The sequence below is a fragment of the Dasypus novemcinctus genome, chromosome 4 (genome assembly GCF_030445035.2).
Source record: "Dasypus novemcinctus isolate mDasNov1 chromosome 4, mDasNov1.1.hap2, whole genome shotgun sequence".
Classification (NCBI taxonomy): domain Eukaryota; kingdom Metazoa; phylum Chordata; class Mammalia; order Cingulata; family Dasypodidae; genus Dasypus; species Dasypus novemcinctus.
The window spans coordinates 108,552,455-108,624,543 of NC_080676.1; the positions used below are offsets into that span (position 1 = coordinate 108,552,455).

A 72,089-nucleotide genomic window follows, 5' to 3' on the forward strand; every position below is an offset into this window, starting at 1 on the left:
CATTTCTCTCCAGGCCCAGATGCTCTACTCTGTCCACAAGACCAGCTGTAAACTCTCAGGTAAATGACTTGTCTCTCTTCCCAGGTTTCCAGGATCAAAACTCCAACTCATTCCTCTGCCATGTCATTTTCTCTATGAGTCCCCACCCTCTTGGTGGTCTGGGACTCAATGTCGTACTGACATGGCCCAATCAAAGCTTTAGTCATTATTTAATCAAGGAAAAATGAAAACACTCTTCACCCAATATAATCTAGTAAGCCCAGAGAAACAGACGAGCTCACAAGCATAATCCAATATCTATTTTTGGAATTCATAAACAATATCAAACTGCCACAGGGCCCATATCAATAAATTCAGCCTGATATAACTTTATATTCCTTCCACCATTATTCCATGCCCTTAATATCCATTCCTACACATATACCCCTAATTTCTGTGCATATAAATTGGAAAACTCATGCCATAGTTTTAGACTATAGCACACTTATCCATGGGTCAAATTTTATACTTTGCCCTTAGGTGCTTGTAATTTTATTTTAGTAATAGATTTCTAAGAAAAGTGGTTTGGTGGGGGTAGATAAGGAGGATTAGAAATGTCTTGCAAGCTACTGACCTCAGGTCATTTCTTTGCATTTTTGTCTAGTGAGACAGGATTAATCTCTTCAGACAGAGGTTGGATGGAAGATTCCTCAGAGCAGAGTGGAATTTAGGCATTGCAGACAGGAGTTTGGCTAGTACCGGCCTCAAGGTTAAAAAGAGTTTCTGACTTCCTTGTGCAGGTTGGAGGTTGGGTAATACAAGCTTCATATTATGTGATCTCCACAGGGCAGTCCATTACAGATTTACCTGGTAAAGTCTCAGTAAAAGATTTTATAAAATTCTCTCATGGAAACATGAGGATGAGCAAGTCAAATTTTGCAGACAAGCTACAAACCAGGGGCTCCAATGAAGGTCCTGGTGAGTTTTCAGGAGTTATTTCCTGTCCAAAGTGGAGCTGGGAATTTTCTCTCTGACTGCTGAAATCATTTTCCATTTTAAGGCCTTCAAGTGACTAAGACATCACTCATTTCTGACAGCAAACTCCTTGGTTGATTGTAGATGTAATAAGCCATCTATAAAATCAACTCACTGGTGATTAAAGTCCATGAAATGTCCTTGCATTACAATTAGCGGAGTTCTTACTTGATCAATCAACTGGGCACCATTACCTGGCCAAGTTGACATATTAGCCTAACCATCACACCCCTTACATTGTTCATTCCTCAATCTTGAGGATTTTGGGATGGTGATTTTGGGATGGTGATGCCCACCTTGCCTCAGATTGAAAGGGGCCTTAGATCTTATGAGGCTAATTGAAGGAATCATTTTGCTTGCAGTTATAGATACTCTGTTTTTTGGGATGGGAGTTGCCTCACCATTATCCTTTTGTTAGTTGTCCTGGGTGAGTCTGATGATCTGCAGAGTAAGTATAGGCTGCAACTCTTCTGAAGTTCAGGGTTCACATGGCATATGAACAGATGTAGTTTTAAGTCTCTGAGACATTATTTAATGGGTATAGTGCTAATTATAGGCTCAAATAAAAGGGGTAAAAGAATCATGTGTAGTGAAACTATGTTTTGGTAATGAATAATGGTAATGATTGCACAACATTGTGAATGTAATCAACAATCTTGATTTATATTTATATATTTTAATGTGGTTAAAAGGGGAGATTTTAGATTGTTTATGTTATTGGAATAGAAGTTTTTTCTTTTAAGCTAAAGACTGTACAACAGAGTGAACCCTAATATAGATGATTGACTACAGTAAATAGTACAATCATTAAAATGTTGTTTCATGAATAGTGTCATAGTTTGCCAAAGGGCTACAAATGCAAAGTACCAGAAATCTGTTAGATTTATAATGGAAATTTATTTGGGGGTAAAAGCTTATAGTTCCTAGGCCAAATCATCAAAGCATCAGCAGAGTTGCTATCTTACCAAAGTTGTCTACTCTGAATCCCAGTATGTTACTGAATGGTGAAGCAAGATGTCTGTGGATCTCTGTGAAGTTTCAACCTTCTCTCCAGGCTTCCTCTTTCAGGTTCAGTTGCTCTACTTCCTTGGCAACTTCAGCTGCAAGCTGACATAGGGTTTGTCTCCTAAGTCTTCCTATATCAGTCTTCACTGGTTGCTCTCTTCCAAATTCAGCTATAAACTATCAAAGAAATGGTGCATCTCTTCCCCAGGGCCTCAACAGTTTGAGCTTCCTCCTTTCTATCACATGGAAGGATCAAATATGACAGTTTTCTCTTCTCTCTGAATGAGTCTGTGTATACCAGACCCACCAACGGGGCAGAGACTCAGCATGAGTCGCACCTACTAACATAGTCAAATCAAAAGCAAAAAGCAATCTTATCAAATAATCTAATCAAAGATCCTCAGCTAAATTAAAAGCAATCAAAGAGTTTCACACCCAGATGAATAGTTTAGTCTACAAGCATAATCTTTCTCTTTTTGGGATTCATAAAATAATCTCAAACTGCTGCAAATAGTAACAAACTTACCACACTGATACAAGGTGCTAATAATAGAGTGGTATATGGGAACTGTGTATTTTATGTGCGATATTTTTGTAAATCTACAACTTCACTAATAAAAAAGAGAGAATCTATCTCAAAAGACTCTACATTCTTCAATGCACTGGAATTCAATCCTAACAGAATATTTACTCAGAATTTACTCTACATCTTAAGTTCCCTCTTCCATATTTTACTCTGTCCAAATGGTATTCATCCATCTTTGAGAGATCTGATTCCTTGCATGAGAAAATTTCCCACTTTCTGTTCTGGCACATAATTACTGCATTTATGATGAATAGAACTTTTACTCATCCTTAACATGCTTATTTGCAGGTCTGTTCTTCATAAAAGTCTGTTTATTCTCAGTAGAATTAATTTTCCTCAGACTTTCCACACTGCCAACTTCTCGTGGCTGCAGATAATGTAGGCACTCAAAAGTAACTATGAAATTGATTGTGGAAATTTCAATTCAGTTCCATTCAACACCTTTTTAGTATTAACAATAGAGAAGTCACTTAGTAAGCCATGGGGTAAGAAAAGTACACAGGAAGAATGGAGTTGGGAAAGATGCTGCATAGAAAATAAGAAATAATTTCTGACATTATGGGGATTCCATTATAGAGGGGGGGTTATCATTTACACACCTATATATCCAGCAGTTCAGACTAAGTCAAGTATTGAAAAAGGACTGTGAGCAAGATGATTGGGGACACATGGAAGGATGTAACTTAAAAGATCAAGGAAGGCATTATTAAGAGAAGATATTATCTACAATATTCAAAGGTTAAATCAAATTTCGAAACACAGAACATTAATGAAAGAACCTTTTTGGCTGAAGGAACAATATTAAAGTTAAAATCATTGAAGCTTGAAAGCACAAGGTATATTCAAGAATTAGAGAGTAAACCAAGGTGTCTGGGATCTGTGGACAAATGCTAAATAGGAGGATAACTTGGGGAGTGCAGGTTGTAACCCATTCTAGAACTGTAATATAGCTTCATAAGGCTCTTTTCAGTTGTGTTTGTATATTGTTGGTATATTTACATTGAGAGTCAAATCACTCCTCTCATTCTGCATATATGCACATGGAGATAAGAATAATGTCTTACAATTTGGATATGCCATCACTCTCTTATCTCTTTTAACATTTTTTATTTTGAGTGTATTCCCATTTCTCCTTATTTCTCTATGTGGTATATGAAGTTAATAACTACATGAAGTGAAATTCAACATTTCCCAATGAATAAGAATGAAAGCCCTTTTGATAGCTACCAGAATTACTGGGGCATACTTGTGCTCACCCAAACATAAGATTGTCACCATTATGTAATTAAATGTGATATGGCCTTCCAAGACATACAGTGTTTTAGAAATCAAAGTCATCCTATTCAAGTCCGTTTCAGAGGAACTGCATTACTTCAGCACCTAAAGCCACCCTGAAGAATATATAAGCATTTAAAATGTTTACATTTGCTTTCTGCCTTAAAATATATGTATGACATTTTTAAAAATTCATTTAATATTTTTGAATAATAAAAATAAATATTTTGAGGAGCTTTCTACATACTAACATCTCAAGTTATTAGATTGCTAGAATTGTGTTGGGGATTTTTGCATCTATATTCATAAGGAAAATTGGACTACAGTTTACTTGTGATGTCTTTTCTGCCTTTGTTATCAGAGACTGAGAGGTCATAGGATGTGTAGGGAAATGTTCCGTGGTTAAAATGAGAATAACTAAAATAACAAGTTTTAAAAAATAAAATGACTATTATAATTACAGAAAATTTTATACACTAATGTTATCATTTACACCACTAAATGTTCAACTTTATAACCATTTTTAAACATATTAATATAAGAACTTCATGTTAACATTTTGATTTTAACATTTTAACCAGTGAATTGATAACTTGCTTATTTCTTAGGCTGTAGATAAATGGATTTAACAAAGGAATTATGACAGTGTAAAATAGAGAAACCATCATGTCTTGATCATCTTCTTGAGAAGATCGAGGGTGCACATACATGAAGAGAAGAGGGCCATAGTATAAAGAGACAGAAAAGAGATGGGCCCCACAAGTGGAGAATGCTTTGCTGATGCCTTTTACAGACTTATTCTTTAAGACTGTAAAGACAATATAGGTATAAGAAACAAGAACAGTCAAAATGGTGAATACCTGAATTGAACCAGAGAAAACAAAAACCATTAGAAAATTAATAGATGCATCACTACAGGAAATCATAAAGAGTGGTATGAGGTCACAGTAGAAGTGATGTATTATGTTTGTTTTACAGAAAGTTAATCTGAATAAAAAACATTCATGAATTAAGGCATGAAGAAAGCCACCTAAAAATGAACAAACTGACAGCTTGATGCAAAATCTATCAGTCATAATAACTGTATAAAGTAAAGGGTTGCATATGGCTACATAACGGTCATATGCCATTGTAGCCAAGAGAAAACATTCTGTGGTTCCACTGATTAAAAATGAAAAACATTGTATCAGGCATTCAGACCGAGATATCATTTTACTCTTGGCTAAGAAGCTGACCAGCATTTTGGGGGTCACTGTGGATGAAAGCCAAGCATCCACAAATGCTAAGCATCCAAGGAATAAGTACATGGGGTTGTGCAGGTAAGGGTCATTCCAGAAGAGAGCAATCAGTCCTATATTCCCCACCATGGTGATGAGGTATACCACCAAAAATACCAGGAATAGGGAGATTTTCCACTCTGGTTGATCTGTAAATCCAGTGAGAACAAATTCTATCAACAATGTTGCATTTTGCTTTTCCATGTCCTCATTGGGTGTTTCCTAAAATAAAATAGATTAAAGGAGTAAAGACTACTGTCTAATTATTTTATAAGATGAAAATTGAGGTAGGGAATTTGAAATAAAACCACCTTCTTATCATAATGAGCTTTTAAATTTATTTGTTATTAGTGTAACTGATAGAAACAATTTCAGGGAATTGAAGAAATGAAAATGAATGCAACTATTTTATTTCAAAAATATGTAGGAATTAATACATTTAGGAAAAAATAAAATAAATGCTAAGTATATTCTAAATATATAGAGACACTGATGAGTGTGGAAAGAAATTCTATGTAGATGTGACATATAGATGCAAGATCAAGGGAAAAGAAATTTGATGGGCTTGGATTATAAAATGAAATTAAAGCCATGTGAAGGATATTGATCATTAGCACTCATTCAATAGCCATATATCTAATACTTTCAAGACAGGAAATGACATGTAAGATATATTTAATTAATTATTTGGTAGTGTAGAAAATAAGCCACAATGAGTAAGGCATGCTTGTCAGGCAGCTGTTACTATTTCCTTTCAGTTCCCAAAATAGATTACAACATCAGAATTGTCTGGAGGAAGTGTTTGTGCTAAACAGAGATTGTGAAATATTCCTGTAAAAATTGATTAATTAGGTCAAAATTGATGTCCAAGAATATGCAATTAAAGAAAAGTTTCCCAGGTAATTTAAATACATGAGAAATACCTAGTCCAGTGTGGTATGACATTGGGAGTGACAAGAAGATGAAGAGATAGATTTTAAAAATTTAGAATTTAAAGTCAATAGGACAGAGGGATACTACAGATGAAAAGAGAATTAAGAATGAAAGAGAGAGTAGTCACTTGATCACTGGGTAGGTGGTCATTAAAATTTGAAATTGAGATGTTAGATGTATTGAAATATTAGAAGAGAAATGTTCTCTGAAAAACCAGGGGAGATGTACCAAGAACAGGATTCTGCAAAAGCAGAATAGAAAAAAAAAAATGACATGGAGAAGAATATTGGGGTAATTGAAGTAATGGTTTTGAACCCATGGAAAGTGAATAGAAGAAGAGAAAAGAGCAATAAAATTTTAATGAGGTGGCATTAAAGGGCTTAGTGGATATATGTTATTTTTTGGATGGTCAAGATCTTTTTTCCTTTCTTGTCACACGAGTCATCATGGGAATAAGAGGCTACAGTCCTCTCTAAAACTCTGAAGACATAGTAACTTTGCTTTCCCATCGCACTTTCTTCTTCATTGAAAGGACTTGACCTAGTTTGGGCCAATCAAACCCACCCTTCCCTGGATTTGGAATATGAAGACTATGTACAGGGGCAAAATAGAATTGTGGTAGCAAAAGCAGTCAAGGTAGCACTACAGGACTCCAGAAAATGCATCCCACCTTCATGACAGTGGCATTGGAAGTATAATTTGTGCCATATGAAATTCAGCATCTGTAACTGCAGATCTCACTGAGCTCGTCTTTGGCCATGATTTTGACTTCTGGTTGGATGACTTCTGTTTCTACAAAATTTCCCAGTTGATTCCTCTAACCTCCCCAAGTATTCTATGTTACAGCCATTTCCATTCAGTAAGTCTGTTTATGGCTTACATCACCAAAACTAGACTCTGTCGCTAGAAACCAAAAACACTGGCTGGCACAAGAGAGAAAAAAGAAAATGGGAAGGTATACTTAGAAAAGTGATCAGCACAACAGGGGGAGAATTATAAACCTATTGCTGTTATACGTACAAAGAAAGATACTTAATGATAAAGTGAAGTTTAGGCCCAAATGAATGTTTTGTTAGGATAAGGAATGAGCAGAAGTCACTAAGAGTGCAATTTAAGAAATTATTAATGGCTTTAATGAGAGAAGTATGAATTTCCATTTAGTGATAGAGTTTAGGTCATAGACAAATGAGAGGGAATGGGAAACAAGTAGTGCAAGCAATGAGGTGAATGACAGTCTTCCATCTACTCTAAGATATGTGAAAAAACAGTTGACATTTGTTTAATGCTGATAGAGAACAGTAAAATTGTTTTCCCTTTGTACATTTGTGAAGAGGAAAGAGGAAAGAATCCAGTGTGTTGTGTAAGTAGAAAGGGAAATTTAGGTATATGAGAAGAAAACAAGAAGATAGAGTAAGAGAAATAGATGGAGAATAACAGATATAGATGGATAAGTGTAGGAAAATAAATCAAGGAAGAGTGAGAAAGAAAGTCTCAGAAAAAGTGAAGATGAAATCAAGGGGAAGATTTAGTAGTTTGGAGGCAAATGTGTGCCTTAACCCTGATATGCATTAGATGTGCTTGTCAGTTCTTGTGATTTTTATTTTTCGGTCAAAAGTCAAAGCTTATTTCCCAATAGGGTTTGTGTATGAAGGAAGGACTTGGATCTTAAATATTATTTTAGAAACATTGCATTGTTCATAAATATACTTCCTTTGAGTTAAAATTTTTCATATTTAAAATCTGTAGTTTGCTTTATCCTTGCTGTAAGAATGATTAGAAATGACTTTCTTTAGAAATACTCTCAGTTTTTCTAGAGAAATCTCTATTCTCCATCTGTTTTTAGGCAAAATAGTATTGAGCTAAACAGCTGATTTCCAGAAAGGGTGTATAAAAAACCTAAACCAACATTCTAGTGCTTAGTTTTATTTTATTTGAAATGGGTTCCCAAGTAATCCCATTATTCTTAGGTTCAATTTCTGTTGTGAATATATAGTAAGTTATAGGTACTAGAAAAGGAAGTGAAATAGAACTTTTAAAAATATTTCCTGGTATAGATTGACAGATATATAGATATAGATACAGATACAGATGTAGGTGTAGTTGATATAGATATAGATATACATATATTAATAGATATACATATAGATAGATATATCTGAAAATATTTTCTGAAGAGTGGGAAAGAAGTAATATTAAATGACTTACCTTAAAAGAGTTTTAATAAATGAAGATGTTTTTACAAATTGTCTATTTATATATAGAAGATGATTATGTCCTGAATCTTTAAATTTGATTTTTAGTTGTCTAATATTCTAGTTCAACAAAACTTATCTTAAAAAGTCACTAAAGAAAAAAAAAAGCCACTATAGATACATTAACATATAATAGCACATCCACAAAGGAGCAATTCAATCTTACAGTTATTTTGCTTATTCAGATTTTAAAGTATTTAAAATATACAGATTATTCACTATTTTTTCAATTTTTCACCTAATTATTTTGTCATTTTTTAAACCCAATTTAAAATTTATTGTATATTAAATAGTATTTTAACTTTTTATATAAAAGAATAATGAAAACAAAAGAAATTATTTCTCTCTTACCTATATATAGGAAAAAATTTAGAGAGCTGTTAAAGTGTTAGGCTTTCTGAAGTAGGAAAAGCACAGCAGTACAGGAAAGACTATAATAGAGGGAGCAATTCTTCTCACAGCAATTCATTTTGGAGGTTTCTTTTCCCAAACTCAGGAAAACGTTTTTATATAAGTTAGCTTGAAAACAAGTGTCAATCAATTGTAAAACTGTATACATGAAATTCCCAAAAGAGCATCCAAGGATTCCCTGTAGTACAAATTTAAGCTGTTCAAGTGGGCATTGCTGACTTGGGCACCTATGAGAAGTCCAGGGTTTCTGCAGGGCAATACAGACTTTGAAATCATAAATGTCAAGTCATTGCAGACACACCTCATTGTAACAATTAAAACTGCTCTTTATGCCACAATTTTCCATGCAAACTGTATGTAAGCTTCAATATATATTAATACATAAAATTTGTTTCTCTAAGTATGTTGATTAATATGGTTAGGTATGGCTAATGAAAACATGATTTAAATGAGGCCAAAGTACTTAGATTCCTTTCATGATCAACACCAAATAAAATTGTGCCCCAAATGCCAACTCCAGCTCAAATTACTTAGCTTCCCACTTTGAACCGAAATCTTAAGGATGAGTAGGAATCAACTAACAAATTTCAGGGAAAGGAGCTATAGGAAAAAAGTCAAAGAACATCAGCAATAGGTGGGCTAAATAGTCCTTCCTAAATTTTATTGTCTGTGAATGTGCTAGAGGTCCTGTTAAAATGAAGATTCGGATTCAGTAGGTCTATGTAGGGCCAGAAACTCTTCCTTTCTAACCAGATGATGCCTGTGGACACAAGCCATCCACAAAGCTATTATCGTTGGAAAGCCTGACTTAAATGATTACCAAAAAAGATCAATGTGACTAGTATGGAAAAAGAAAGTATTGGTGTGGGAAAAGAGGGGAATGAGAGAGAAATAATAAATTGCTCATAGGTGAATTGATAGTCACACAAATGAAAATAATGAGATAACTTCAATAAATCAATTTAAAATTACTGTTTTTCATTTCAGAAACTTCACGAGAATTGTTAAAACATAAATTACAGATCTTACTCAATTAACTACATACTTTAAAATTGAATAATCATGTAATCTTTCACAAAAAGTTAGAAAAATCCGTTGAATTAACCTAATTTTTCCTGTTGTAATTCCTTAGAAATGTCCATAGCATACAAAAGAGCAGCTGATGGGTGAGTTCTAAAGATACAAAGTGTTAGCTCACGAGCTCCCTGCAGCCCTCTTCCAGGCATAATATGTGGAGAATTGTCTCCCTTCCAGATCTCTTCTCATTAGAGAATAATGATTCATATCTTAAAAAGAAAACAATAAAAGGAGGCAGCACATCTGTTTATAGGAATTCATTTCCTACTAGACATCAAGTGTTACAACACCTTTTGTAATGAGATACATTTTTCTATAGGATCATATTATAGATATAGGCCATATCCTTCAAATTCAATATGTAAAATCCCTGAATTGAAAAGCAAATGAATTAGAATGATTATGTACTCTGTAGAAGTTACCATAAGTTATTTACATCCTCTTCAATGTTAAAATTTCTATTATTAGCAAAGTTAATACAATTTTTCACAAATAAAAATTTTATATATTTTGATAAAACATACATAAAGCAAGGTCCAATTTAGATTATATTCTACTTTTAAAGAAATTAAGAAAGAAATGAAAGAAAATTATCTGTTTTTGGCTTCACATTTAAAATATCAGAGCTACTGAGTAAGGCATCACCTTTGATTTGCTAATATGGTGGTTAATGTGCCAAGACATGAATTTTTCCTTCCCTGTCCTACAGCCTTCCGTTCCTGTTTTCTCTACACAGCTTGGATTGTCATTGATGTGTTCACATGCACCTGTATTATTCCATAAAACTGTTATGGCCCTTTCTTTCACAAACTTATGACCTATTCCTAGACTAAGCTACTTAGTCTTCTTATGTTCAATCATGGATAAAAAAAAGGTGGCTATTTAAAATATAAAGCTACACTATTGACTTCAACTGTTAACAGTTCTAACCTTTTCTGGTTACTACTTCCCTACACACATTTTTCAAATCTCTTCAAGCGTTAGTTTATTGAAACCTTTATTCTTCATCCTCACTTCCACAGAAGGGACTTATGTTCCTTTCTTTAAACAAGAAATGTTAGAATGAAATCTTCCAATTTCTCCAAACCTTATCTGATCCCCCCTGCAAAAGAAGGAATGTATTTTTTAACTGGAGAGATTGCTGGGTTCCTGGCATCCTCAATAAATAGAATATTGTACAGTGGTTAAGTCCCCATCTCTGCAGACAGATTACTAAATTTGAAATATTACGTCTTTCATTTATTCATTCTGAGCTCCACTTTTATCATGGGTGAAATGCTGTGATTATCTTACCTGCCTCATGGAGCTGTGATGAGGACTATGTCAGTTGCTCAGGTCACAGAAGTCACTCAAAATGCTAGTTATTACTGACTGCATAAAAAGGGGGTGGGGTTTCTGAGCCTGTAAATGGTGACCCTCAGCATAACTTGCACAATGAACTGTGCAGATAATTTTAAAAAATGTTTTTTCCTGTATTTCACTTAAGTGATTCTGAATTGGTTGGTCTAGGGTAGGGTCAACAAATTGGGAATATTCATCCTTTCCAAGTGGTTCCAGTGGGCATATCTGTTTGTAAAACACTTCTCTACAGAAAGTGATGTTATTCTTACATAAAGACAGTGGACTTTCCTTTCAACGTTGGAATAAACAGATCTGGTACAGTGTCTGCCTTCTAGAAGTCACTTCTCTTCCATGTTGAAGACTGGTTCTTTGAAATTGGCCCCAAACTATCTCACCTCTGCTGGTCTGCGATGTGTATGTAATCTGTCTGCAGACAAATACACTGCAGTGGCAGAACATAAAGCCCCAATCCATTTCACTTCTGCTGGCTAGCGATATATATATATATTCTGTCTGCAAATCCAGTATAACCTAGTGGCTGGATCTAAGGTTCAGAAATCTCAGGGAGTAATAAGAAACCTGGTTTGTTTGGCTTCAATTACAAAGTACATTTTCTTTTCTTTTTTTTTTTTTTGAGTAGCTTAATTTATTTTTATTATTAATTAACACATTGGAAATATGAAAGTTGCGTATGTACAAACAAGTTACAGAATAATGCATATAAAAACACTATTGACTACATGCGACAATTCTGTTAGCATCTATTTTGATGATTTTGACATGAGTACCCAAAATTGTAAACTCCAGCCTTTTTTCTTAATCTAGTCCAGCATGACTGCAATTCCTGAGGTAAACTTAAATGTCCACTGCCAAAATCTTTGGATGTCAACCAAGTCCTCCGGGAAGAATTCAGGTATTTATGTTCCCACATACAATAAAATTCGTAATTTCAGTCAGATCTACAGATTTCATTTAAAAATGGAAATGGAACCTTATAGTGCTCTGAATATATATGTATACATATATATATATATATATATATATATATATACACACATACATATATTATTTTAGCTCACCAACAAGGCCTCTCAAAATCCTTTGAGTTGTATGGTTTAAGGGGATATTTCAATAATTTTCTGCATTTAGATAAAAATTCTTGCTCAATCTCTAAGGTCCATACACTGACTAACATCCCTAAATATAAAATCAAAAGTTTCAATAATTATCAAAGACTGAAAAGAATCAACATCCTAAAGAGACTGTTAATGTCACCAGTTACAATCCTTACCACTCTTCCTTGTGGAAAACAGTTAAGCTGAACATTGTCAATGTACGGGTACCCATGCAAAGTTTTATTCTGAATATGCCATATGACTTTAGCCAATCAGGAGCAGTATGCTATAATAGTCAGATGTTTTCAGTGAAATGAGTCTACAGATTCTACATTATAAAATCTTCTTCAATAAATATCAAAGTAGAGTTTTAGAGACAGCACTGTAAAAGCTCTTCCAATTTTTCTAATCCAAAAATAAAAACTGATGTTTAATAAGACTTTCAGAGTCCAACTAACTAGGGGTTGGCCCTCTCATAAATCATCTTTAATTGCACAACTGAAGGCCACGTGGAGGTTGAACAATGCTATCTTTTAAAAGGTACTTTCTGGTATTGTTCCCAAAGCCTGTCTCTTCATGCTTATTTTACATTCTTTATATAATAAAATAAATTCTTTGTTTTACTCACAGCAAAAGCAAAAGAATTATTTTTCCCCTCTACCTTTTAATTACATCTTCCAGTAGAAGCCAAATGGTCTAAGGAAAGTAATACATTGGTACTGATTTAAAAATTCAACTTTAGATAGCAATTCATATATTTAAACCTAATTATACATGATTATCTGAGAAAACAGCTAGTTAAGAAAACCAAACTTTTCAAAATTAGTTTTTCTTCTGGTTTTAATGTTCTCTTAAATGTTTTTTTTAACATTTTTAACATTCTTACAAATCCATGATTCCAACTCAAAGAAATTTAATTAATGGGTCATGTCAAAGTGCATATGGTTTTACAGACATGTATTTTTCAAGAGGAATTAACAGAATACGAAAAATCCCTTTTATTCCTCACAAATTTAAGGATCTTTAAAATATATCCTAAAAAATACATTTTCTTCCAAGTCAAACCCAATAAAGTAGATGACAGAGACAGATTTTATTCACAAATGCAGAAAAACATGAGCTTTGTGTTTTTGCATTTTTGTAACATTAGCACAATAAATAAATTACTTAATACATACAATTTTAAGATAAAAGATGCCCAAAATGTGTCATCTCTGCACTGCTTGAGAAACCTGAAGATCTTCAATATTAGTACTTCTTTCTTTCCCCATTCCTAGGTGATCATCCATTTGCTTTCTTCCACTAGGTTGTCTGCGAGAATTTGGATTTGGACATTGAAGTGAAGGCCCTTTGCAGAAAAGCATTTTGGATGCCGTCCTTATTTCCATGCAAGAAATTAGCTAAAATTCCATATAAAAGAGGTATTATATTATCCTTTGATTCTTCAAATGCATTTAGTTCATGGATGAGAAATTCTCTGTCCAATGGGATAACAAGATGACCAGATTCAGCTATGAGGACAGATGCTGTATACTTATATTTGTTGAATTCCAAATACTCACGAATCAATTCATTAATTAGAAGGTTTTCATGAGACAATGGTGGTCGGAGTTCACGTTCATCATCTAGGGCACTGAAAATTTCAGCTTAGATCCTTGCTTTTAAATGCCCTAGGACATCCTTTTTCCCAAGGTGTCCTTTAAAACAGCTTTCAGCACAGTGATAGTCGCCATTTTCCACAAAGTACATTTTCTAATCCAATACTTTCAGAGATTTGATGCCTTAGTATGATTCTATCTGTATAAAGGAAGTGGATGCTTTGATTCCCATCTGCTTATCAGAAATTCCATTCCTACTCTATTTTAGAAGATGAAAGGAAAGAGGCAGGAGTGTATGTCTACCATTAACCTTCACATAATCTAGAAATGCTGGAAGAGTAAGCTTGTTAGATCAAGAAGCATTATAAAAACTCAATAAATATTAGGTCTAATTTGGAGGCTAACACTGCAAAGTTTTATAAGAAATCCTTAGCTGTGCTTATGTTTCAGGCTCTAGTATGCACACGACTTGGGCACATTTATGACTTGTTTTCTGACTATCCTTCAGAGGGGATCAGAGCTGGGGCTAGTGTGACATTGAAAGGAAAGCTTTTTATCTTCCATTTAAGGTTCATTTTAAAACAGACATATGTTTACTATGCAGGCATTTAAACCAAAATTGTTCCCTATAGTGGAAGAATATATATTTTTTAAAGCTTGTATTTTTAATTATTTACTCAAAACTACTGCTCTGATACAGGACTTTTGGCTTTCAATGATTGTGCTATTAATAAACAATGGTTGGTGAATCAAAATTAGCTGCAAAAAAAGTCTTTATTGGATTTTAAATTTTATCCAGTTTGATGGAGGAAAGGAGAAAAAGTTGGGTTCTTACTGAGTATTTACAGGCTCCTGAAATCAACTATTATATCATACAATTTAATAAACTTTGGATAGTTCATTTTAAGTTCCAGGGCTAACACTGGATTTAAGGACCTACAATATAAGTTAAACCTCTGATGGATGGGAGGTATTATTCACCAGCGCTTACTAAAATGCTAAGTGGCGTTTTCTTGTTGCTCTGGACTTTCAAATATATGAAAAGATAGGAGATTATCAAAAGAAATTCTAGGGATGGATCAAACACTTGGGCTACACCCTCTGTGAGGACTTATGTAGAGGCAGCAGAACCCAATTTTATTATCCCATTTGAGATAGGTTGAATTATGTATCCCAGAAATAAAAACATATTCTTAATCCATTCTTGTGGGTGTGAATTGATTGTAAAGAGGAATATTTGAGGATGTTATTTTTAGTTAAGGTATGGCCCAATTAAATGAGATTTGGACCTTAATTCTGTTACTGGAGGCCTTATGAAAAGAAATCTACTTGGAGAAGTAGAAGTAGGAAGTTAATGGAACACAGAGAAAAAAGAGAGGACATCACCATGTGATGGGAAAGCCAAGGAAGAAAAGAATTATCAGTCACCTAGAATACCACTGACCCAGGGATGTATCAAGCCATCAATCCTCTGAAATTTTTAGACAATAGATTTGTATTATTAAGCCAATTTCTTTTGGTATTTGTCATAGTAAACTGGCAAACTAAGATACTAACTTTCCAAACATCACTCCAGGCAGTGCCACCTTCCGGTCCATGAAATAAGGAGATAATGGAGCAAGGAAAGATTAGCAAAGGGAGATATTGGCTCCCTTTTATGTGGTATATCCCTTTTTAGGTGAACAATTAAAGCTACCCTCTAATTAATGAATGACATCTGTAGATTTGCTTGGTTTCAGATATATCTCCTTGCATGCCCATCAATTTCATTTACTGATTCAGAAACTTTACTTTTTTTTTGAAACAAATGAAATAGCTATTAATCTGCAAAAGGGGTGCCAATGCAAAGTACCAGAAATCTGGTGGCTTTTATAAAGGTTATTTATTTGTGGTAAAGTCTTACAGTTAAAAGGTCCTAAAGAGTTCAACTCAAGATTGCTTTCTTACCAAAGTGAGTTGTCACATGTTGAAACAAGATGTTAGCTGATCTCTGACTGGTCTTTCCTCTGTAGGCTATAGGTCAAATGGTTCATCCCTCCTTGGATCTTTAGCTTGTGGAGAATTCTCCTTTCTGTCACATGACAAAATTCTTTCCTCTGGCATCTATGGAATTCTCTTATGATTTCAAATCCACAGCACTTCTTCCTCTCTAAGTAATTTCACTCTAAATTCTGGAACAAGACAAGGATGTCAACTGTCACCACTGTTATTCAACATCGTATTGGAATTTCTAACCAGAGCAGTTAAGCAAGAAAATGATATAAAAAGCATTCAAATTGTAAAGGAAGAAGTAAAATTTTCTTTATTTGCAGATTACCTCATACTGTAGATAAAACAATCCCCAAAATCAGCAAAACTATTATAGTTAATAACCATTTCAGTAAAGTGGCAGGAAACAAGATCAACATACAAAAGTAGTGTTTTTAATAATAAACAATGTGAGAAGGAAATCAGAAACCAGAAAAACTTAATAGCAGTTGAAAGAATCAAATATCTAGGTATAAATTTTAACTAAGGTTGTAAAAGACTTATATGTGGAAAACAAAACTTTCCTGAAAGGAATCAAAGAAGATCTGAAGAAGTCAGACAGTGTCCTATGCTCATGGATTAGAAGACCAAATGTTATTGGGATGCAAATTCTACTCAAAATTATTTAAAGATTTAATACAATCCAAATCAAAATTTCAGAGCTTACTTTTCAGAAATGGAAACATCAACCATCAAATTTATTTATAAAGACAAGAAGCTCAAGTAGTCAAAAATATCTTGAAAAAGAAAAACAAAGTTGGAGGACTTACAGATCCTCACTTTAAGCTTATTACAAAGTGATAGTGGTCAAAAGACCATGATACTAGTACAAGGGTAGATATATAGACCAATAGAATCAAACTGAAATTTCAGAAATAAACCCTCAATTCTATGACCAATGGACCTTAGATAATGCTGCCATGTTCGCTCAATTAGGCAAGAACAGTCTCTTCACAAATGGTTGTGGGAGAATTGGGTTTATATCTACAAAAGAATGAATGAAGAACCCTGTGGTGGTTAGGCTATTATATCAACTCAGCCAGGTAATTGTGCCCAGTTGTTTGGTCAAGTAAGCACTGGGCTAACTGTAAAAAAAGGGAGGTAATGGACTTTAGTCATCATTGACTTTACTGCAGTGGTAAATCATAGATAGCTGGTTATAATTACATAATCAGAGAGATTGCCATCAGCAAAGAGTAATGCTTAACCCAATCAATTGAACGCCTTAAAAGGGGAAGTGATTTCAGCATTGAGAAAGAATCTCCCAGCTCATCTTTGGATAGCCAACATCTCCCAGAACTCACCAAGAAATTTCATTGGACTTTCACTGCAGCCCCTGGTAGCAGCCTGCTTGTTGAACCTGGATTTGTGCATTCCCATGGCAAGCACAAGTGAGAGACTCTTATAGAATCACATACTATTGACAGCTATCTCTTGTTGATTCTGTTTCCCTAGAGAACCCTGACTAATACAATCCCTATCTCACACATATAAAAAAAAAATGACTCAACATGGATCAAAGACATAAATAAAAGTATTAGAACCCCAAAACTCCACAAGAAAAAGTAGGGAAACAGCTACAGAATCTTGTTAAGCCAAGGTTTCTTAGACTTCATATGCAAAGCAAAAGCTAGGAGAAAAAATAGATAACTGTCACACCATCAAAATTGAAAGCTTCTGTGCATCAAAGTACTTTAACATGGAAGTGAAAAGGTAACCTACTCAATGGGATAAAACATTTGAAAACCTTTACCTCATAAGGGTTTAATATCCATAATATATATAGAAATCCTACCACTCAAAAACTAAAAGGCAAACCACCAAATTAAAAATATGGGCAAAGGGACTTCCAGGAAGATGGCATCAAAGTATATAGACAGAGCTCAACTCTCTCACAAAGACAACTGAGTGAGGGTTAAAAACTAAAGGAAGCTACTTTGGGGATCTGCTAACCACGAGACTGCTGTGCATCATTCAGGAGGGAAAAAGGATAGAGGGACAAAGAGACTAAATGAAAACCATGAGTTATCCATCCCTGTGGCCAGGTATGACACATATACCCCACCCCAAAGTAAATAGTCTTGGTAAAACCCCTAACTCACTGTAGCCAACTGAGTGGAGAAAGAACATTCTTCTTTCTGGGAAAAGAAACGGTCTGGGTGGAGGGTGGAGAGTGGTTTATCTTCAGTGAGTTTGGTCAACTTAGCTCCTTTTGAATCTCAAAGCAGACCCCAGTCAGCACTGAAGAAGCCCCAGAGGGAAGGGAGGGGGGATTTGAACAGCTAGGCTGTTACACCCAAACGCCCTGGGAGAAAGAGGAGCTAGGTCAGTGAGCAGGTGTGCAGAGATAGGCTACTAACCAGCCTAAGAGATAAGGAAGCTAGGAGAGATAGGGAGCAAATGCTAGAGGCTTAACTCCCCTGAGAGAAAGTGGGCATGAATAACCTGATAAAATTTCAGAAGCCAAAAAATATGTGGATTGGTTGTAGCTCAGTTAGGAATGCTTCTCTCACATATACTAGGTCATTGGTTTGATTCCCAGTAGCTCCTAAGAGAAGGATCCAGAGAGAAATCCAATGGGTTGTCAGGCACCCAGCCAGTCCCTTATATTAGGGAACTTATAACTGAGATGTCTTTTTGTTTTATGATTTTCTATTTGTTAATTTTATTTTATAATTTTAATTTTAATTTTTGTTTTATTCACTAAAACCAGGTACCGTACCTGTGGAAGGCAGGCTATAGGGTGCTTGATTGATGATCACTGGCAGTCTGAGACAGTTCCTAGGGTTCTAAGAGGGAAGCCTGTTTTTCCTGCATTGTTTTTTGCTTCATTTTGTTTGTTGTTTGTTGTTTTTCCTCTTCATTTCTTTTTTCTATTCCTTATGTTTTTCTCCTTATTTTCTTTATTTCTTTTCATTGTTTCATTTCACCCTCTTCCATTGCTTTTCTTACATTCCATCTTCATGTGTTTGGCCTTGATTTTTTTTCTTCTCTTCCTTACTTTTGGTCTTTTATTTTATTCTTTTTTTCTTCTCTCAATTTCTATGAAAAAAAAGATAACACAGATAAATATAAGGATATAGAATAACTGTAACCAAGTATCAAAGGGGAGATAAATAAATAAATAAAACAAATCTTTAAAAAAGGAAGCTTAGAACAAAACAAACAAAATATAACCCTAAAGTAGAAAGAGAAGCTAACCATCTGAACAAGCCCATCAAAAAACAGATGACTAAACACCAACAAGAAAGTTATAAGCCATACTAAGAAACAGAAAGATATGACCCAATGTAATGAACAAACTAAAAATCAGGAGAAAATATAGAATGTGATACTAATCCAGGACTTCCAAACAAATATCATGAAATAACAATGAAGTGAAGAAACAGATAAAGAATATTAAAGAGACACTGGGTGAACATATTGAAGAAATCATAAGCATACATAAAAGGTAATGGATCTAAAGATGATGAATGGCACAATGCAAGAAATAAAAAATACTTTGGGAACACATAAAAACATATTTGAACAGGCAGAGGAAAGAATCAGAGACATCAACGATAGCACACCAGAAGTTAGAGTAGAACAGATAGATTAAAAAGATAGAAAAAAATCAGCAGGGACTCAGGGAATTGAATTAAATATTAAACACATAAATATATGCATTATAGGCATCCCAGAAGGAAAAGATAATGGAAAGGGAGAAGAAGGAAATAATGGCCAAAAATGTCCCAACTCTTTTGAGGGACAATGATGTACATGTCAAGGAAGTGCAGCACACTCCAAACAGTATAAACCCTAACAGGTCTACCCTGAGACATATACTTATCAAAATGTCAAACACTCAAGACAAAGAAAGAACACTGAGGGAGAAAGAGAAAAGAAATCTATCACATAAAATGGAAATTTGATAAGAGAAAGTGCTATTTACTCTTCTGAAACCATGGAGGTGAGAAAGCAGTAGTATTACATAGATTAGGTGCTAAAAGAAGAAAATTGCCAGCCAAGAATTCTGTACCCAGAAAGTTGGGATTAAAAAAATGAGATGGAGTTCAAAATATTCACAGATAAACTGAAATTAAGAGAGTTTATCAACAAGAAAACTGTCATTCCAGAAATACTAAAGGGAGTTCTTCATGTTGAAAGGAAGATTATTAGTAAGTATAACTAAAACACTTAACAAATAAAAAGGAAATGAGACACATATAAGCTTAAGCAAAATATGGAAAATATAGGTACCTCCTTGCCAGTAATAAAAATTGAATGTTAATTGATTAAACTTTCCAATCAAAAGATGCAGATTGGCAGAATGGATAAGGAAATACAACCCATCAATATGCTGTCTACAAGAAACTCACCTTAGACTCAAGATGCATGGATGTTGCATCAGTTGGTCAGAAAATGATTTTACATGCAAACAATACCAAAAAAAAAAGGGCAGGACTAGCTCCACTAATATCAGAGAAAATAGATATTAAATGTAAAATTATTATAAGAGAGAAGAATACTATATATTAAGACAAGGATTAATCTATCAAAAAGGAAGAACAATCATAAATATTTATGTATTAATAACTAACAAGTATGCCCCAAAATACAAGAGGCAAACATTAAAAATCTAATTGGAGAAATAGATGCCTCTACAATTTTAATGGGGGATTTTAATACACCATTATCACCATTGGACAGAACCTCTTGACAGTGGATCAATAAAGAAACAGAGACCTTGAAAAATATATTATATGATCTAAATTTAATAGATATATACAGAATATGACACCCAAATACAGCAGGATATACAATCTTCTCGAGCACACATGGATCATTCTCCAGGAAAAACCATGAGCTAGGCCACAGATTAATTTTTCAAAAAATTAAGAAAGATTAAAATTATACAAGAATTTCTGTGACCACAATGGAAGGAAGATGGACATCAATAAGGGGCAGAGACCAAGAATAGGCACAAAGATAAGGAAGTCAAAGAACAAACACTTAGAAAATCAGTATGTCAAGGGTGAAATTGCAAAAGAAATTCATAGCTACCTTGAAACAAAAGAAAATGAGAAGAAAACATATCAAAAGCTATGGGATGCAGAAAAAGCAGTGCTGAGAGGGAAATTTATAGCCATAAATACCGATATTAAAAAATGAAGAAAGTGAAAATCATAGACTCACCTGGATACCTGGAGGAATTAGAAAAAGAACAACAAACAAATTCCAAAGCAAACAAAAAGAAGGAAATAACAAAGATTAGAATGAAATGAAATTGAGAATTAAAAAAAATAACTTGAAAAATTCACAAAAGCAAAAGCTATTTCTTTGAGAAGATTAATAACATTGACAAACCCTTAACTAGCCTAACAAAGGAAAAAAGAAAGAAGCTGCAAATGTATAAAAATGAGGGATGGGATATCTATACTAATCCCACTAATATAATGAGAATCATAAAAGGATACTTTAAAATGTGTGCTAATAAGAAGGATAACTTAGATGAAATGGCAAATTTCTAGAAACACACAAGCAGCCTACATAGGTAAAAGAAAAACTGATGAAAACATTCAAAGTAATAACATTGAATTACTCATCAAAAAACACAGCTAAGAAGAGTCCAGAACAAGACAATTTCCCAGGTGAATTCTACCAAACACTCCAAAAGGAAGTAACACCAATTCTTTTGAAACTTTTCCAAAAAATTTAAGTAGAAGGAACATTGCCTAACTCATTCTATGATGCCATCATCACATTAATATGGAAGCCACATAAAGACACCATAAGCAAAGAAAAGTACTGATCAATGTTTCTAGTGAAACTGGATGCTAAAATGTTCAACAAAACACTTGTTAAACATATTCAACAACAAATCAAATGAACTATACACCATAAACATGCAGGATTGATCCTTGCTATCAAGGTTTCTTGAATACCAAGATATCAAATCTTGGTATTTAAGAACTGTTCATCATAAGAAAAGACATCAATGTAATACACCACATTAAAGGATGAAAAGAAAAAAAAAGACATAGGATCATTTTTAATGATGCAGAAAAGTCATTTGAAAAAAACACAGCATCTTTTCTGGATCTAAAATCTTCAAATGATAGGAATAGAAGGAAAAATCCTCAACATGATAAAGGGTATATATGAAACCCCTGCTAATATCATATTCAATGATGAAATCCCAAAAGCTTTCCCCTGAAGATTTGGACCAGGACAAGAGTGTCCACTGTCAATGATCTTACTTAACATTGTATTAGAAGTACTTGTTTGAACACTTAGACAAGAAAAATATATAAAAGTCATCCAAACTTGAAAGGAAGAAGTAAACAGTCACTATCTGCAAATGGCATGATCCTATACATAGAAAACCTTGAGAAATCTACAACAAAGTTTCTATAGCTTATAAATGAGGTAAGTAAAGTGGTAACCTAGAAGATCAACATGTAAAAATCAGTAACATTTCTGTTTACCAATAATAAGCAAACTGAGGAGGAAATCAAGAAAATATTCAGTTTACAATAGCAACTGAAAGAATCTACTACCTAGGAATAAACAACTTAAATAAATTTTACACCAAGATGTAAAGGACTTGTACACAGAAAACTCTACAGTATTGTTAAGGGAATTAAAATAAGACCTAAATAAATGGAAGTATATTCCATGTTCATGGATAGGAAGACTAAACAGATTAAGATGTGTGTCCTACCCAAATTGATTTACAGAGTTAACAAAATACCAATAAAAATAGCAACAGCATTTTTTACTGAATTTGAAAGCACATTAGAATTTATCTGGAAGGGCAAGTGGGTCCAAATAGCCAAAATATATATTGAAAAAGAAAAATAAAATTAGAGAAATCATGCTACATGACTTTAAAGCATACTAGAAAATACAGTGGTCAAAACTGCATGGTACTGCTACAAGGATAGATGTACTGACAAATGGAATCTAATTGAATGTTCTGATACAGATCATCACATATATGGTCAACTGACAGTCAACAAGGCTACCATTCTCACTCAACAGAAGTGAAAAGTCCTTCAACAAATGGGCTTGAAGAACTGTATATCCACACACAAAAGAATGAGTGAGGATCACCATTCCAAGCCCTATATGAATTTAAGTCAAAATGGGTGAAAGACCTAAATATAAGAGCCAAGACCATCAAGTTCTTAAAAGATAATGGAGGGAAGCATCTATGAGATCTTAGAGTAGGAAACGGTTTCATATATTTTACACCCAAAGCATGAAGAACAAAAGATAAATAAATGAGACCTCCTCAAAATTAGAAACTTTTGCATTTCAAAGGAGCTTATGAAGAAAGTAAAGAGACAACCTACTCAATGGGAGAAAATGTTTGGAAACCATGTATATAATAAGGGCCTTATATCTAGAATATAGAAAAAAATCATGCATCCCAAAAATAAAAGACAAACAACCCACTTAAAAAATGGGCAAGAGACTTGAATAGATATTTCATCAAAGAAGAAATACAAGTGACTAAAAAGTACATGAAATGATGCTAAACATCACTAGCTATTAGCAAAATGCAAACCAAAATTACAATGAGATATCATCTTATACCCATTAGACTGGTGGCTATTAAAAAAACAGAGAACAGCAAGTGTTGGAGAGGATGTGGTGGGAATGTTGAATGGTGCAGTCATTGTGGAGGACAGTTTGGTCATTCCTCAGGAAGTTAATTATAGAACTGCCATATGATCCAGGAATCCTACTGCTGGGTAGAAGTGAAAGGAGGGATATGAAAAGATACACACAAATGTTCATACTGGCATCATTCACTATTGCTAAAAGTTGAAAGCAACCCAAGTGTCCATCAACAAATGAATGGACAAGCAAATTGTGGTATATAAGTACAATGGAACACTACTCAGCTGTAAGAAGGAATGCAGTATTAACACATGGGACAATGTGGATGAATATTGAAGACCTTATTTTGATTGAAATAAGCCAATCACAAGAGCACAGACATTATATCACCTGATGCGACTTAAACAAATTGAGGAGACTCACAGAGCTAAAGTCTGGAAGATGGGTTATAAGGAAACAGAAAGACAGTAGAAGGTAGTGAGCCAATGCTCAATATAGGCAATATCTATGATAAGATGGAAGAGAATTATTGGGCAATGGATGGGGGTGAGAGTGGTGCAGTGATGCTATTGGGTTCAACAGGGTTGAAATGTGAGGGGTTGTAGGGTGGAGGGTTAGGTCTGAATATCCATGGAGCTGGGAGGATGACTGGAGGTGAACTCTAGGATTTGTAGGTCTGGTTAAATTTACAACGGTGGTATATTCTTTTTGCAAAAATTGGCAGAGAAGGATACCTTGTACAGAGCATTGGGGATGAGGGGATACATGGAATAGGGTGCACCTGTGGCATGCTTCTGTGGAATATGGAAGTGTTCATCTTGTCATAGTGTATTGTCTTGGTAAGTGGAGACACACATAATAAACAAGAAAACATTAAAAACTCCATCCTGCAGCGTCCTGCTACGTTTTCAATTAGAGGGGAAGAAAACTCTGGAGAATATAGGTAATGCCTTATAAAAGAAAACTGAACAATATACCAAGCCATCAATATTATTGAATGTAATTATGAACTTTATTCTTCAAAAATTGAAACTGATTGGTTAAAATATGTTCTGAGGGGAGGGAGAAGAATAGAATAAATGGAACATAGGACATTTTCAGGGCATTGGGATTGTTCTGCATGATCTTGCACAGACCATTACACATTTTGTCAGAACCTATAAAAGTGCTCTGTGCAAAATGTAAACCATAATGTAAACCATTGACCATGGTTAGTAGCAAGGTTTTGATATTTGTACATCAAAGTGAGTCAAGAGGTCATTCCAGAGTTTACACTTATGCATGTCTCAGCAGGATCTCAGTGACTTAACAGTAAACAGTGCCTTAAACAGCATGGCTCCTGAGGGCTCTAGCTACATCTATACACTATAGGTAGGGCAGACAGTCTCTGAATTCTGTATCCTGTCATTCACCTTACTTTGGAATATATGTTCCCCAGTGTAACAGAGTTAGACTCATTTGTAATCTACACATGGTTCTTCTGTCTCTCTTATTTGAACATATAATTCAATGTTCATTGAATATTTGTCCCAGACTTAAATCTTCTGTCTGTTCATATTCTGGCTGAGCCCCGAATCTCAGCAGAGTTGCAACACCTACTCTCCAGTTTATTGGACTCCTCCAGGGTAACTAACAAAAGGATGATGATGGACAATGGCTATCCCTAAAAACTTAAAGTATCTACAACTGCAGATAGAGTACGCCTCTATCTGCCCCATGGGGATCTAACCCACCTCTCAGTCCAAAACAAAGTAGGCATCACCATCCCAAAATCATCAATTTTGAGTAATAAACAAAAATAAAAAGGGAATGCAACTATAGACTAAAATAATTTTATTATTTTTCTAACAATGGAAGGATTATATTGCTGATATAATGACAGTGGCCACCAGAAGTTCTGAGGGGAAGGAAACAGAAGAATATGTGTAACATGGGGTATTTTGGGGATATTGGAATTGTTTGCATGACATCACAATTATGGATACGGACCTTTATACATTTTGTCAAAATCTATTTTAATGTGTTGTGCAAAATCGTAAACTACAATGTCAACTATAGACCATGGTTCATAGACATGCTTCAATATGTGTTCATCAAGTATAACAAATATACCACACAAATGAAAGATGTTGTTAATGGGGGAAAGCACAGGAGAGGGAGAAAGTGGAGTTTATGGGAATCCCTTATATTTTTGATGTAACATTTATGTAATCAAAAGCATCGTTAAAAATAAAAAATAAATAGGGCAAAAAACCTTGAATACATGTTTTTCAGAGGGTATAAAATGGCTAAAAATTTCATGAAAAGATGCATTCCTATTAGAGGAATGCAAATCAAAACTACAATGAGATACCATTCCACACCCACTAGAATGGCTACTATTAAAAAAAAAAAAAACACCTGAAAATTACAAATGTTGAAGAGGATGTGGAGAATTAGAAACACTCATTCATTGCTGGTGTGAATGTAAAATGGTACAGTCATTGTGGAAGACGGTTTGCATTTCATCAGAAAGGTATGTATAGAATTACCATATAAAGCAGAACACACAACTATGTATATACCCAAAGAATTGAAAGCAGGGACATGAACAGATATTTGCACATAAATGTAGACAGTGCTATTATTCACAATTGCCAAAGTATGTAAGTACTTCAGGGTCTGACAACCAATAAATGGATAAAAATGTGATATATATATATATATGTGTGTGTGTGTGTGTTTTATATATATATATATATATATATATATATATATATATATATATGCACCCAATTTAATCATTAGCAAGCAATTAAAAAAAATGAAATTCTGATCCTCACAATAATATGCATAAACTTTGAAGACTTTATGATGAGTGAAATAAGCCAGGCACAAGAGGGCAAATATTGTACACTCCTACTGATACAAAATAATCAGAATAAGCAAACTCTTAGAGTCAGAATCTACACTGTAGGTTACCAGGGACTGGTTTGGGAGTAGGAGTTAACACCAACTATACAGAATTTCTATTTGGGTTGAAGGTAAAGCTTTGGTAATGGATGGTGGTGATGCTAGCACAACACTGTGAATGCAATCAACAGCAATAAATTATATATATGCATATGTTTAAAAGTGGAAATTTTAGGTCATGTATATTTTACTACAGGAAAAATTAAAAGGAAAATCATAGGAATATACTACAAAGTTAACCTTATTGTAAACAATTGATTATAGTTAATAACACAATTATAAAAAATGCTCTCCATGAATTATAACCAATTTTCCCAATAATCAAGGTTTTAATATTATGGTGGTATATGGGAACTCTGTATTTTATACATTTTATGCATATTTCAGTAAATCTAAAAATTCTCTAACAAAAAATATTAATTAAAAATCTGTCAAAAACACTAGGGAAAAAAATGAAATTGATCAAAGACTAGGTTCTTTTTCATTACTTGCAACAAGTGAACTTGTTTTCAATAGCCTACCAATGATATTGAGTGACTCTTCTGTCTCTTTGTTATGCTCATCAAATATTTTTTGAATGATGAAAAATCATTACTTGATAGTTCTCTTCTCAAGAAGTCTTAATACTCCCTCACTACATTTCAACCAAATCCCTTTTCTTTAATCTGCTATTCTAGATACTCCACTGTATCTTACTTATCACTGTTCTTTCTCCCTTATATCTCAGTACACTTGACCATATGCAGAACTTCATTGTTTGACTGACTTCAGTCTTCACTCAATCAATTTGTTTAGAATGACTTACTATATCTTTCTCTCACTAGTTCTATCCCAATTCTACTCATTTATGAGCACAAATAAGATCTCCTCTCTGAGGTTTTCTTAAATCTTTGGATCAAACTGATTTTCCCTCTTCCTTATCTACATTGATAAATGTGCTTTAATCACACTTTTACCATTGAGTTGTATGTCCCTTCAATTGTATACATGCCTTCAATAACTATTCTTAACTATGGATAATGTCATGTACCTGTTGTGCTCAACCCTGCAAGCTGAGATTCATCCTCAATACTTGCTTCATTGTTTCCCAAAATTTCAGTTCAGTTCACACTTTATCAAATACTTACAAATATAAAGAGCATTGGACAAGATGCTGGATATTTAGGGCAAAAGATGTAAGCACATGTGTGCATAATTTTCTTAGATTTTGGAAATTACTCATGGAAAGGAGCTTATAATCAATTTTGGAGAAAGACGCTTTACTAAATAGAGTGCAATTCAATTTTGATAAGTATTAAAAGACAAGTATAAAACTTTTGGGAACATTGATAAGAAGAAAAAATGAAATATTTCACATTGCAAGTGTCATTCCAGATAAATGTTGATGGATATGTACGATTTTTTACATGGTGAGCAAGTGTAAGAGCAATATTCTTGGACATCCAATAGTCATAGTATATGTATTCTTTCAAGTACACACAGTACATTCGCCAATATTTATTATATGATGTGGCATTAAAAAATCCTAGTAAATTTAAAAGTATTGAAATCCTACAATATTAAAAACATCACAACACTAAGAAATTATTTCCCACTCATAGTCACTAAAAATCATTTTCTCTGTAAAGAGTGATAGAAATAATGAGTAAAAAATTGTAAATCCTAAAGGAAAAATGAAGAGATAAAATACAAATGTCCATTAAGCATGCTAAAATTGGTAAACCTCAATATTACTCAAAGCTATAAAAAATAAAAGTTTTCATTGATATGTGTAAAAATTATTAATTGTATACTATAGATAATATCCTATTCTATAGCCATTATTTTTTATTTTAAAATTTTTTAGTGAAATCTTCCACACCATGCAAAAATAGAGAATAAAACAAATACCCCTGTACCACTAATTACACTAATTTTCAATTGCCACTTATATTTTGCCTTTCTGGCTTTATCACTCCCTTCCCAGTTTATTCCTGGAATATTTGAATATTAACTTGGATCCTTACAAGGATCACTCTGGCTTCTGTGTTGAAAGAAGGGGAGGCAGGACAAAGGCCAAAGTAAATACATCCTCCATATATTTTTTATGCATGTACACATATATTTTTACAAAAATTTTAAGTATTCAGTAATTTAAACATGGTTGGTAACCATAACTTAGGTTAAAATAGACTTTAATCTAGTTTTTTGCAACTTGTTATAATTTTTCTTAATTCTTCTACAAAATGTTTCCTTATGGGTGTGTATGTGCACCTCTTCTCATGCCATTTCTTTCCATTATTTGTGTCTCATCCAGTTCAAGTTTCATTACTTCAAATACAGATTAACATACTTCGTTTGCTTCTAGTCTCTCTCCCTCCATAATTTACATATATCTTACTGCTTGGTTTTCTCAGTCAAAATTGTTTCACTATTTTACCATGAAATTTTAAATGTCCCAAACACTCTACATAAAGTGAGATGTAATGTCTTCTACTACCTAGATGACATTAATCATAATATACTTTTACACACTTAAATATTTAAATTTTGGCTATAGGTTGATTTATTCATGCTTATAACAAAGTACTCTCTAAGACATGGATATTTAGCATTTCATTTTCTCCTAATTTAATCTTAAAATTATGGATTTTGATTAAGGCTTGAAAGGAAATTTTGAAAGTCCACCTATATATCTTATAACAATCAGAGGCTCATGTTTTAGAGTTTACTACCTTATATAAAAAGATATTTTTATTTTTATGTCCCTTATATATAAAAGCATTTTAATAAATTAAATCAATTCACCATAGAGGATGAACTTCGTTTAAAAATATTATAATATTTCATAAATTTTTTCAGAACTTTTATCACTTCCTTATTTCCCAGGCCATAAATAAAAGGCTTAAATAAAGGAATCACTATTGTATAAAAACTTGCTACTGGTATATCTTTATCTCCTTCTTCAAATGGTCAAATATATATGAGAAGACAAATGTGGAATAATGAGACAGAGAAAATGGGACGCACAAGTAGAAAAGGCTTTGTCTCTCCCCTCTTTGGATTTCATTCTATAAATCATAAAAAGGATGCAAAAATAACAGCTCAAGCAGTGGCAATGGTGAATATTTGAATTGGAATTGATAAAATATATATCATTAGTTCATTGTTAAAAGAGTTAGCACAGAAGAGTCTGTAAAATAGAAGAATATCACAAAAAAAATGGTCAATTTGATTAGACACACAGAAAGTTAACCTTAATAGAAGCACCACGTGAATCATGGAATGATGGTTACCAGCTATGAAGGTCCTTCTGGTCATCTGAATGCAGAGTTTCTTTGACATCCTTGTGTGGTTTTGCTGTGGACTATGTATTGCTACATACTGACCATAGGCCATGATTGCCAGAATAAAGCTTTCTGCAGTTTCAACAAGGCTGAGAAAGAAAACCGTGCTGTTCATTCTTGGAGGGAAATCATTCTGTTCTCAGAAAAGAAGTTTTCTATCATCTTGGGGATAATGGCACAAGAACAGCAGGAATCAATCAAAGCCTGGTAGCACAGGAAAATGTACATTGACTTTTAAAGATGACGGTCCATTATGATCAATGCCACCAAAACAAGATTCCCCACCATGACGATCAGATAGATGGCAAAGAAAAGGACAAACAATAGTGGCTTCAGCTCTGAGTGATTCATAAATCCTGTGAGGATAAACTCATCTCTCAAGGAATGATTTTCATTAGCCATTCCTGCTTTCTTTGAGTAATTGTAAGGAAATGAGATTTAAATTAGCGTATGTTTTATTCTCTGCTCTAATTTCCCTAGGAACAAAAAAAGCAAAGCTTCTTCTTAAGTCATTTTATGTTGATATCTGAAAAGTAGCATATACAGAGTATTGCAGGTAATAGGAGAAGAATGTATCACAGATTGTGAACATAGGAGTTGTGTGGAAATGTCTGTGAATATCCAGGACAGAAAAATATTCTCTGCATGAATTAACCAATGCTAGTGTCAAAATTCATGGTCATTGTATATAATCTGGTGTTTCATAAAGGAAAAGATACAGTTTTAGCAGTGATTTTTCTCAAGAAAATAAAAATAAGTTTTAAATGCTATTTTACTGGTATTAATGTTGGAGGCCAAATTGTTATTTAGACATTTAAAAATTTTTTTCATTTGAGATCTCCACAGAATCACAATGGATTTTAATCATTGTTTCTTTAGCTTAATATACCTTTAAAGATAAGATCCATGTAGGAAAAGTTAAAGACGACCAAGTCATCCCTGAAGACAGGGAAATAATATAAAAAATTAAAAATAAGTTTAGAATATTGTAATAAATTATCCTACATAACAATTTTATATTCATTTCATAGATTCTAGCTGAGTGCTATCTTGCTATTAAAAATTCCCCAAAAACTTATAATGCTTAAATGTCCATTTCACCTAATATTTCCAGTCTCTAGTCTTAAGTGTCTCTAAGGATGCCAATACATTGAAACGTCATGATCAAGACTCCTTTCACGATGTTTAAAACTCTTCAATATAGATATATATCTAGGACTCTCTCAAACTTTTTCTATATGAACTAAAGTCCTAATTTTTGGTGAATTCCCATGAAATGCAATTTATTTGATTAATTCGTATACTAATTATTGGCTTCTTATATGTTATATATTTAGCAGAGTTTAGTTATCATCCCAATTTATTGCGTGTTTATTGTACCTTCAGTAATTATTTATATGTGTCATTGCATCAGAATAATAACTAGGAGAAAATTCATTTTGTCTTTCCAATATGCAATATTAATTATGAAGCTAAATTAGAAATAACTTTTAAAGTTAATCCCAGAATTATTTTCTTGAGTCATTTATGGCCTTATCTATACATTCACTGATAAAATATGATACTGATCTACTCAGAATACAAAAGAATTATCCACAATAATGTGGATTTTCATGACTTCCCATAAAGTCTTCAATAGAGAAAAGTAAACTGCATAAAATATTAAAATATTGAAAAAAATGAAGTATTTTAGAAAAGTGTATATTCCTGTATATTAATGCTTTAACATAAATAAATTATAAATCAATCCTCAGATTTTGAGTTCACTGACAAAGATATTATAGTTGTTGTTTGGAAACCTGATGTTATCTGATTTTAGGAAATTTCAGACTAACATTGGTCTGCAAATACTTGGGAATAAATTATGAATATCTAGGATGCTCTATCACTAGGTCATTGTTAAAGTTTTCCATTACTTCTAATGGGACTTCTTTGGCATGTGCAACATGGTATTTCTGAAGAGACTCCTAATTTGAGAGACATGTTTTCCAAAACACAATTAAAATAAAAACCATCAATTGAAATGGATGTTTTCATAATTCTGAGGTTAAATCAAATGGCCATTATTAAATTGTTTTCTGGATCATCTTGATTTTTTACACATGATCCTTTTTTCTTTCTCTCTCTGTTTCTGTTTCTCTCTCTCACTTATTCTTACTGTCTCACTTTCACTCTTTCTCTCATAACATTCACCTGAAAAATATTTTGAGAAAAAAATGTTTCATACTGATATTAAAATGGAGACAGTGAGAATTTCATTGAGATTGAAAGAAAGTTTTGAATTTATGAAGAGGCAAACATATAGTGGAATCAGTGAAGAACTCATTCCTCTCCTTTACTCTCTATGATGCATCTGACCAAACCTAATAGATACATGGTTTGAAACAGCTCTGACATTGTATTCATTAGTTTCACATATGAATAATAACATAAGTTTTAAATTTTTCTCCTATCACCATTCTTTCTCTAGTGTGGATATGCTCTTATACACTTCAGTACTTAAAAATTGTTTGGAGTCTTCATTACACTCCAACAAAATCTGTCCGTTATCTTGGTATTCCGAATGCTCCATAGTTTGGAATTATGAATTTATTCACTTTGAATTCATTTTCTACAATTGACCTTTAAGAATCCATCTCAAAGAATTTGGATGTTAAATTTTAAACAAATGGTAACCACAAAAAATACATATAAAAAATTTCAGATACAATGAGAATTGTCTCAAAATGGTACACTACAATAAGCCAAAGAAAAAGGGAAGTATGCATTAATGGAAAAATTGAAGATCAAAAACAGTATTAGACTTACATACAAAATAGAAAAATGTCAAAAGAAATTCCTGCATCATCAGTAGTTACTTTAAATGTAAATGTATTAACCTCTCCACTCAAAAGGCAGAGATTAGCAAAATGGATTTTTTTAAAAATGACCCAACAATATGCTATTTAAAGAGACTCACCTTAAACTTAAATAGATAAAAAGATTGAGAGTGAAACGGTGGAAAAAACACCATGCAAATAGTTACCAAATGAAAATGAAAGCAGGTGTATCTATACTAATATTAAAAAAAATAGACTTTTAGTGAAAAAAAAATTGTTAGAAGGACAAGAAAAGTCATGAAATATTCAAAAAGGGGCCAACTTAAGAAGATTTAACAGTTATAAAAATGTGAACACCTAACAGCAGCACCTGAAAATACATGAAGTAAATATTGATAGATTTGAAAGGTGAAGTATGTGGTTCTAAATTAATAGCAGAAGAGTTCAATACACCATTTCCAAAAGTGTTTAGATCATTTATACTGAAGATCAATAATGAATTAGAAATCTTTAATTATAATTCAAACTTGGCCCAACAGTAATATATAGAACACTCCTCCCAAGAGCAGCAAAATATATACTCTTATCTAGTGCACATGGATCTTTTCCAGGGTAGAGAATGTGGACGGTCAAAAAACAAGTGTCAATAAATTAAAAATATATATTGAATTCATACAATTTATCATATCCAACTATAATGGAATATAGCTAGAATTTAACAGCAGAGGGACAAATGGAATAGTTACAAATATATGGGAATTGATTAATATACTTTTGTTTTTGTTGCTAAGGAATTTCTTGAGATTGAAGCTGGGGAAGCAGGCACTCAGTCCCTGAGCTACACTAATTCCCCTAATTGATGTTTTCTTAAATAACCTATGAATAAAAAAAGAAATCACAGGGCGAATTAGGAAATATCTTGAGGTGAATGAAAATCAAAATGCCATATACCAAAACTTACATGATGAAGAGAAGGCAGTGCTGAAGGGGAAATTTATAGATCTAAAAGCTTACTATAAAAAAAGAAGAAAGATCTCAAATCAAAGTCCGTAGCTCAAACCCTGAGCATATAGAAAAAGACAAAGAAATTAAACACAAAGTATGCAGGATGAAGGAAATAACAAAGATTAGAGTAGACATAAATAAAATAGAGGGGGAAAAATAGAGTGAATTAACAGAACCAAAGTTTGTTTCTCTGAAATGATGAAATAAATCAACAAACTGTTAGCTAGGCTGACAGAAAAGAGAGGGCAAAAAATAAATACCATCTGAAATGTAAAGGGGGACGTTGCTATTGATACCACAGAAGTAAAAATGGACTGTAAGAAAATATTATGAAAACTGCATGCCAAAAAATTGGGTAATTTAGATGAAATGGACAATTCCTATAAACACACAAACTATTTACACTGACTCAGGAAGAAATGAAAGATCTCAACAAACCAATAACTAGTAAAGAGACTGAATCAGTGATCAAAAAATCTGAACAAATAAATTACACTATCAGTTATCTTTGTATGTGAATGTTATGAAATATTCCAAGCAGTATTAATATGTCTGCTGCTCAAAATTTGAAGAGAAGCAAATAATCCCTAAGCCATTCAAGGAGACCAACAACACCATCACCACCAAACTAAAGTCGGATAAAGACACCACAACAAAAGGCTGTTTCAGAGCGATATCAGTTTTGAATAGGGAGGTAAAAATACTCAACAAACCAAATCCAAGAGTACATCAGAATAATTACAAATCAAGGATCAAGTGGGATTCACCCCAGATATCCAAACATGGTTCAACATAAGAAAATCAGTAAATGTAATACACACAATTAATAGAACAAAGGGAAAAACAGACATGCAATTATAACAGTTGATGCAGAAAAAGACATCTGATAAAATCCAGCACCCTTCTTGATAATAACACATCAGACTTAGGAACAGAAGGAAACTTCATCAACATGATAAAGGGCACCTATGCAAAACCTACAGCTATTAACCTATTTAATAGTGAAAAACTGATATATTTCCCTCTAAATCAGAATCAAGGCAAGGACAAACACTGTAAGTACTGATATTCAGCATTGTACTGGAAATTCTAGCTAGAACAACTAAGCAAGAGAAAATAATAACAGGCATTAAAATAGGAAAGGAAAAAGTAAAACTTTACTTATTTGCAGATGATGTGATCAAACATCCTGAAAAACGCACAACAAATCTCCTAGAGCTAGTAAATGAATCCAGCAAAGTAGCCAGTACAAGAGCAACATGAAAAAAATCAGTAGAATTTCTATGTAGTAGTAATGAAGAACCTGAAGAATAAATTTTTAAAAATTACATTTACAATAGCAACATAGTGAAACAGCAATAACAGCAATGAACTATCTGAAGACTAAATCAAGAAAAATTTATTTATAATAGCAACAAAAGGAATGAAATATTGATAATATTTAACCAACATTACTATTAATAAAGTTTAATAATATTTAATAAAATACTAATAAATAATAATTTACCAATAATGTAAAGGACTTATATGAAAGAAATTATAAGACATTGACAAAAGTAATCAAAAGTAATCAAAGAAGACCTAAATAAAAGGGGGGGGGGCATTCTGCAGTCATGGATTAAGTTTTTGGAAATCAGCTCTCAGGAGTAGGTGTTGTTAAGTGATTGAGCACCAGCTTTGCATGTAAGAAGTTCCAGATTCAATGTCCTGTACCTCTTTAAAAAAAAAAATCAACTTTCATATATACGGACAACTGAAATTTGATATGTGTTCTATTCCATTTGATTGAGAAAGAATAGTCTCTTCAACAAGATGGTGCTGGGAAAACTGGATGACCAAGTGCAAAAGAATGAATGTTGACCATTCATCACACCATATACTAAAATCAACTGAAAATAAATCATAGATCTAAATTTAAGAGCCAGAACTATAAAAATCCTAGAAAAGAACATAAGGAAATATCTTTAGGACCTTTTGTTAGGCATATATTTCTTAGGGTTTACACTCAAAACATGAGCAAAAAATAGATAAAATAAATTATTAGGAACTCATTTTAAAAAAACTGTTGTGCATCAAAGGGCTTTTGATGAAAGTAAAAGTCAACCTAATCAGTAATAGAAAATACTTGTCAGCCTCATACCTGATAAAGATTTGCTATCCAGAATATATAAAGAAATCCTTCAACTCAACAACAACAACAAAAACCATTTAATAATTGGGCAAGAGTTGATTAGACATTTGTCCAAAGAAGATATACAAAATGGCGAAGATGCACATGATAAAACAGTCAACATCACTATTAGGAAAATGCAAATCCTAAACTCAGTGAGATTTTATTTCATAGCAACTAGAATGGCTACTACTAAAAAAATAAAAATATGAAGTGTTGCAGAGGATGGAGAGAAATAGGAATGCTCAATCATTGTTAGTATGAATATAAAATGTTATAATCACCATGGAACATGATTTGGTAGGCCTTCAGAAGTTATCCATAAAATTATAATATGAGAGCAAATAGGCTGTTAGTAAAATATGAGCCCCAGGGGATTTGTTTTATATACTTGAAACGGTCAGAGGAGGTCAAAACACACATTTTGCTGTGGTAAGTGTTTTGGAGGGTCATCTGATATAGAAAGGTAGTCCCAGGAGAGTACTTCCAGAAGACACATAGTAAAACCTTGGTACAAATTACTGGCAGAATTCAGGCATTAATAAACAAATTCAATAACTTGAAAGATTGACAGGCATGGCAAATTTTTGAGAGTGAAGGTCATTAGTTGAAAGGTATTAGAGAGGACAACTCACTGAAGGGCTAAAAGCACTGGAGATTACTTATACATCTTTATTGAGGTATAATTTGCAGAAAAATTCGTTCATTTTAAGAGAACAATTTGAGAATTTTTGAAAAAGAATATAATCATGCCATTCCCACAGTGGAATATTAGGATGTTTCCTTCTTTCCATCACCCAATAAATTCTCTCTGCAATCCATCTCTTCCCCTAATCACAGCCTAGACAACCACTAATTGGGGTTGGTCACTATACTTGTGCCTTCTGTAGTTTTATAAAAATGGCATATAGAGTTTTTCTTCTCTTTACTTAATCTAAAGATTTTTAGAATCTATTCATGTTTTTTAATGTATCAGTAACTTGTGGCTTTTTATTTGTGAGTATTACTATCATTTATTGAACTGCTTTGTGATACTGAAGCTGGACCTCTTAAACACTGCTTTGCCAGATGACACTTATGAAGAGCACTTGTTCTCTCATACCACTAAGACGCCCCACTTTTCCTCCCAGGGATCCTGAGGAACAAAACCTTCTGGGCAAGAGTCTGGCAACACACAGCACTTTTTGATATTAAGTATTCACTTTCTCTATAGAATCTCCACAGATTCTGCAGCCTCCCCTGAATTATCTTACTACCTTGCTCAAGGTTATTGGGAAATCACACCATCATCTTGAGGCTATAGATGGGTTGGCATTTTTGGCATGCCCTGAGTGGAGATCACACCTAATATCCCAAATAATGGTTTACCAGGCCAGGCCTCCCTACCTTAGGCAACCAATTCCCACATGTTTTTTCCTACCTTCCAAACCAATGATGCACCCCCAGTCATGTCAGTGTTTTAGTAAACTGGGTGAACTTAATATGTTAACAAATTTACATCTAAGTATACATAAATGTTTTCGTATTTTCAAAGATTCTTTTTAAAGGAATCAGCAGAAATTCTTGTCTAAAATATGGGATTTGTACAGGTATTTAATTTACCACTCTTCTAATATCACAATGAAATTACGCCAATGATGTACGTAAAGGAAGATCTGTCATAGAGAAGAGAATATCATCAAATTGACTGACTAGAGATTTTGGTGAATTTCTAAAATATATAAAAGATGGAATTGTAATGATGGAATGAAAAAATAAATATAGGCAAGTGTATATACACAGGTCTATCACCTTGTTTTCTATGTGTTCATAAAAACTGTTAGCAATCTTAATATATTAAAAGCTACTAAAGAGAGAAATGATCCAATCAGAGTTGTCTTTAGGAGGAAAAATTTGGCAGTATTGTTTGGGAAGTATGACAGTATAAACTGGATGTGACAAGTAACTAGAGCTTTGTGAAAAACAGAGATTGGTAGCTTTAAGGGTTGGAACCTCAGGGGTAACAGCAGGAATGTGTGGGGTTTTAGTGTTCAGAGTGGAAAAGAAGAGGTTGGACCTGAAGATGCATCACTCATTGTACTCAGAGAAAGGTAACTTTCAAGGGATTTTCAGTCACAAAACATACAAGGTCTTCTTCAATGTTTTTATTCATCCACTAAGCACTGGGGCATTATATTGTCTTAATATTATTTGTAATATGCAACCAAATGCCTTGGTTTTCAAAAAATGAATTCCAAAAATATTTAAATATTATTGATGTATTGTTGATATATATATTACTATATTTTTGTCCTTGAAAATTTTTATTTTGCCCCTAATCCCTTTAACAAATCAATTTTATTGATACATATTTAACAAAAGCATAAATCCATCCAAAGTATACAATCAATGATATTTGGTATAATCACATATTTGTGCATTCATCACTTCAATCATTCTTAGAGCATTTTCAATATTCCAATAAAAATAAGAAACAAAAAATAACAGAACTCACCAATCTCAATCTCTCTATGCATTTCCCATACATTGCTGCTATTCATTTTCCTTCTCTCTAGTATATTTGTATTTATATTTTTAGAAGTCTTATATATGCAATATCACCCACACTCGTGTTTTACATGAGGTTTTAATATCTTATACAGACCCATGTAACAGTTTTTAACTTTCTATCTAGTAATTTACATGACTTACAAGTGACTTATATTCTAAATATTAATCCATGAGTTTACACAATATATTTAGTTCATAATGGCACAATCATACAGTCCTTTTGTGTCTGGCTTGCTTCACTCAACATAATGTCCTCCAAGTTCATCCATGTTATCACATGCTTCATGACTTCATTTCTTCCTATCGGTGGATATTATTCTATCATATGTATACACCACAACTTGTTTATCCAATTATAAGTTGAGACACACCTAGGTTGTTCTTAAATTTTAGCAATTGGGAATAATGCTACTATGAATATTGGTGTGCTGATGTCTGTGTCTCTGTTGTCAATTCTCCTGGATATATATCTCATAATGATATGCAGGTCTATATTCAAATTCCTTAGGATCTGCCAAACATTCCTCCACAGTGGCTGTATTGTTCTACACACTCAACAACAGTGAATAAGTGTTCCTATTGCTCCACATCCTCTTTAACACTTAACATTTTCTGACTTTTTAATACAGACCAGTCTAATAGGTGTGAAATGAAATCTCATTGTAGATTTAATTTGCATTTTCTTAGTTGCTAGTGATGTTGAACTTTTTTTCTTGTGTTTCTTTGTCATTTGTAGTTCTTCTTTGGAAATTGTCTTATCAAGTCTTTTGCCCCTTTTTAACAGGTAATTTGTCTTTTTATTGTTGAGTTGTACAATCCTTTTATATATCATGGATTTAAACACTTATTGGATATGTGATTGCCAAATATTTTCCCCATTGAGTTGGCTGCCCTCCACCCTTTTGACAAAGTCCTTTGAGGTGCAAAGGTGTTTAATATTGTAGGAGTTCCATTTATCTTTTTTTCTTTTGTTGCTTGTGCTCTATATGTAAGGTTTGAAAATAAGCACCAAGCACAAGGTATTGAAGATGTTTTCCTACATTGTATTCTAGGAGTTTATGACTGTAGTTTTTATATTGAAGTCCTTGATATATTTTGAGTTAATTTTTGTATAAGGTGTGAGACAGGAGTCCCCTTTCCTTCTTTTGAATATGGATATCCAGTTCTCCCTGCACCATTTTTTGAATAGAGGATTCCAGGCCAGCTGAGAAGGCTTAAATGCCTTGCCAATAATCAGTTGTCTATGTGAGAGTCTATTTCTGAGTTCTCAATTCAGTTCCATTGGTCACTCTATCTTTAAGCCAGTGGGATACTGTTTGTTGGCTTTTTTTTTTTTTTTTACCACTGAAGCTAAGTAATATGCTAAAGTCCAGAAGTGAGTGTCTTCTTTGTAAAGATGTTTTTGGCTATTTGGGGTCCCTTATCCTTCCAAATAAATTCAATAATTAGTTTTTCCATTTCTTCAAGAAAGGGTCTTGGCATTTTTCTTGGGATTGCATTGAATCTGTAAATCAATTTGGATAGCGGGATGGTTGGGCTAATGTGTCAACTCATCCATGTAATTATGCCCAGTTTTTCGGTCAAGCAAGCACTGGGCCAATTATAATACAAGGACATTTATAGACTTTAGCACCAGTGACTTTTCTAAATACATTGCTGATTACATTGACATCAATCAGGGAGATTGCTGTCATCAATGAGTGGAACTTTATCCAATCAGCTGAATGCCTTAAAAGCGGAAGTGATTTCAGCATTCAGAGAGAATTTCCCAGCTCATCTTTGGGCAACCAACATCTCCCAGAAAGTCATCAAGGATCCTCACTGGACTTTCATAGGTGCCCTGGTTTGCAGCCTGCCTGCAGAACCTGGACCTGTGCATGCCTCTGGTCATGTGAGAGACTCTTATAAAATCTCCACTATTTACAGATATCTCCTGTTGATTCTTTTTCCCTAAGAGAACCCTGACTAATATAGGTAGAATTGACTTCTTAATCATGTTTATTCTTCTAATCCTTGAACTCATAACATCTTTCCATTTATTTAAGTCTTCTTCAGTTTCTTCGAGCAAGGATTAGCAGTTTTCTGAATACAGATCCTTTATATCCTTGGTTAAATTTATTCCTAAATATTTCATTGTTTTAATTGCTATTATAAACAGGATTTCTCTTCTGATTTTCTCCTCAGATAGCACATCATTAGTGTATAGAAAGGCTATTGATTTTTGTGTATTAATCTTGTGTCCCAACACTGCTGATCTTATCAATTAGTCCTAATAGCTTTGTTGTGGATTTTTCAGGAAATTCTGGATATAGGATCATACAAGCATTGAATACTGAAAGTTTTACTTCTTCCTTTCCTATTTGGGTGCGTTTTATTTCTGTATCTAGCCTAATTGCTCTAGCTCGACCCTCTAGTACAATATTGAATAACAATACTGACAGTGGTCATCCTTGTCTTGTTCCTCATCTCAGCAGGAAAACTTTCAGTCTTTCCTCTTTGACTACAATGTTAACTGAAGGTTTTTTTGTGTGTATGTGTGTGCTAATTTTCTAATTTTAAAGAAACTTTAGATCACAGATTACATATGTTTCATCAAAATTATAGAGGAGTCCTATATACCCCACTGCCTCTCCCTCTCATGGTTTCCCCAATTAACATCTTTTATTAGTATGGTACATTTGTTAACAATTGATGAAACATATATTGAATCATTGTTATTAGCCATCGTTTACATTATAGTTTATATATTGCACCTCACAATTTTATAGGTTTAGACAAAATGTATAATGACCTGTATTCATCATTTTAATGTCTTTGGGGTGGGGAAAGGGAGACCTTCCCAGCTGCCATGGGGTATTGGTAACTCAAATTTGTTGTTTCGGGTACTTTGTCTCTCTGTCCTTCACCTTCTTGGAAGTTTTGTAGTGTAGCACTGTCTTGGTCTGCTGACCCTCAAAACAGATCCCGCAGACAGCTTTTGGCTCTTTCTCAATTGTTTTTTTTTTTTGAGAGAGAGAGAATTGAGCCTTCCTGCCTAATCTGATAACATCTACCAACAATTCCCACAATTCTTTTTTTGATCTACTCTTTTCCTTAACTTAATTCTAATTATTCTATCTAATCTGTTAGCCTTTTAATTTATACAAGCTTTTTAATGTGGCCCAATATATATGAACAGATCTGGAAAGAGTCTTAAAGGTATATGTAAAGTGAAAGGCAATTCACATCCTTACTTTTCTCATATATGCACACTGAGCCCATAGCAGCCTGTTGCAAATTGGCCCTGCCTTCATTTTCTTAACTCATTTAACATTTTTATTTTCAATTGATTACCATTTCTGTATAGTTCTCTGTCTGGTATATGAAATGAATTCCTACAAGAAGGGAAATTCACAATTTTCAAATGAATAAAAATGAATGACCTTTTGATGGCTAGCAGAATTGCTGTGACATACTTTGATTACCCCAAAACAAGCCTGTCACTACTATAGAGTTAAATGTGATGTGGGTCTCCTGTATATACACCATTTTAGTAAACAAAGTCATCTTACTCAAGTACATTTCAGAGGAACTACAGTATCCAAACAGCTAATACATCTACAAAGCACATTGAAGACATACAAGCATTTAAAATGTTTACATTTGCTGTCTCCATTAACTGATCTATATGATTAAAATTTACTGTATGCTTTAGAATAATATGCATAAATATTTAAGAAGTTTATTAAGTATTAAAAGCTAAAGTCATTAAAATAATGGAGCATTGTGTACAATAAATTTAATATGCTGTTGGATTCAATTTTATAGTATTTTATTGAGAACTTTTACATCTATATTCATAAGAAAATTGTAGTTTTTTATTTGTGATATCCTTATCTGGCTTTGTTATCAAAGTAATGCTAACTCATAGAGTGTGTAAGGAAGTTTTATCTGGTCAAAATGTTAATAGCTGAGTAGCAAGTTTTTAAAAAATATAATGAAAATTATAATTGAAGAAAAATTTATATTAAGTAAATCATGGCCATATAAAACTGCACAATTTAGGACTGTTTTTGATAAAAGAAAACATATTAATATGAGAACTTAAACATTTCCCTTTTAATGTTTTAGCCAGAGGATCTATAACTTTTTTATTCCTAATTCTATAGTTAACTGGATTTTAAAGAGGAATTATGACTGTATAAAACAGAGAATCCATCATATCTTGATCATCTGCTTAAGGTGATTGAGAGTGCACATACCTGAAAAGAAGAGAACTGTAGTCTAAAGAGACAGAAAAGAGATAGGATCCACAGGTGGAAAATGCTTTCCTTATGCCTGTTATGGACTTCTTTTTTAAGACTGTAAAGAGAATGAAGGTATAAGAGACACGAACAGTGAAAATGGTGAATACCTGAATGGAACCAGAGAAAATAAAAACCATTAAATTATTTATAGGTGCATCAATACAGGAAATCTTAAGCAAAGGTATGATGTCACAGTAGAAGTGATGTATTACATTAGACTTACAGAAGGTTAATCTGAACAAAAAACCTACATGAACTAATGCATGCAGAAGGTCACCTACAAATGAACAGACTGACAGCTGGAAGCATAGTCTATTGGTCATAATAATTGTATAAAATAAAGGGCTGCATATGGCTAGATAGCGATCATATGCCATTGTTGCCAGGAGAAAAAATTCTGTAGTTGTACTGATTACAAAGGAAACAAATTGTATCATGCATTCAGATCGAGATGTCATTTTATTATTGGCTAAGAAGCTAACAGCATCTTGGGGGTCACTGTGGATGATAATCAAGAATCCACAACTGCTAAACACCTAAGGGATAACTACATGGGAGTGTGAAGGTGAGGGTCATTCCAGATGAGAGAAATCAGTCCTTTGTTCCCCAGCATGGTGATGAGATAAACCACAAAGACCACCAGGAATAGGGAGATTTTCCATTCTGGTCGATCTGTAAATCCTGTGAGAACAAACTTTCTCAGCGATTATGCGTTTTCTTTTTCCATGACCTCAATAGATGTCCCCTGAAATAAGATGGAATAATTGCAAAAAGAGCATTTACTATTTGTAAAATGACAACTAGAGGAGTGGAGTTGAAATAAAACCATCTTGTTATCAGAATAACATTTCAATTTTATTTATTAGTTTAATAATTGATGGTACCTAATTGGGGAATTTAAAGAAATGGAAATGAATTATTGGAATTCAAAAATGTATAGCAATTAAGAGATTTAGAAAACACAAAAGTCATTCTAAGTATATACTAAGAATATAGAGACACTGATGAGTGTGATGAAGAAATACCATGTGAGTGTGACATGGATACAAAGTCAAGGAAAAAGTTTTTTGAAGAACTTGATTGCGGTGAATGCCAGGTGAAAGACCTTGAAATTTCACCCTGAAATAATACACATACTGAATAATTTTAGACAGGAAGTGGCATTGTAATTTTAATTTAATGTTTTATTAGTGTAGAAAATAAGTTACAAGGAGAGGAAATTCTAGCCAGGCGTGGTTGTCTGGACACTTAATATTTTCCATAGATTCCCAAAAGAGATTATACTTCAGAATTGCTTGTTATAGGTTATTGTGCTAAATAGAGATTGTGAGATATTACTTTAGAAATAGATATATTATATTAAAATGTTATTAATATTAAGATGTCAAGGTATATGCATTTAAAGTGCAATGCCCCCCAGGTAATTGAAATACATGTGAATTGTATAATATGTGTGGTATGACATTGGGAGTGATGGGGGAGATGAAGAGAGAAATTTTAAAATTTCAGAATGTAGCATCCCTAGGACTCAGCGACATATTAGATGAGAAGCAGATTTTCAGGGAAGGAGAGAGGAGTCTATTGTTGACTGGGAGCTTAGATGTATTGATAAATTTATGCAGAGGAATGTCCTCTGGATAACCAGGTAAGATATATTATTAATATGGATCTACTACACAGAATAGTAATAATGTCTTGGAGGCATTGAGGTAGTTGAATTAATGGTTTTGAATCCATGAGAAGTGAAAAAATAAAAAATAAAAGGGCAAGGAAAGAATTTTGATGAAATCACATTAAAAAACGTGGTGGATATATGTTATTTATTAGCTGGCCAAGATCTTACCCCCTTCCCATCACATGTGTCTTGGTAGGTATCAGAGGCCACCATCTTCTCTAAAAGCCCAAAGTCAGAAACTAACTTTCCTAATCCCATTTGCCTCTGGATTGAAGGAAATTGACCTTGTTTTGGCCAATCAAACCTACTCACCCAGGTTTGGAATATGGAGGGATGGAGACAAAAGTTCAAGGCAAGGAGAATTGTAGTAGCAAAAACAGCCAAGGCACACTATAAGACACCAGAAAATGCATTCTGCATCCATGCCAGTGGCACTGGCAATATGAGCTATGCCAGCTGAAGGTCAGCATCTGTGACTGCAGACCTCCCTGAGCACGTGTAGGGCATGATTTTGACTGTTGAGTAGATGACTTACTTTCTTCTGTTTCTACAATTTTTCACAGCTGATTCCTCCAAACTTCGTTGTAATTTTATCTTATAACCATTTTTCATTCAATCACCCATGTACTGCTTAAATCACCAAAGCTAGTTTCTGTCTTGAGAAACCAGGAACACTGGCTGGTACAGAAGAGAGAAAACAGAAAACCAGAAAAGTGTAGTGAACAGAGTGGTGAGCAAAAGGGGACATCTGTAAAGACTAAGGGTTGTAGAATAAAAGAAGAAAGACGCTTAAGAAGGATAAAGTGAATGTCATTGTGAAATGCCAAAATGAATGTCCCATTAGGATAAGGAGTGAGCAGCAATCACTAAGTATGGATATTAAGATATTAATAATGGCATTAGTGAGAGCATGTCCATTCCCATTTTGTGATAAAGTTGAGGCCATATAAAAATCAGAAGTGAATGGGAACCATGGAGAGCAGACAGTGAAGAGAAAGAGTTTTCAATAGTGCTTATTCTATACTATGTGAAAAGCAGTTGGCATTTGTTCACTGCCCACAGATAAAAGGAAAATTGATTTCCTGTGGAGTATTTGAAAAGATTGGAGAGTAAGGAATCTAGAGGGTAGCAAAAGTAGATAGAGAAATGTGGGTGGATGAGAAGAAAACAAGAGAGAGTAAGAAATAAGTGAAGAATATCAGAAACAAAGATGGCTAAGTGAAGGAAAAATAAGAGGGAGAAAGAAAGTATCAGTGAAAGGCTGAAGATGAAATAAAGGGAAGGATTTGGTAGTGTGGAGGTGAATGTCTTTAACTCTGATATTCCTTAAATCTTCTGTCAGTACTGGTGATACTTTTCTGGTCAAAATTCAGTTTAATTTTCTATAGAGTTTGTGATTTAAAGAGGAACTTCGATTTTAAATATTACTTTACAAACACTGAGTTGTTCATAAATACACTGTCTTTGAATGAAATTTTTTTTCACATTTTAAAATATGTTGATTACAGAGAACCAGCAAGATGACAGCAGAGAAAGTTGATCCTAGAGTCAGCTCCTACTACAGGGCAGTTATCAAACACCCAGAGCTCTCTGGAGCTAGCTGAAGCACCTGTTTGGGGGCTCCAAGAGACCAGAAGAGCATCCTGCAACATCCTTGAAGGAGTAGAAGATGGAGACTGCCCATCTGCAGAGAAATCTTGTAAGTAGAGTGCTCCACACCCTGGAGGCTGGTGACTATCCTCCACTGGGGACACAAGCTGCCTCAGGAGCTGTCCTGCAGCTGAAATTGAAGGTTCCACGTCCCCAAAATGGAGGAGGAAGAGATGGTTGGGCACCTATTTCAGCCATTGATGAGGAAATTCAGTGGGCTACAGTATAATCAGGAGAACAGCCAAAAGTTGAGCTTGTCTAAGTCAGAAAGAGGCCAGGAGCTGCTGTCTTAACTCTGCACCTGGCATGAGGGGAAGCAGGGTGGACTGAAAATCCAAGTGCTGGTGGACACCAGCTTCCTCCCATCCAGGTCTAGCCTAGGCCCCAGGGCCTCCTCCAGCAGGGAGAAAGCTGCTGGGACCTGCTCCAGCCTCTCCGGGAAATTACCGGCCAAGCCTTGGAGGCCGGTGATTATTCTACTCTGGCGACATGAGCTGCCCCAGGAGCTACACTGGGATGGGAATTGGAAGTCCCATTTCCCAGAAATAGGGGAGGAGGAGATGGCTGGCTGCCAATTTGGGCTACTGATTGGTAGACTTGCTGGCTAAGGTATAACCATGGGAACCAGCCCAAGGGTGTGAACCAGTCCAAGTCAGAAAGAGGCTAGTAGCCGCTATTTTCCCCAGTGGAAGGGGAAGCCAGAGTGACTGAAATTCTGAGGGTTGGCAGGAGCCAATTTCTTTCATGTAGATCAGCCTGCAGTCCTGGCCCAGGTTCAGCCCCACCTCTGGCAGGGAGGAGGCTGAGGAGACCTGCACCAGCCTCTTCCCTGCAGGTAACTGCAGGTAACTTTGACTGGCATAGACTAAAAATAAGAAGTCTACCAGGGCAACTGCGGTCATCTTGGACCCGCACTACATAGATTGCTGCCCACAACTGCAGCTCCATCCCCACCCCAGGCAGGGGAGAAAGAAATGTGAACTGCACTTAGATTATTCCACACAGCTGTAACTCTGTCCCTACCCTTAGAAAAGGAGAAAATTCAAAGAAGCTTCATGGATGCATGGTGCAATGAGAGCAGCTTGAGCCTCCACAGCTTACAGCACCAACTACATGTTTGGCTCCTACTGCACAACCAGCAAGGGAGAAAGAATAGGAAGCCCTAAACTGAAGATAAAAGCTGCACCAGAATAAATACTCTAGTAAGCCAGATGCAAAGACACCAACAAAATATTGCAATCCACACCTAGAAATAGGAAGCTATAGTCCAGTTAAAGGAACAAGATAATCCTCCAGATGATATAAAGGAGTTGAAACAACTAATCATAGATGTTCAAATAAATCTCCTTTATAAATTCAATGAGATGGCTAAAGAGATTAAGAATATTAAGAAGACATTGGATGAAAACAATGAATAATTTGAAAGCATACATAGAAAATAGCAGATCTTATGGGAATGAAAGGTGAAATAAAAGATTTTTTTTAAAAAATGAATCATATAATAGCAGATTTTAGGAGGCAGAAGAAAGAATTGGTGAGCTTGAAGAAATGGCCCCTAAAAGTGAATATACAAAAGAGCAGACGAAGAAAAAAAATGGAAAAAATTGAACGAGGTCTCAGGGAACTAAATGACAGCAAAATGCATGCAAACATACATGTCATGGGTGTCCCAGAGGGAGAAGAGAAGGAAAAAGGGGTAGAAGGAATATTTGAAGAAATAATGGTAGAAAATTTACCAAACCTATTGAAGGACGTAGATATCCCTGCCCAAGAAGCAAAACATACTCCCGTCCAAAAAAATCCTAAACTCCAAGAAACATACTTATCATAATGTCAAATGCCAAAGACAAAGAGAAAATTCTGAGAGCAGCAGGAAAAAAGCAATGCATAACGTATAAGGGATAGCCAATAAGATTAAGTGCTGATTTTTCACCAGAAGCCATGGAGACAAGAAGACAGTGGTCTGATATATCTAAGATACTACAAGAGAAAAATTTCCAGCCAAGAAACTTATATCCAGTAAGATTATCTTTCAAAAATGAGGGCAAGATTAGAATATTCAAAGATAAACAGAAACTAAGAGAACTTCTAAGCAAGAGACAAGATTTTCAGGAAATATGAAAGGGTGTGTTCCAGCCTGAAAAGAAACAACAGAGAGAGGGGCCTGGAAGAGAGTCTAGAAATGAAGATTGCATCAATAAAGTAACTTAAAGTGTCAAAAGAGTGGTGAAAATAAAATATGACAGATAAAACACAAGTAGTCAGGAATAAACTTAACCAATGATGTAAAGTACGTGTATTCAGAAAACTGCAACTCAATGTTAAATCAAAAAAGTCATGAAAAACTGGAAGAACATTCCATGCTCATGGATTGGAAGACTAAATATCATTAAGATGTCAATTCTACTCAAGTTGATATACATATTTAATGCAATCCTGATAAAAATTCCACCAGCATTAAAGAAAACATTGAAAACACAACCATTAAATTTATTTGGAAGGGTAAGGAGTACTGAATAGCCACAAACATCATAAAAGGAAGAGTGAACCCTCATCTCCAGACTTTAAATCATAAAAGCTACTTACAGTGGTAAAAACAGCATGGTACTGCCATAAAGACAGACACAATAGACCAATGGAGCCAAATTTATGGTTCAGAAACACCCTCACATGTATGGTCAAGTGAATTTTGACTAGCCTGTCAAACTCACACAGCGTGGGCAGAACAATCCATTCAACAAATGGTCCTGAAAGAATGGGATATCCATAGCTGAAAGAAGGAAAGAGGACTCCTATCTCACACCTTATCCAAAAATTAACCAAAATGGATAAAAAAACTAAAAATAAAAGCAAGAACCATAAAACTGCTAGAAGAAATTATTGGAAAATATCTTCAAGACCTAGTGGTAGGTGGTGGATTCTTAAAGGAGATAAGAAGGAGGACTGAGTGGACTCCTGATATTTAATATACGTAGAAATTTTAATTAGCTTTAATGTAAAAGTGTGGAAATGTATAGAGTGGATGGTAACACACAGTGAGCAACAGCTAGTTTATAAATGGGGTAGTGACTGAAAATGTTAGACCAGTTATGTAAATGCCAATTGACAGAATGCTAGAGAATAACCTAGGAACTGGATAGCACAGTAAACCAAGAGGTGGATGAGAATTGTGGTTAATGGTTCAGATGCAAGAGTGTCCTTTGTTAACTAGAATAAATGTATATCACTACTGCAGGTTATTGGGAATGTGGAGAAGCATGGCAATAATACAGATGGAGTGACCTATGGACTGTGGTTAGCAGTAATAATATAATATTCATGCATCTATGCAAAAGATGTGCTGTGCTGATAATAAGGCAGTATGGAAAATGTGAGCCAAATGTACACTATGGACATGGTAACAATCAGATGATATTATTTTATTTGTAGCAAATGACACGCGACATTGTGCTGTGTTGATGGAGGGGTGTTGTCTGGGAATCCTACACATGCTCATGAATGTTTTATAAGTTTACAACTTGTCATGAAAATATATTTCAAAAATAATAATAGGTTGGGTTGGGGGAAAAACACCAAATGTAAGATAAGGACTATGATTAGTAGTAAGATTTTGAGAATATTTTTCATAATTTGTAATAAATGTCTCATGACAATGCAAGGTGTTGGTGGAGGGTTGATGTACGGGACCCCTGTATGATGTTATGCATGTTTGCTTTGTAAGTTCACAACTTTTACTATACACTTAATTGTTTATGTATGTTCATATATAAATAATATAAAGATAATAGTAATAGGATTGGTTGGGGTAAAAATACTGTGTTTAGTAGTAATATTTTGACAATGCTCTTTAATCATTGTTAAAAAAATTTAACAACAGTACAATTATTGGTGGTAGGGTGAGTTATGAGAGCCCTGTATGATGTTATTTATGTTTGTTTTGTATGTTCACAACTATCACTATACTTTTATTGTTTATGTATGTTTATGTATGAGTGATATACTTCAATAAATTTTTTAAAAATCTGTTGCTTACTTTATCTTTTCTATTGTAGTGATTATAAATGGCTTTCTTTGGTCAATACTCTGTTCTCTACTAGTTTGTTTAGCAGAATAAAATTGAGTCAAACTAGATTTCCATAAACAGCATGTAAATAAAATAAACCAGTAATTCCTTTCTTCTATTTTATTTTGAAATGGGTTCCCAAACAACCCCAAATCACTAAATACTTAAATATTCTCAGATTCAATGTTTTTCTTTGTATTCAGTAAGACATAAATACTTGAAATTGCAATGGAAATAGATATTTTATACACATTTCCTGATGTAGATTGATAGAATGATAGATGTAGATGTAAATGAAGACGTAGGAATAATAATACAGAGATAGATAAGATAGGGAGATAGAGATAGAGATAGAGATAGAGATAGAGATAGAAGGACATAGATATAGCCACAGATATCTGAAATTACTGTCATCGGGGTGAAGGAACAAGGAATAAATATTTAAGTGACTTAAAAGAGTTTTAATTGAAGATGTTTATACACAAAGTCTATTTTTATCAGAATCATCAGAAAGATTTTGTCATATAAAAATCATTTTGGTGTAAAAATATGTTGTTCAGAAAGGAGAAAGAATAGGTGGTGACACAGATAAAGTCAGTCCTGGACCTGGGAAATAAAGTGTTCCATTTTACCTTTAGTTTCTTCCCGTGATCCTGAGGCCAGCGTTGGTGGCCTGGTTTGCAGTGGTGAAGAAGCCGCTGTATCTGCCAGAATTGTGTGAGAGAAAGATACAATCCTTCCTGCCGCCTTGATAATCAAGAGTTTTGATCAGACCAAAGTGCATATGAGATAGTCCGGAGCTGGATGAAAAGCACAGACTATGGAGCTGAAATGGATTAATAGGGAACTTAGTCATTTGGTTCATGAACCCCCAGCACAATGTTCTGCAGGTCCAGTAAGGGAGGAATATATTCCACTGGCAAGCCATAATTATGAGATATAATGACAGCCCATGTCAAGGAGGTGTATTCTTTTTGGTAATTCATTTTCCTACAGACTACTCCTTTAAACCACCTAAACATGCATTTACAACAAAAATTTATCATCCAAATATTAACAGTATTGGCATTTTGTCTCAATATTCTAAGATCATAATGGTCTCCTGCTTTAAATATTTCTGAAGTTATTTTATCCATCTGTTCACTGTTATGTGATTTGTAATCAGATGACCCCTTAGTACCAGAGATTGCTCAGAATGATAAGACAGACTGGGATAAGTACAACAGAATATCTCAGGAATGGACCCTGAATTATGCCATGCGGTGCTACCTTAAATCATAATGCATTGCATTATACCTGGAATAAACTTAAAATTGCTATATTCTTTTAAAATTTCCCATCCAGCTGCCCCCATCAGACCTCATCTTTTAAAAATTTTATTTATTTTTTGTTTTCTTCCTTCCATTAATTCTCATGGTTAACTGAGGAGACAAATTCCTGCATCTTTGGACAATAACTGCTTTTAGAAATTGAAATAGTTACAAGAGAAAAGTTGCCCAAGAGCCATCATTTTTAAAAAAATGGATCATGCGTATTAAGTGCTCAATGTCTTCACTCTAATTTTGTTACGAGACTAAAACTAGTCCTCACTGCTTTAACACATTGAAGACATCATCTGAAGGGGAGGAAGATGGATATTTAGTTGTCACATCAAAGGAAGCAGCATTACTCTATAGCAATATCCATTTTGTAAGCTTTCCACTGTTAGAGATTTGAGATTATATGAAATACTTTATGTTCATAACTAATGTGACTATAGAGGTATTGAATTTATAGCATCAACAGAATGGAAAATGTGATATATTTTATGCATGAACTGTTCTCTTTCTACAGAAAATGGAAACTGGAAGTTTAAAACATTTTGAATTCTGAATTAGGGTCTCAAACATTTGATAATTTTAATTTAAATTGTTAGGAAAGTTGGAGCTCTTAATTTATCTTCCAATACACTGTTTAATATAGCACTGAATAAATGATGCATGTTGTCAATGGATGACTGATCAACTAATAATTCTGCTAGTATTTTATTTATTTTTCTTCAATAAAATAGCATAAACCAAAAAAAAAATTCATTATGACCTGAATCTATAAATCTTACTTTTAGTTGTTTAATGTTCTAACTCAATAAAACTAATAAAAAATAGTTACTATAGAGAGACTACAATATAATAAAGGATCAGTAAAGAGAAAAATTCAGTCTTATAAAATTTTGATTATCCAGATTTTAGAGTATTTAACATAAAATATACTGATTACTCACTTTTTTTCAATTTTTTTTGTCAGATTATTGGCAACTTTTACACCAAACTCAAATTATAAATTAAGCAGTATTTTAACATTTTACATGAGGAGTAATGAATATTAAATAAATCACTGCTTTCTTATCCATATATTGCAAGAAATTTGGAAAACCGCTAATGGTTTTAGGCTTTCTAAAGTAGGAAAAATACAATAGCACAAGAATAATATTAATACAAGGAGGTAGTCATTTTGTGGTGATTAATATTGGTAGTCTCATTTCTTAAGCTCAGGAGAATGTTATTTATATAAATTTGCTTTGATAACAAGAGTCAGCCAACTGTAAAAGTGCACAAGTGAAATTTCCTGAAGAGCATCCAAGAACTCCCTTGAGAACAAAGTTAAGCTGTTCAACTGGGCATTGCAGGCTTGGACACCCCTGAACAGTCTAGGTAGTTCCACAGGGCATTAAAGACTTTGAAATCAGAAATGCCAAGTCATTACAGTCATATAGTCATATCTAGCTGTAGCAATTAAAACTGCACTTTATGACACCATTTTCTACCACAGATGAAACTTCTGATATGTTTATATATAAAATTCAGTACATATAAAATTTTGTTTCTCTGAGTGTGTTGATTAGCATGGTCATGTGTGAGTTAATGAAAACATGATTTTAATGAGCCCAAAGTACCTGATTTCCTTCATGAGTCAGCACCAAAAAAGATGTCCCTGTTAATCAGAGCTCTAAACACTCAGCTCCTTGATTTGAGCTAAAATGAGAAGGATGATTAGGAATTGCCTAGGCAAAGTTCAGGGAGAATGGCAAAAAAAAAAAACAAAGTCAAAGTACATTAACATAAATTGGCCTAATTCACTGCTTCACAAATTTTAATCCCTAGAAGTCTTGTTAAAATAGTGATTTGGAATGAAAGGATATTAGGTAGGGTCCTTCATTTCTGACCTGATGATACCTGTGGACACATACCATTCACAAGGCTTTGATCATTGGAAGGCCTAAATTACTTGATGAACAAAAACTGGTCAAGTGTTTGGCATGCCAACATGAAGCAGGGAGGTATCAGATGTGGCCTGGGAGGCCATTGTGGGTGGAATTACACAAAGTCTTGGGGCCTGGTCAGGATTTTGTTCTCTACTCCAATTTAAATGCAAATTCTTGAATCATAATTCAATCACCAAAAGCTGATTCAATTAAAAATCAGAATAATTCAAGAGGAATTTAGTAAATACTAAGGCATTAGTCTCTCAATCATAATGCACTGGGATCAAAAGAATTTTCTAAGTTAATAGAAACACGGTCTTAAAAGATTTACTTGTTACAAGTTTTGGTGTGGGGAGAGAAGGAAAGTAGGAGAGAAATGATAAATTACCCATAGGTGAACTAAGTCACAAGTGTAAGAATGAAATGGCTACTACAATAAATCAATTTAAAATTGATTTTTCATTCCAGAAAATCAACAGCACTATTAAAGCTTATATTACAGGCCTGTTCCTATTTAATCAATCATAAAATTTATATAATTTGAAGAAAATTTAAAATTTAATCCTTATATAATCTTTCATCAAAAGTGAGAGAAACTTGTTGAATTCACCAAATTTTTCTGTTCTATTATCTTTGCAATTTCCCTAGCATACACAGGAGCAGCTGGTGGGGAGCTCTGAAGATGCAATGTGTGAGCTCACAAGCTCCCTGCAGCCCTCTCCCAGCACAGTTGGTGGAGATATTTGTCTGCCTTCCAACTGTCTTCTCAAAAAGAGCAATGGTTCATACCTTAATAAGAAAGAACAAAGTAGCACATCTGTGTTAGGAATGCTCTTTTCTTTACTCATTAGGTGTTCCAACAACTGATTGTAATGAGATATATTTTTCTCTAAGATCATGTTATAGATAGATGCTATGTCCTATAAATTAATTATGTGAAATCCTGATTTGAAAAAAGAATGAATTAGAAAGATTGTGTACTCTATAGAAACTACCATAAGTCATTTATATCCTCTTCATTTCTAAAATTTCAATTATTAGCAAAGTCAATATACTATTTCACATATAAACTTTTATACATTTGAACAAACTTGCGAAAGCAAGGTAAAAATTTATGTGACCTGTTACTTTTGCATACTTAGAAATGTCATATAAGAAATGAAAGATAAACATGTTTCCGCATTATCTTCACCTTTTAAAATATCTGAAATACTGTTTGAGACTTCATCCTTCATTCATTTAATCAGTGGCTTGTGTTGTAGAATGTGAACTTTACTTTCCCTGGCTTGCAGCCTGTCAATCCCTCCCAGTCTTCAAAGACTTCTGTTCTTGTTTTCTCTACTCAGCTTGGATTGTCATCCATATGTTCATAGGCATCTGTGGTTGTTTTGCTCCTGTAACCTCCCAAGGCACTCTTCTCCACAAACAGTAGTCCTATTCTCAGACTGTTATTCATTCTTCTTATGCTCAATCTTGAGATAGAAATGATGGCTACGTAAAATAATAAAACTTTGCTCTCTGACTTCAACTGCTTAACGGTTCTATCCCTTCCTGATGATTATTTTCCTACTCACACCCAATTTTCCAAATATCTGAAAATGTCAGTTAATGAAAACCTTTGTTCTTCCTCTTCAAAATGTCCATCTCTTTGAGCAAGGAAAGTTGGAATGAACTCTCAGTTTCGACCAAACAAGATCTGTTCATGTTCCTGCTTTCAATTCTTCTGGGTGTATACCCAGAAGCAGGATTGCTAGATCACATGGCAGTTCTCTGAAGAATCGGCAAACTGTCCTTCACAATGGCTGCAGCATTCTACTTTCCCACCACCAGTGGATGAGTGTTCCCTTTCCTCCACATTCTCTCCTTCACTTGTAGTTCTCTGTTTTTTCAATAGCAGTCAGTCTAATATGTGCATGAAGATACCTTTGTAGATTTGATTTGCATTTCCCTAATAGGGCATGATGGTGAGCATCTTTTCATGTGTTTTTTAGCCATTTGTAACTGTTCTTTGGAGAAAAGTCTATTCAAATCTCTTGCCCATTTTTTAAATGGGTGGTTTGTCTTTTCATTTTTGACATGTAGGTTTTCTTTCTGTATGCTGGATATTAGGTTCTTATCAGATTATTGGTTACAAAATATTTTCTCCCATTCAGTAAGCTGCCTTTTTACTTTCTTAACAAACTCTTTTGAAGCACATATAATTTTATTTTTGAGAATGTCCCATTTATCTATTTTATTTTTCACTGCTTTCCCTTTTAGTGTAAAGTTATGAAACCATATCCTACTAGAAGATCTTGTAAATGCTTCCCTACATTATCTTATAGGAGCTTTATGGTCTAGGCTCTTATATTTAGATCTTTGATCCATCTTGAGTTAATTTTTATATAGGGCAGCAGATGGTTATCCTCTCTCATTCTTTAGGATATGCATATGAAGTTCTCCAAGCACCATTGGTTGAAGAGGACATTCTGTCACAGTTGAGTGAGTTTGGAGACCTTGTCAAAAATCAACTGACCATATGTGTGAGTGTTTATATTAAAACTCTCAATTTGATTCCATTGGTCAGTATGTCTATCCTTATGCAAATACCATGCAGTTTTTTCTTTAATAATCTATTTTTTTAAATTTTTTAAAAGATACTTAGATTACATAAATGTTACACACAAAATATAAGGATTCTCATATAGCCAACTCTCCACACCTCCCACACACTCCTACATAAACAACACCCATCATTAGTGTGGCACATTCTTTGTAACTGATAAATGCATCCTGGGGTATTGCCACTGAGTATGGACCATAGTTTATGTTGTAGTCTACACTCTTTCCCACACAATTCTGTATGTTATGGGAAGATATAAAATGGCTTATATTTTTTGTTGCAATGTCATTCAGGATGATTCCCAAGTCCCAAAAGAGCTCCTGTATTATATCTGTTTTCCCTTTTCCCTGGCCCCAGAGCCTCCAGTGGCCACTATATCCACATCAATGTTGCAATTTCTCCCATTGCTAGAATCACAATAAGTCTATAGCAGAATACCAGTAAGTCCACTCTAGTCCATATGTCATTCCCCAATCCTGCAGATTCTGGGATGGTGATGTCCAATCCACATCTAATTTAAAGGAGGCATCCCACACAGCTGATGAATGGGCCTCCCTTGCTCTCTCATTTCCTTGGTATGGTGGTTGTCCATGCTCACCTCCTTATTAGTTGTCCTGGGTGAGTCCATTGAACTGGAGAGTAGGTGTTCCAACTCCACTCAGGCTCAGGGCCCAGCTGGAATATGGACAGCCAAAAGATTCCAGTCTCTTGGACATACCCCTACAAATTCCAGCACCAAGTATAGGTTTAAATTGAAGGGACAAATGAGCCATGTGTAAGGAAGGCATAAATGAGTCCAACTCTGTTTCTCTCAGGAACACAAACTCCAAAGTAGGGTCCAATGACAAGCACCAAACTCCAGATTTATCTGCTCTGGCCATAGTACCTAGGTGTCTCCAGAGCCCTCAGAAGCCCCACTCTTTGGGGTAGTAACTATTTTGGCAGTCTATGAGATACTGCTGAGATGTACATAACCATTACCTCTGGGATGACCTCCTGACTCACTTTGAAATCTCTTAGCTATATAAACTCTACGTTTTCCCCCTTTTATGTGAGGTCTTTTTCTGGTTGCATTGCCAGTTGGTGCTTGGTAGTAATCCTTCAGTGCCATGGTGGTTCATCCCCAGGAGTCATGTCTCAGGCTGGGAGGAAGGAAACGCAATTATACGCTGAGATTGGCTTAGAGAAAGACCACATTTAAGCAACAAGGAGGTTTTCAGGAGACAACTCTTAGGCACCCCACACTAGGCTAAGTTGTAATTTCAAGTCTCACAAGCATAGTCATCAATATCAAGGGCCCATCAATGGACCATCCTGCTTCACCAGTCATTGCTCCTGAACTTGGGACACTGTTGCTGCTCCATTGGAGAATGTGGCAGCGGGGATGGGAATTCAGTATTCTCTCAGTTATTGTATAAGTCTCCAGCCACTGTGACAATGCCCCATGGACATCTAAACACATTTATATACCTTACATGTATGCCAAGGTGAACTTCTTCCCATGTGTCCCCAATTCACTGACACTTCCACATCAACGATCCTCCCCTGCTTCAGTTGTAACCCTTCTGTGATGCAAAGCTTCTTCAAAAATAGTCAGTCAAATAGCCAAATACAATTAATAGGAAAATGAAATAATAATGATAGGTTTAAATATAAGAAATAAAATACATAAAAATTTTAAAACCTAGAAATATAATTAAAAGATTGGGATATTAAAAAATAATGAAAAATATCTTTAAAAATTTTTGACATTTTGCCTTTCATCACTGTAATATCTGTTTATTTTGTATGTAGAGTGAATTTTTCTTCCATTTATTCCCCAGTGTCTTATTTGTTTTAATTTGGTTTTCAAAGAAGTTTTAGGTCACAGAAAAAGTCACATATAGGATACAGGGGGCTCCCATACCCAACATCTTCCCTCTTTCCCCCCTTACCATATTAATGCCTTTTTATATGTGGATGGTGCCTTTGTTACAACTGATATACAAATAGTAAAATATAGCTAATAGGCATGGTCAGTGGTTTACATTAAGGTTTACATTTTATACTGTACACTCTTATAATTCTGATGAAATTTAACATAGCCTGTTTCCATGATTGCAAGATCGTGTAGAATACTTCCATTACCCACTAAATACCCCCTGTTCCATCTTTTCTATTCCTCCCTCCCTCTCCCCTCAGGGCCACAGCAATCCCTGGCCTCATTCCTTGAATGAATAGCTACTTGCAACAACACTGAGGTCTTGACACACTGATATATCCTCACCTATTAAGATCCACGCATGCTCTTGAGAGACTCCAGTCCCTCTGTTTGTGAACGTATCGATCATCCCCAGGATGGGAGTCCAAATCCTTCCTGCTCATTTTGTGTTTCTCCACCCACTGCTACAACACATTATGACAAAATGATCACTTACACACTCCCTAGGAGCCTGCTCCAGGAGTGTCCTGTCCTGAATGCCCCACACATCCAATTCCCTAAACCAGTAACCCTTCCTTGTCATATTGCCATAAAAGCATTCCCAAATTTATACTTTCAACCGCATACCCACTAATCCCCAGTGTTCATTTGGCCCCTCCCCTAACCCTCTCCACATTTCCATGGACCTTCCAATCCACACTCTCCAATCTACCCACCTGTCAAACCTGAATCACCCTACCCAATACTAATGCTACCCTCCTGTCGTATCCATTCAATACCCAACTATACACTTTCACCTTATCATAGATTATGTCCATATGGACATTGGCTCACAACCTTCTTCTCCATTTCTATTTCCTGTAAACCTATCTTCCAGACAATAACTCTCTAAGTCTAATGTATTTCCTTAATTCATATCAGTGAGGTCATGTAATATTTGTCCCTCAATGCCTGGCTTGCATCACTCAACTTAAGGTCCCAGTATTACTCAGCCAAAGGAGTGCTGATGCAAAATACCAGAAATTGGTTGGTTTTTATAAAGCGTATTTATTTGGGGTAGGAGCTTACAGATACAAGGCCATAAAGCATAAGTTTCTTCCCACACCAAAGTCTATTTTCACATGTTGGAGCAAGATGGCTGCTGACATCTGTGAGGGTTCAGGTTCCTGGGTTCCTCCAGGCTCAGCAGCTCTCTTGTCTCCACAAGGTCAGCTGTAGACTATAAGGTGAACAGCTCTGTCTCTCCCTGGGATTTCTGCCATGTCTAAGGAACCATTGCTATTCTTCTGTGTTCTTCTCCTGGCTCAGGAAATCTTCCCTTTCTTCTGCATGATGACTGCCTGGGGCTCCAGCTTAAGACTTCAGTATCAGATTCCAACATCAAAACTCCAACATCAGAAAGCACTTGAAGTGAAAGCTCCAACTCTGTCCTTTGCCATGCTTTTTATCTGAGTCCCCACCCACCAAGGGGTGAGGACTTGATGCCCTAATGATGTGGCCAAATCAAAGCCCTCATAATAACTCAATCATGCCCAGTAATAGACCAGATTACAAACATAACCCAATATCTATTTTTGGAATTCATAACCATATCAAACTGCTACCCTCTGAATTCCAAAAAGACATTACAATATGTGAAAAAACCTTAAATCATTAATAATGCAAGTACTAAATCATATCACAATCAATTTAAGGAAATAGTTTGTCTTGGGGCAAAGCCCTGTCTGCCACAGACCTCTTAAATTTACAAAACAATTTATCTGTATCCAATACACAAATGGACAGATAAAGGATAAACATTTTCATTACAATAAGGAGAAATTGGGAGGGAAACATGGGTCATGGGTCCTCTACAGTTCAGTAAACCGGCAGGGCATCCTCCATTCGATTTCAGTCTGAATGTCATTCTTAAGATGATGGTTTCTTCTCCTTGGTGCTGTATGGGAGTTTACATTTTCCACATGCTTGCCTAATGAACATTTACTTGGTTCCACCCTCACCAAACATCTGTGTGTCTACCAAGCTCCAGACTCCACCCTCCAAGAGTGTTGGGGAGATTGCCACACCTTACCCAATCTTTGGATTAGAGTTTTAACTCCCCTAGTACAGTGATGTGAAAACAACATTCCCCCTAACCTTTGGCAATCAGGCTCAATGCACTCAAACCAATGAGTTGACCACCTGTCCTTCCCTAACCTTTGGCATGGAGGTTCAACCACTCAGAGCAATGAGTTGACCACCTGGCCCTCCCTAATCCAAGGGGGACAGGTCCACCCTTCTCTGTACCCTGGGACATCAGACAGGAACATCCAACTTCTTCAACTGCTGAGGCAAACACCCTCTCTGTACAAATGGATGGGGTTCCTTTCTTGGCCCAAGGTGATATTCTAATTCCAGATCTCAGCTTCCATGGTTTTCCTCTTGAAGTCATAGCCCCTTCAATCACTCCTTTCCACATCCCTTTTACTGCAGGCTGACAATGGTTTTATTCATACAGCTCTCAAGAAATCTGTTGGCTTAGCATGCAGGAAGCAGATGTCTAAGCCATCAGACAGTTAGACTTTCTACAAGTCTTTCTAACATAACTGCATCTTCAATCCTGATTTACAAGTTCCAAGTTTAGCTAAGTCCTCCAACTGGGCACTTTCCTCTGTGAGCTTGATTTCCAGAGGCTTGGAATTTCCAGAATCAGTTTCTGTTTTCTTTGTACCTGACAGTTCATTCTTCAGCATATCTCTCTCATCTAGTATTTTGCTATAAACTCAAGCAGAAGCCAAGCTGTATTCTCTGGGTTTACTTTGGAAATTCCTTCAGTTAAATACTCAGGCTCACCATTTCCAAATTCTGCCTTCCATAAATGACCAGGAGTTAATCTTGCTGAATTCTCTGCTACTTTAAAACACAGATTGCCTTTCCTCCAGTTTCCAATAATAGTTTCATCATTTACTTCTAAGGCATCATAAAAAGTCTCCTTAGCATCCATATTGTTATCAACAGTCTATTCAAAGCAATCTAGGCCTTTTCCATCAAGCATTTCACAATTCCTCCAAAAAAATACCCCTTACACATTTCCAAAACCTTTCCAGCATTTCATTAATTGCAAAAGCACTACCCCACTCCTGATACCAAATTCTGTATTAGTCAGTCAAAGGGGTGCTAATTCAAAATACCAGAAATTGGTGGGTTTTTATGAAGGGTATTTATTTTGAGTAGGAGCTTACAGATACCAGGCCATAAAGCATAAGTTACTTCCCTCACCAAGGTCTATTATCACATGTTAGAGCAAGATGTTTTCTGAAGTCTGTGTTCCTCTGGGCTCAGCTACCCTCTTTTCTCCACAAGGTCAGCTGTAGACTATGAGGTGACAAGCCCTGTCTCTCTCCCTGGGTTTTCTGCCATGTCTAAGGAACCATCTCTATTCCTTTGTGTTCTTCTCCTGGCTCATCTCTTCCCAGGGCTTGCTTCTCTTTCTGCATTTTTACTTTCTTAATCACCTGATTTGAGGTGCAAAAGTTTTTAATTTTGAAGAGATCCTATTTATCTACTTTTTCTTTTACTGCTAATACTTTGGATATAAAGTCCATGAAACCATTTCCTATTACAATGTCCTGTAGATACTTCCCTACTTTATCTTCCAAGGTCTTTAAGGTCTTGGCTCTTATATTTAGATCTTTGATCCATCTTGAGTTGATTTCTGTATAAGGTGTCAGAGTTGAAGCTTTTTGATGCTGGGATTTTTTCATGTTGGAGTTTGATGCTGAAGCCTTAAGTTGGAGCCCCAGAAAGTAGCTCTCAAAGGAAAGAGAATGTATTGAGAATTTTTCTGTGGCCTAGCATGAGGTCTATCTTGGAAAATGATACATGTGCACTTGAAAAGAATGTATATCCCACTGTATTTGGTTATAGTCTTCTGTGCATTTCTATTATGTCCAGATCCTCTAATGTAGTATTTATTTCTTTATTGATTTTTTGTCAAGTTCTGTCTAATGGTGACAGTGGTGTATTAAGGCCCCCACTATAATTTTAGAGGCATCTATTTGTCCACTTAGTTTTTCCAATGTTTGCATCATGTGTTTTGAGGTGTCCCTGTTAGGTGCATAAATGTGTATGATTGTTCTTTCTTCTTGAAAGTTTACCCATTTTCTAATATATAGTGTCCATCTTTGTCTCTTACAAAAGTTTTGCATCTAAACTCTATTTTGTCTACTGTTAATGTAGATATTCCCACCCATTTTTGGTTATTGTTTGCTTGTAAGATTGTTTTCCAGACATTCAGCCTCCTTGGGTTCCTGTGTCTAAGGTGGGTTTCTTGTAAACATCATATGGGTGGGACATATTTCCTTATCCATTCTGCCAATCTGTGTCTTTTTACTGGTAAATTTAATCCATTAACATTCAGTGTTATTATTCTCAAGGAATTAGTTACATTAGCCATATTTTCTTTGGGTTTATGTATGTCATATATTGTTTTTATTTCTCTTTTTATCCATTTAGTTGTTCTTACAGTCTCTCCAACTCTCTTGTTCCTGTTTTTTCCCCTTCAACCTGCAGAACTTCCTTTAATATTTCTTGAAGGGCAGGTTTCTTATTGGCATACTCTCTTAATTTCTGTTTTTCTGTGAATGTTTTGAATTTTCCATAATTTTTTAATTCCAGCTTTGCTGGATAGAGAATTCTTGGTTGAATTTTTGTTTTTTCTTTTAGTACTTTAACTTTGTCATACCATTGCCCTCTTGCCTCCATGATTTTGGATGAGAAATCAGCACTTAATCTTATTGAGCTTTCCTTGTATATAATGGTTCTTTTTTCTCTTGCTGCTTTCAGTATTTTCTCTTTGTCTTGAGCATTGCATAGTTTGACAAGTATATGCCTTGGAGAAGGACTGTTGGGATTTCTACTATTTGGTGTGTGCTGTGCTTTCTAGACATGTACATCCATCTCCCTCGATAAGGTTGGGAAGTTTCAGCCATTATTTCCTCCATTCTTTCTGTCCCCTTTCTCTTCTCTTCTCCCTCTATAATGAATATGTTTGTGTATTTGTGTTGTCATTCAAATCCCTAAGTCCCTGCTGGAATCTTTTTATAGATCTATTCTCATATCTGTTTGATTTCAGATGTACTGTTTTCCACATCACTAATCCTTTCCTCTGCTTGTTCAAATCTACTGTTATGTGCTTTCAGTGTCTTTTTGATTTCTTGCATTGTGCCTTTCATCACCATCATATGTTATCTTTTTATATATGCTTACAATTTCTTCAATATATTCTCCCAGTGTTTTCTAAATATACTTAATTTTTTCTTTCACTTCATTAATTTGGTCCATGATATTTGTTTGCACAGCTTTGATTAGTTGTTTAATGTTCTGCATCTCTTCCTGATTTTTAGTTTGTTCATTGAACTGGGCCATGTCTTACTGTTTCTTAGTATGGTTTGGATTTTTTTTTTTTTTTTTTTTTTTGCTGTCTGGTCATCTTTTTATCTTGATGTGTTTATTCAGTTGATTAGATTCTCTCTTTACTCTGGGGTTTAATTTAGTTGCTGTTTGTGTGTGTGTGTTAAGTTTTCTCTTTTACATTTAGTTCCTTTTATTCTATTTCTTTACTGTTGTCTATTTTCCCTTGAAGGAAAAAATTATGGCCAGAGAAAGTGAAAAAGGTAAGAAAAGAAAAAGTATATTGGTATTAATAATAGCAATCGTTAGAAGAGGAACTGTGTAAGACCTTGGAAAATGAATATTTAACTCATGTAAGCAGTGTAGGGTAATAGAAATAAAGAAGTGCAATACCAACAATGAAATTGGAAACTGAATAGAGAAAATATTTAGAATGAAGGGAAAGGCCAGAATGATGAGGAGGGAGGGAAAGAGAAAAGACAAAAAAGAAAAAAGTTAATAAAAGAAAGAAAATGGAAGCAGATTTGGCTCAATGGATAGGGCGTCTGCCTACCACATGGAAGGTTCAATGTTCAAACCCAGGACCTCCTGACCCTTATGATGAGCTGGCCCATACGCAGTGCTGGTACACAGGAGTGCCATACCATGCAGGGGTGTACCCCGCGTAGGGGAGTACTACGCACAAGGAGTGCAACCTGTAAGGAGACCTGCCAGCATGAAAAAGGTGCAGCCTTCCCAGGAATGTCGCTGCATACATGGAGAGCTGACACAGCATGATGATGCAACAAAACAAGACACAAATTCCTGGTGCCGCTGACAAAGCGGACACGAACACAGAACACACAGCAAATTGACACAGAGAGCAGACAATTGCGGGGGTGAGGAAGGGGAGAGAAATAAATTAAAAATAAAAAATAAAAAAATAAAACAGGATATATAAGAGAGAAATAAAAATCAGAAAAGCTGAGGACTAAGCAAAGAGAGGTGGACAGTAAGAACAACAATAGAAAGTGGAAGATAGAAAGATGAAGGAAGGAAAAGAGATAGTGTCAGGAGACAAATATTGGTATATACGAGAAGGGGGAAATCAAGAAATAGGAAACACAGCAATCAAGAATCAAGCCAGGAGCATGTTAAGGAATTTATCTCTTTGTCCAACTTCCTCCAGATCGATGCCCTGAAGCCTCCTGCTCTGGGTGTTTCCAAACCAGCTCACTTGGGCAGGATCTTGCCCCCACTCAGCCTTTTTTAGTGAGAGATATCTGGCTATGTTCCTTTGAAAGAAAAAAATTTAGGACCAGAGAAAAGGAAAGAGAAAGGAAGACAAAAAGAATCATAGTAATAATAATAATAGTAAAAGGTAGGAGAGCAACTCTACAAGACCTAGGAAATTGAAAAATTAATGTGAGTAAGAAGCACAGAGGAATAAGATTAGGAAAGTGGAATAGAAACAATGAAACAAGAAACCGAATAGAGATAAACTATATAGAAAAATGAATTAAAAGGCTGGAAAGGTGAGAAGAGGGGAAAAGAAAGATGAGAGAAAGAAAAAAGTAAAAAAGAGAAAGTAAACAGAGAATAAAGAAGAGAAGGGGAAATACAAACAATAAAAATCAGAGACCAAATGAAAGAGGTGGAATGAAAGAACAACAGAAAACAAAAGATATAAAAAGGAAGGTGTGAAAAGAAATAGCATAGGTAAAGTAAATCAGTAATCTAAGGAAAAAAGAAAAAGAAACAAGCAGAGAAACAAAGGAAGGGGATACAAAACAAGCAAGAAACAAGTCAGCAGTGACTCCTTTTTGAAAAAAGGAGACAGAAGAAAAAGGAAAAAAAAAAAACAACACAGAAAAACAGTGTTCTCTTTTAGGCCCCTATGGGTTTTTTCAGGCTGTTGGTGTTCCTCAGTCACTCACCTTGCAGCCTGCCCTCTGCAGGTTTTGAACTGGGTTTAGTGAGTAAAATAAGGGAAATAAAAGAAATGTAACCTTTTAAAATAGATATATATAAGAGATCCAAGAAAAGTCTATACAAAGAAAATGTTTGTATCTTCCCTGTCAAAAAGTTTCAGCTGGATGCCTGGTAACCTGGTAAACCACTTCTCAGGGAAGAGCCAGGAATCAAACCAGGGACCTCATACACACTAGGCAGGAATTCTTCCACTGACCTCATATACCCTAGGCAGGAATTCTTTCACTGACCTCGTATACCCTAGGCAGTAATTCTTTCACTGAGCTATTCTGTCTCCTTGGGTTAATTAGCCTTTCAGAAGGTAATCTGCCCCTTTTCCTTCATGCAGTCAGATGGAGTGGTGCTGATCAGCCACCTGTCTCTGCCTCCTCTCCAATGTAATTCTTCTCTTTATCTAGGTTGCTGGGCATGACCACCTGTCTGAGGAGATCCCTCTTCCCTCTCCCTGTTGAGTCGGGGTCCCTTCCTATATTCAAGAGGGGCCCAGCTGGCTAAATTCACCACAGAGAAATCACTCTCCACCCTCCTAGACCCCTCTTCCTCTCAGGGAATCTGTCACACTCCTGTTTGGTGGGGGGGGTGGGAGGTGACAAGGGTTCTACCTAGTTTGTCCACTCTAAGGGAAGGGTATGTGTGCCACTTTCAGCTACTGAGGTAAGCAACCTACTATTATTCCTGACTTCCCTACATGCCCAGTACCCTCCTAGATGACTCAGAGCACCTTCCATCAGGGTAGTTGTCTACTCTACTCTCAGTTAAATCCAAGTTTTAGCCTCACTTAATATATACTAGTGAAGCATAAAATCCATCCAAAGTGTAGAGTCAATGGTATCTGGCATAACAACACAGTTGTGTATTCATCACTTCAATCATTATTAGAATATTTTCATTATATCAATAATAATAATAAAAGAAACAAGCAAAAATTTAAAATATATATATATATATATATATATATATATATATCTAAGGGGTAGGGGAGGAAAGCCCTTCTTGGTAGCCGGGAGGTTTAATAACTCATGATTACTTGTTTTGGCTTCTTTGTTTCTCTGTTACTCTTCCAGGAGTTGGTAAGCAGTGTCCTGGTTTGTCTGGCTTGCTATGTCCCAAAGCAGATCTCCACAGTAGTCTCTGGCTTTTTCTTTGTTGTTTTAGTAAGAGTTAAGCCTTATCTGCCTAACCCCTGGGCTACGTTCCCACAATCACCCACCATGAAGTTTTGAACACTGTAGCTTTGTAGAATGCTTTAAAGTTTGGTAGTGTGGTTCCTCCAATTTCATTTTACTTTTTCAGTATGTTTATGGGTATTTGGGGCCCTTTGCCCTTCCAAATAAATTTCATATTTAGCTTTACCTATTCAGTAAAAAATAGACTTAGCCTTTCTAATGTCTAGTTTTCTCATCTGTGAAATGTGGTATCATACCTGCTTCATGCAGTTGCCATGAGGAGTATGTGAATTACTCACTTTAAAGTTGTCATTTAATAATGCAAGGTAATCTTGGTTGTATTGCAAGGGAATGGGATTATCAAGCCTCTAAATTGTGGTCCTCACTAGAAAAATTCACTGATAACTTTTTAAAAATACCAATGTTTGCATTTCATCACCAGAGATTCAATTTGATTATGTTGGTCTGGGGTGTGGCCAGCTAACAGAGATGTATTTATTCTCTCCCAGTGATTCCAATGGGCATCTCTGTTTGCAAACCACTTCTCTGAAGTAAGTGACAGTTTTCTTAGAAAAGGACAGTGGGCTCTCCTTTGTACTTTGGAGGTTACAGGTTTGTCACAGAGCCTGCCTTTTAGAAGTCACTTCTCTCCTGTGCTGAAGGTTGGCTCTTTGAAACTGGTTCCAAACTACCTCACCTCTGCCGGACAGCGATGTATATGTAACCTGTCTACAGACTCAATATACTGCAGTGTCAGGATATAAGGTTTAGATTCCACCAGGAGTAATAGGAAACCTGTTTTGTTTGGCTTCAGTCATAAATCACAACACTTCCAGAGACTTTGTAGCTTGGAGTGATCAGGCCTTTATGAAGAAAGTGGATGATTTGATCCCCACTGGTTTATCACTAAGTGCATTCACATTCTGTCGCAGAGAACAAAGAAGGAAAAAGACATGAATAATTATCTGACATTAACCTCCACACAGCTAGAAATATTTGAAGAGTAGACATGGAATAGCATTATAAATAAAATAAGGGCAAAATAATAGCTACCTTGTGATGGTTAAATCAGAAGTTATTAGCCATGAAATGCTTCAAACTGATCCTGAAACATTGTAAGAGCTCATTAAATATTAGGTTTTATTTGAAGGCTAACACTGCAAATGGGAGAAGAGAAATCCTTTTCCTTGTCCATGTTTCAGGCTCTTGTAATGTACAGGACTTGAGCACTTTTGTGAGATTCCTTCTGACTATCCTTCAGATAGGCTATGCACAGGGACTTGTATGACAATGTCAGGGAAACTTTCTATCTTCCAGTTAAAACTTCATTTCAAAACAAGTATACCCTTACTATTAATGCTTTTAAGTTAAATTTTGTCTTATATTGCTTTCAGAGTTTGTCTTTTTAACCTTTTACTCATACAGGACTGCCCTGGTGTGGGACTTTTGGCTTTCCACTGAATATGCTAAACAGTGGTTGGTGAATCATGATTGGATGCAAATAAACCCTTTCTTTATCTGATTTAAAATTTTATCCAGTTTGATAGATGGAATGATAAAAAGCTGGATAATTGTGGCTTGTTTACATGATCCTGAAATACAGTACTATTTCATTCAACCCAGGTAGATTTGGATGGCTCTGTTTTTTTAGTTAATTTTTTTTAAAAAATTTTAAAGAAGCTTAGATTACATAAATGTTACATCAAAAACATAGGGGATTCCCATATACCCTACCCCCTACACCTCCCACACTTTTCCCCATCAACAACATCTTTCACTAGCATGGTACATTTGTTACAAATGATGAACACATATTGAAGCATTGCTACTAACCATGTACTATAGTTTACATGATTCTTTTCATATTGCAATGAACAATTTTATAGGTTTTGAAAAAATGTATAATGGCCTCTATCCATCATTGCAATGTCACACAGGACAATTCCAATGTTGTCAAAGTACCCCACGTTACATCTATTCTTTGCTCTTCCTCCCTCAGAAACCCTGGTGGCCACTCCTTTGATATCAATGATACAAGTACTTCCATTGCTACAATAGTCGTAAGTCTACTTATGTCCATAGTTGCACTCCCCCTTATGTTTATTCATTCTTCAATCTTGAGAATTTTGCCATGGTGATGCCCCCTCTGCTTCTGTTTGAGAGAGGGCTTAGATACCATGGGGCAGATGGATGGAACTGTCTTCTTTGCAATTGTAGAAACTTCCTGTTTGGGGAATGGGCATTGTCCATTATCATTTTGTTAGTTGTCCTGGGAGAGCAGAAGCCAGAAAGAGAATAGAGGGTGGTGAGCTGATGCTCAATATAGGCGATTTGTATAAGGTGGAAGGGGATGTTTAGGCTGTGGATAGAGTAATAGTGACTATTGGGTGCTTCATTTTAAGTGCTAAGGCTGACAATGTATTTCTGGGACCAAGCCATAGGTTAAACCTCTGAGGGATGGGTGGTATTATTCATGAATGCGTAATAAGAGGTTAAGTGGCGTTTTCTTTTTACCCTGTATTTTTCTTAGGATACAATGATATAAAAAGATAGCATATTGTTGAAAAATTCTAGGGATAGATCCAACACTTGTGGTTAAAGCCCCTGTGAGGACTTATGTAAAGGCAACGGAAACCAATTTCATTATCCCCACTGAGGCAATTTGAATTATGTAGCCCAGAAATAAAACAAAACACTTTCATAAACTTAATCCATTCCTGGGGTATGAATTGATAGTAAATAGTACCTTTTGTAGATTTTGTTAAGGCCTAACCCAATTGAATTAGGTTGGATCTTAATCCTATTACTGGAGTCGTTAAGAAGTGTAAGCCATTTGCAGAAGAGCAGGAAGTTATTGGAACACAGCAAAAAAAGGAGAGGACATCACTATACGATAGGAAAGGCAAAAACCCAAGAGTTGCCAGTCAGTCAAAATACTACTACTGGGAGGAAGCAAGCCTTCAAGCCCCTGAAACAATTAGACAACAAATTACTGTTGTAAGCCTACTTATTATGTGGTATTTTTCATAGAAGGCTGTCAAACGAAGATACCAACCTTCCAAATCTCCAGTCAGTGCCACCTCCCACACCATGCAATGAGGAAATAACAGAGGAAGAAAAGGAAAGCAATGGGAGATATGAGCTTTCTTTTCTGTGGTAGACCCCATTCTAGGAGAACAAGTAAAGCTACCTTGTAATTAATTCATGACCTCTACACTTTGGTTTCAAACAAACCTGCTTGTAATCCCAGCTGTTCCATTTTATTGGTCGAAAAACTGGGAACATTATTTCATTATTTCAGTCTTCATAATGTTTTTTTCAAGTTTGTTTAATGTTTAAATAAAATAATATTTGTATGGTACTTATAATGATGTCTGGGACAAGTTAAACATTCAATAAATGATAAGCATAAAAATCTGCAGATGATTTCAATTCCCCAGCCCTGCTCCCACTCTAAGCTCCTTATGAAAATTCCTAGCTGCCTCAATACATTAATTTGAATATTTTCATATCTAATACTTAATACGTTCAAATGACGACCCATCTTTCTTTGCACAACTTCTCCAAATACCTTTTTTTTTCACATTTTTCTATCACATAGAACTTAATTATTGACATCAAATTTGATTCCTCTTTCTCCATTGCCCTCTACATCCAATAAGTTATAAAGCCTTTTTGGATTCTATCACCATAATGTATATCTCACCAAAACCCTCCTGTCTATTTCCATACCACCACCATTTCCTAGCTGGCTAATGAAGATAGCCTCTCTGTTGATCTCCTTGCTGCCAAATCTCTCTCCTATAATCCATTTTTACCCTTACTAGCCTAATTTGCTAAATCACAGAGTTCATCAGCCCTTTTACTGAAAAATCTTCAATGGGTCCCCATTGACTCTAGAGAAAATCTAGAATAAAGTTAAGATTTAATCTATTTTCCAAGCTCAAATGTCATTTAGCTGTATCTTCCATTCACCATCTGACTTTGATCAAATTCACTGTTATTTTTACCCAGTTTTGTACTTTTCTATATCCATGCTTCTTTCTAGGTTGTCTTTATTTCTGGAATACTGTTTTTCACATATTCAAATCCTGTTCTTTCCACTTCACAAATGTGAAAAATGTGAGTTTCAAAAATCACAGTGACATTGTTCGCCAAATAAAATAGATTAAGGCTCATCTCAAATGTCATATCCTTCTGAATTTCTACAGCATACTTCTATACATTGTTTTCCTTTTATTAATGTGCAGATCATCTTCCCTATTAGGCCCTATTGCCCTTTTCATTTTGTACCTCCTCCAATATTGCTTTCCAAAGCATATTCCATTTGGTACAGAGGCTTCTGAATGACAATCCTAGAAGTCATTAGAATTTTTAATTTATATCACATAAAGCTTAAGGAAACAGTACAAACAAGGAACATTTGCAATCTATACAATTTGATTTATTGTTTTTATTAAATGTCTTACTTTTGTCACCTTAACATATTAATATCTCCTGCAGACTCCTCAGTTGAGTATAATTTATCAAAGAAAAATGTTTTACATTGAAATTTTATTATTCTTAGAATTAAAAGGATACTTGAAAGCCTGTAAAACTATGTCAGGGTATAAAAGAATATTTTAAAATTATATTTCTTGCTCATATAATTTAAGACACACAAAATACTCAACACAGAAATTTTAAAAATTATTCCATTTTAGAGTTAGGAATCCATTTCTTCTGCTAAATTTTAAGTATATGACTATCCATATTATCCAAAGAAGTTTTAAAACTTTACTAGCATTCTGTTATTACTAAACAAATGTGCTTTTGCCTATTTGTTTAGGGATAATTTATACTACTCTTGAACTCAGAAATATCACATATAAATTATAGTCATTTGTCTAGAGCTGATACTCTAAGATTTAAGTTAAAAGAAACACGTTAAAGAACTGCTTTAGTCAGGGTTATCTAGAGAAACAGAAGTGACAGAAGATATCTGTAAATAATATGAGATTTTATAAAATTCTCTCACATGACCTTGGGGATGTACAAATCCAAATTCCACGGGCAAACTGCAATCCAGGAACTCCAGTGAAGTCCTCAATGAATTCACAGGAGATTTTAGCTGTCCAAAGTCAAGCTAGAAAATTCTCCCTGAATGCAAGAATAACTTCCCCTTTTAAGGCATTCACTGATTGGATAAAACCTCACTCACTGCTGATGGTAATCTTCTTGGTTGATTGTAAATGTAATCCATCATCTATGCAAAAAACTCACCAATGACTAAAGTCCATGAATGTCCTTGTATTACAATTAGTCCAGTGATTGTTTGACCAAAAACTGGACACCATTACTTGGCAGAGTTGACACATTATTCTAACCTTCACAGCCCATACCTTATCAACTTTGCAGTCATGCACATCACTTTAAACCATACTTTGTCCATAAATAACACCAAAAGCCGATATATAATATATGTTTTTCCACAAAGCAATACTCATTTATCCTGCATACAACCAGAAACACTAAATCCCTCCAGAATTGGAGGCAGGGACTGGGGTCCTCCTTATAGGGTTGCAGTGGTTTAGAGCAGTCTTTCTTGCAGTGGCCAAGCTTTCCACAGTTGAAGCATGATATTGGTACTTTGGAACCTGAGCTGGGGTGACCCCAAGGTGGCTGGCTTCTGCCCATGGTGACTGCCACAAGGTGTGCCATTTCCCTGTCTCTCCTTACCTTTGACTCCTTGATGACTTTTTCATAGTTGTTAAAGACAGAAAAAGCTTCTTCTGAAAGAGA

At 34.9% G+C, this 72,089-nt stretch overlaps 1 protein-coding gene and 2 pseudogenes across 1 annotated transcript; all 3 read right to left on the reverse strand.

The window, feature by feature from the left end:
• Positions 1-4,431: 4,431 nt before the first annotated feature.
• On the reverse strand, positions 4,432-5,364 carry LOC101432063 (olfactory receptor 5H2-like). Its single transcript, XM_004454484.4, has one exon. It carries the CDS (start codon positions 5,359-5,361, stop codon positions 4,432-4,434), a length of 930 nt encoding a protein of 309 aa, XP_004454541.2. The 5' UTR covers positions 5,362-5,364.
• Positions 5,365-13,494: 8,130 nt separating this feature from the next.
• Positions 13,495-14,019, reverse strand: LOC101431633 (centrosomal protein 20 pseudogene; annotated as a pseudogene).
• Positions 14,020-42,357: 28,338 nt separating this feature from the next.
• LOC105745520 (olfactory receptor 5H8-like) lies at positions 42,358-43,355 on the reverse strand (annotated as a pseudogene).
• Between the last annotated feature and the right edge of the window lie 28,734 nt (positions 43,356-72,089).

Coding starts and splice junctions, on each gene's coding strand:
- LOC101432063 (XM_004454484.4), bottom strand. CDS start 5,361: ATGGAAAAGCAAAATGCAACATTGTTGATAGAATTTGTTCTCACTGGA.